Source organism: Giraffa tippelskirchi, chromosome 4 (genome assembly GCF_054371585.1).
Source record: "Giraffa tippelskirchi isolate mGirTip1 chromosome 4, T2T-mGirTip1v1.2.pri, whole genome shotgun sequence".
NCBI classification, from domain to species: domain Eukaryota; kingdom Metazoa; phylum Chordata; class Mammalia; order Artiodactyla; family Giraffidae; genus Giraffa; species Giraffa tippelskirchi.
In genome coordinates this window covers 52,263,565-52,335,653 of record NC_137278.1, presented here as the reverse complement: position 1 = coordinate 52,335,653, position 72,089 = coordinate 52,263,565, and the positions used below count along the sequence as shown (strand labels likewise).

Here is a 72,089-nt window from a genome sequence, read left to right as displayed (position 1 = left end):
CAATCTCCTTAAGCTTACCTGTGGAGCTCTTCAGTTCAGTTCAGTTGCTCAGTTGTGTCCGACTCTTTGTGACCCCATGAATTGCAGCACGCCAGGCCTCTCTGTCCATCACCAACTCCTAGAGTCTACCCAAACCCATGGCCATCGAGTTGGTGATGCCATCCAACCGTCTCATCCTCTGTCATCCCCTTCTCCTCCTGCCCCCAATCCTACCCAGCATTAGGGTCTTTTCCAACTCTTTGCATGAGGTGGCCAAAGTATTGGAGTTTCAGCTTCAACATCAGTCCTTCCTATGAACACCCAGGATTGATCTCTTTTAGGATGGATTGATTGGATCTGCTTGCAGTCCAAGGGGCTCTCAAGAGTGGAGCTCTTACCACTAGCTAACCTGGGAAGTAGATGATGTTTTCCTGATAGCCCTTATTGTTCTTCCTGGGTTCAGAAATTACATTCGGAAGTCTAGACTCTCTAATGGCTGTGACATCCTTGTTTACTGATATGGCAGGAAATATTCCATTTCACAGGGCCTAGAAAATGCTGCAAACAATAGCTAAGATTTATCCTACAGATGCTAAATGTACACTATAAATTCACTGGAAACTACAGTGAACTGAGCCAGCATTTTAAAGGAGATTTTGACTTTTCATTTCAAGGTTACTGGCACAAAATGCCCCCAAATGGAGCGTTGTTATATAATTGGATATATTTCCTTGTTCTCATCAAATTTTCAGACTTGTTTAGAGAAATAACAAAACAACTTATTCCATGGAATAAAAAATAATCTTTTTCAAAATTAATTAATTGATATATTTATTTTTAAAATTTTATATTGGGGTATAGTTGATTAACAATGTTGTGTTAGTTTTAGGTGAATACCAAAATGATTCAGTTATACATGTATCCGTTCTTTTTCAAATTATATTTCCATTTAGGTTTTTACATAATACCAAGCACAGTTCAAGTCCCCTGTGCTGTACAGTAGGTCCTTGTTGGTTCAGTTCAGTCGCTCAGTCGTGTCAGACTCTTTGAGACCTCATGGACTGCAGCATGCCAGCCTTTGCTGCCCATCACCAACTCCCAGAGCTTGCTCAAACTTATGTCCATCGAGCCCATGAAGGCATCAAACCATCTCATCTCCTGTCATCCCCTTCTTCTCCTGCCTTCAATCTTTCCTAGCATCAGGGTCTTTTCTAAGAAGTCAGTTCTTCCCATCAGGTGGCCAAAGTATTGGAGCTTCGGCTTCAGCATCAGTTCTTCCAATGAACATTCAGGACTGATCTCCTCTAGGATTGACTGGTTTGATCTCCTTGAAGTCCAAGGGGCTCTCAAGAGTCTTCTCCACTACCACAGTTCCAAAAACATCAATTCTTTGGCACTCATTTTAAATATAGTAGTGTGTACATGTAAATCCCCAACTCCCTAATTATACCTCCCCCTCACTTCCCTTCTAGTAACCATAAATTCATACCCTAAGTCTTTGAGTCTGTTTCTGTTTTGTAAATAAGTTAATTTGTATTATTATTATTATTATTATTATTTTTCAGATTGTGCATGTAGGTGACATCATATGATACAAAAAGCTTCTATAAATTAGTAAAATAGTAAATAACTAAAGATTATACAGTATTTACTACAGCCAATAGGCTAGATTCCAAACATTTTAATACATTTTAATTTATTTAATCCACTTTATGCTCATTTTAATCTCCATGTTTCACATGAGGAAACTAAAACACAGTGGTAGATGGTTATAGCCACATGATTATGTCACATTGTCAAATCCTTGGTAGATCCAGAATTTGATTGCGGACAATATAGCTCCAAAATCCAGGCTCTAATTTACCATGGGCCAGCTATGACTACCTAATGAGGTGGTTATTTGTTTGAATCTAAACAATATTTGTAAATATGGTTTAAAATGTTATAGTGATTTGAGGGCTTCTCTGGTGACCTAGTGGTAAAGAATCCGACTGCCAAATCAGGAGACACCAGTTCAATCCTTGATCCAGGAAGATCCCACATGTGACAGAGCAACTGAGCCTGTGTACTACAACTACTGAGCCTGTGCTCTAGAGCCCAGGAGCCACAAATACTGAGCCTCTGTTCTGCAACTACTGAAGCCCCCATGTCCTAGAGCCAGCCCATGCTCCACAACAAGAGAAGCCACCACAATGAGAAGCCCATGCATTACAGTGAGAGTAGCCCCTACTTGGCACAACTAGAGAAAAGCCTGTGCAGCAACAAAGCTCCAGCAGAGCAAATAAATAAATAAATAAATAATATATTTTTTTAAAAAGTTGAACAATTTGAAAGAGAAATGCTATTTCAGGTAAAAAAGGTATTTCAGAAAGTTGATCAACATAATTTATTGACATTAACCTGTACACAAGTTCTAGAAGAACTATACAAAAAATATCTTCATGATCCAAATAACCATGAGGGTATGATCTCTCACCTAGAGCCAGACATCCTGGAATGTGAAGTCAAGTGGGCCTTAGGAAGCATTACTATGAACAAAGCTAATGGAGGTGATGGAATTCCAGTTGAGCTGTTTCAAATCCTAAAAGATGATGCTGTGAAAGTTCTGCACTCAATATGCCAGCAAATTTGGAAAATTTAGCAGGTGGCTCAGACGGTAAAGCATCTGCCTACAATGCGGGAGACCCAGGTCCAATCACTGGGTTGGGAAGATCTCCTGGAGGAGGCAATGGCAACCCACTCCAGTACTCTTGCCTGGAAACTCCCATGGATGGAGGAGCCTGGTGGGCTGCAGTCCATGGGGTCACGAAGAGTCGGACATGACTGAGCGACTTCACTTTTGCAGGACTGGAAAAAGTCAGTTTTCATTCCAATCTCAAAGAAAGACAATGCCAAAGAATGTTCAAACTACCGCACAATTGCACTCACATGCTAGCAAACTAATCTTCAAACTTCTCCAAGCCAGGCTTCAAGAGTATATGAACTGTGAGCTTCCGGACTTTCAAGCTGGATTTAGAAAAGGCAGAGGAACCAGAGATCAAATTGCCAACATCTGTTGGATCATCAAAATAGCAAGAGATTTCCAGAAAAAACATCTGCTTCTGCCTTATTGACTATGCCAAAGCCTTTGGCTGTGTGCATCACAACAAACTGTGGAAAATTCTTAAAGACATGGAATACCAGACCACATTACCTGCCTCCTGAGAAATCTGTATGCAGGTCAAGAAGCAACAATTAGAACCAGTCATGGTACAATGGACTGGTTCCAAATCGTGAAACAAGTATCTCAAGGCTGTATAATATCACCCTGCTTATTTAACTTATATGCAGAGTACATCATGAGAAATGCCAGGCTGGGTGAGCCACAAGCTGGAATCAAGATTGCTGAGAGAAATATCAACAATCTCAGATACACAGATGATACCACCTTTATGGTAGAAAGAAAAGAAGAACTGAAGAGCCTCCTGATGAAAGAGGAGAGTGAAAAAGTAGGCTTAAAACTCAACATTCCGAAAACTAAGATCATGGCATCTAGTCCCATCACTTCATAGCAAATAGATGGGGAAACAATGAAAACAGTGAGAGATTTTATTTCTGGGGGCTCCAAAATCAATGCAGATGGTGACTGTAGCCATGAAATTAAAAGACACTTGCTCTTTGGAAGAAAAGCTATGACCAACCTAGACAGCATATTAAAAAGCAGAGATATTACTTTACCAACAAAGGTCCATCTAGTCAAAGCTATGGTTTTGCCAATAGTCATGTATGGATGTGAGAGCTGGACTGTAAAGAAAGCTGAGCACCAAAGAATTTATGCTTTTGATCTGTGGTGTTGCAGAAGACTCTTGAGAGTCCCTTGGACTGCAAGGAGAGCCAACCAGTCAATCCTAAAGGAAATCAGTAATGAATATTCATTGGAAGGACTGTTGCTGAAGCTGAATCTCCTATACTTTAGCCATCTGCTGGGAAGAACTGACTCATTGGAGTGAGCAACAACTACAGAAACATTGTGATTCTTCTGTTAGATTTCATTACCTGAGAACATTCTTTTTTGATGATTTCATTTACAATCATTTTAATTTGTTGTTGTTCACTTGCTAAATTGTGTCTGACTCTTTGGGAGCCCATAGATTGCAGTATGCCAGAGGCCTCTGTCTTCCACTATATCCAGGAGTTTGCTTAAATTCATGCCCACTGACATGGTGATGCTATTTTAGCATCTCGTTCTCTGCTGCTCCCTTCTCCTTTTGCCTTCACTCTTTCCCAGTATCAAAGTCTTTTCCAATGAGTCAGCTCTTCGCATCAGGTGGCCAAAGTACTGGAGCTTCAGCTTCAACATTTGTCCTTCCAATGAATATTCATGGTAGATTTCCTTTAGAATCAGCTGGTTGGATCTCCTTGCAGTCCAAGGGATGCTCAAAAGTCTTCTCCAGCACCACAGTTTAAAAGCATCAGTTTTCAGCGCTCAGCCATCTTTAATTTAAAAGATTCAAAAATGAAAAAAACAGAGACTTAGAAGTTATAAAATATTCATATAATAGTTCTATAGCTAAAGAATATAATCCTTAGAATTAAGGGCTCATCAAATATGTGTTGTAATTCTCAATTTTTAAATTTTTAGTTCTAAATTCTCCTTTTTGGGGGAACTGCTCTATAATAATCGAGATGATTTTTACAAATGTTTCTCCATTGCAAGTCAGCAATGTTTAGCCTTTTGAGTAGAGGATTCTGGGTAGGCAGTAGAGAAGGGAATGTCCTTCCTTCCTTCTTTTTAAGACGGTTCACCCTTTAGATCCCAGAAGAGTGAGATTTTTTTTCTCCATTTCTTGACTTGTGCACTTTCTCCAGTGCTAGGTGCCAGCCGGACACCAACCTTTTGTTCCAGTATTTAATAACCACAAGCTTTACCTCACTCTTACTTTGGGGAATGGAAATATGTCTGGGAGCCTGGGATCCTGCAGGCATGAATCCATGCCTAAAATGCTGCCCCCACACCCACTTCTTAGCTCCATGCATGTCCATGCCAGAATCCACATGGTGCTGGCATCTAGTGAACTGACTGCTCGAATTTCATCCCTCTTGCTAATCTACCTCAAGCTGACAGAGAAGTATGATAGGTTCCTATTCCTACAGAATGAGATTTCACCAGCTCCCATCTCTAGCAATGTAGATTGCTTTCACCCCCTCTGCATGCCCATCTATGGGCATTCAGCCCATATCTCAGAGGGTTGGGTTGTTTCTGTTTTTTCAGTTGTTGTGCAACAGCTTTGGCAAGGCAATCAAGTCAGGTCACCCTCTATCTGGTAAGCTTTAGCCACTCATGCATGCTAAAGTCATTTCAGTTGTGTCTGACTCTGTGAGACCACATGTACTATAGCCTGCCAGGGTTCTCTGGCCCATAGCATTCTCCAGGCAAAAATGGTATAATAGGTTGCCATGTCCTTCTCCAGGGGATCTTCCCCACCCAGGGATCGAACTCAAGTCTATTACGTCTTCTGCATTGGCAAGTGGGTTCTTTATCACTAACGCCACCTGGGAAGCCACGAGCTTTAGCCATGCCAGTTTCAATAAGGTGTGCATCTCTTTCCCAAGTTTATCTTTCCTCAGGGAGTCTCTCTGAGCTCTAGGGAATTCTTTGGAGGTTTCTCTTCATCTTGGTAGTTACTCTCCTATCATAGCTTAATAATTATTTATATTAATTATCACCAATTTAAATAAATCAGTGGCTTCCATCTCCTGATTAGCCACAGATTGATTCAATGCACTAATAACCAATTAGACATGGCTAGAAAAAGAATTAGATAGCAAGAAAGCAGATCAGAAAAAAATTATTCTAAGTCAGAGGGGAAAAAAATTAAATGAAACAAATTAAAAGGGACTCAGAAGACAACAGAGAGAAAATGGAATAGAATAAATATTGGAAAACATGGTGCTCGCTAAGTTACTTCAGGCATGTCTGACTCTTTGCAACCCTACGGACTGTAGCCTGCCAGGCTCCTCTGTCCATGGGATTCTCCAGGCAAGAGTACTGGAGCAGGTAGCCATGCCCTTCACTGGATTTTCCTGGCCGAGAGATTGAATCCCTATCTCTTGCATCTCCTGCATTGGCAGACAAGTTCTTTACCACTAGCGCCACCTGGGAGGCCCATATTGAGAAATAATTACTAAGAATTTTGTCATACCAAAGAAAGACATCACGAAAAGACTCAAGAAACATTTTGGAACTCAAACAGAATATATTCAAAGAAAAACCAGACCAAAACACACTATTATAATGTTGCAGAACATAAAAACAAAGAGAAAAAGAAGTCCAAAAAGAATGTCATAGCACTATTGGAGAAGAAAATTAGAAAGTTAGTTCACAGCAGAAATTAAAAAAGAAAGCCCAAAGGTAGTGGAGTTTTACTTTCAAAAATTTTAAAAACCTCTCAATCAAGAATTCAATACAAAATAAATATATTTAATTTTGAAAAATATTTTTAACAAAAAGATCCAAAGTATTTGGACTGCAAGGAGATCCAACCAGTCCATCCTAAAGGAGATCAGTCCTGGGTGTTCATTGGAAGGTCTGATGTTGAAGCTGAAACTCCAATACTTTGGCCACCTGATGCGAAGAGCTGACTCATTTGAAAAGACCCTGATGCTGGGAAAGATTGAGGGCAAGAGGAGAAGGGGACGACAGAGGATGAGATGGTTTGATGGCATCATTGACTCAATGGACATGGGTTTGGGTGGGCTCCGGGAGTTGGTGTTGGACAGGGAGGCTTGGCATGCTGCAGCTCATGGAGTCGCAAAGAGTCAGACACAACTGAGCAAGAGAACTGAACTGAACCTATGGGGAAAAGAATCTAAAAAAGAATAGATATATGTATATGCATAACTGATTCAATTTGTTGCACACTTTAAACTGACACAACATTGTAACTCAACTGTACTCCAATAAAATTTTTCAAAAATAAAATTAACAATAGGTGGAGAGACAGATATTAAGCTGATAGATAGATGGATAAATGAACTAGATAAATGGATGGATAGATAGATAGTTCAGACAGAACTCAACTGAAAGACAATAATAACATAAAAGGTTGGGGAAGGGTACAAGAAGTTAAATTGTCCTGAGATTCTTAAAATATTTTAAGAATGGTAAAATTATTTATTCATAGTAGTATTAACAAGCCAAGGGTATATGATATAAATGTTTTGGTGGTGGTGTAAGGTATACAGAAGTAGAAATATAGTGTTGTATATGTGAAAATATAACGTTACAAATCAATGTTAGCTCAATAAAAGTAATCTTTAAAGTTTGCCCTCAATAGGAAAAAAACAAACATAAATAAAATCTAGCCACAAAAGTATCCTATAACTAAAATAAATGGATAAAAGAGAGAAAAATAATAGAACCAAATATCTAAGTAGAAAGCAAACAATAACAATGATAGGTGCTGGACAATAAAAAAGGCTGAGGGCTGAAGCATTGATGCCTTCGAACTGTGATGCTGGGAGAGACTCTTGAGAGTCCCTTGGACAGCAAGGAGATCAAACCAGTCAACCCTAAAGGAAATCAACACTGAATATTCATTGGAAGGACTGATGCTGAAGCTGAAGCTCCAATATTTTAGCCATCTGATTCAAAGAGCCAACTCATTAGAAAAGACCCTGATGCTGGGAAAGATTGAAGACAAGTGGAGAAGGGGACAAAAGAGGATAAGAAGGTTGGATGGCATCACCAACTCAATGGACATAAGTTTGAGAAAACTCTGGGTGTTGGTGATGGACAGGAAAGCCTGGTGTGTTGCTGTCCATGGGGTCACAAAGAGTCGAACACAACTGAGCAACTGAACAGCAGCAACAACAGCAAAAAATAGTAGGTTACAAGTATACCTGTAACTACTTTAAATAGTCTCAATGACAGTTTCTTAAACTGTGAGGAAGACGAAAAAAAGCACATCTCAACAGAAGTTTCACTGAGGAAAGTTGAAACATCTCAGATACAGTTTGCGATCCTTTCATCAAAGTAGTTGCCTTCAATTACAAGGGATGAAGCAGATGCCTTTGGCATTCTTCATCTGCTTTTATACTGTGCTTGTCACATAGACCCATTAGGTTCTATGTGACAAGAGACTTTCACAGTCTTTCTAGTGCACCTGGAACTCATCAGTAAGACTTTTCACAAATAAATCTTATTGCCAAGCAAATTGACTTGATAGATCACATGGTTAAATTTCATCATTTATCTTAACTGACTTCATTCCAAGAGCAGTATTATGAAAAGGCTAAATCCCCAGGTATCTCTGGGTCTGGGGTAAAAGGTTAGTCCATTTTTTAGTACTTTACCTGTACCATATAAACACTAATCAAAAGAAATCAGTTTTATCTATACTAATGTCAGGAAAAATAAACTTTATGGCAAGAAATATATTTCTTGAAGGTAGAAGGGTCAATTTACCAGAACTATATAACCCCTCTATATATTTATATAGAATGTATAAGTGCATCTAATAACATATATAAAGCAAAGTTCATCAGAAATAAGTGGAGAAAGTCAAATCCATGATCATATTGGAATATTTTAATGTCCTACCCCCATATTTGGTGATTCCCATGTGTCACAACGGTAAAGAATCCACCTGCCAATGCAGGAGACTCAAAAGATGTGGGTTCAATCTCATGGTTCTGGAAAACGCCCTGGAGAAGGAAATGGCAACCCATTCCAGTATTCTTGCCTGAAAAGTCACATGGACAGAGGAGCCTGGCTGGCTACAGTCCATGGTGCCTCAAAGAGTCGGACATGACTGTACAACTGAGCACACACAGTACACACCCTCATACTTAATAGAATAAGCAGAGCTAAACAATTACTAATAGCATAGTGTATCCAAACAACAATTTAAAAATTTTGACCTAATTGGCATGTTTAGAAAACATACCCAATAATTACAGGTTAGATGTTTTTAATTAATTGCTCATAGGATAGTTACCCAAACTCATCATAATCTGATCTGCAAAGCAAGAAATTGTTTCATATAAATTTTGTACTTTGATCACAATGGATTTAAGATGGAAATCAATGCCAAAAAAATCCTACCGCTTAAGAAAATCCTCATGGAATGAAAGAGTTAACAGATAGTTGGTAGAATTTCTCAAGGCTGAAAGATACATGATAATTTGATTCTTGACCAATCTTTCTTGTAATACTAACTCAAAAATTATGTACCAGATCCAAGATAAAGTTAAGTCCCTTTGACATTATACATTGAAGCGAGTACCTCTACCTGCTGAATGAAATTATTTATTGAGTAACTGGTAATGAGAAGTAACTTGTAATTGATGTGATGCAGTTAAAGCAGAGAATGAAAATTAGTCACCTAGTTTGAAGGGTTCTATAACTAAATAGATGGACTCCCAAGTACTTAAAGACCATAATGACTACCTAGCTACCTGCTTTGCAATATCTCTTCCCAAAACAATTTAAAAAAGGAATAAAAAGTGAATTTATATCAAAATGATACCTTCTCTATTACTTGATGCTAAGAATGCCCAAATGTCATAATGATTGTGAATTTAAAAAAAAGGAAATATTCACCAAATACCTGCATATAATTACTCATGTTTAAGCCCGATCATCACTATGTTGCAGTGTTTGTGACAAGCAAAGGTAAACTAAGAATAAAGCTGAGGAAGACAGAAACAAACCTAGCAGCATGGTCTAAAGCCTAAGCTTACCTTAAGTCTGTAAACATTAGCAAATGTTTGGTAAAAATCACATTATGGACTACAGAGATAGGACTTCAAAGTATATGTGGCTTTGAGTCAGACACAATTTTGCAGGAGGAGCCTCCAAAACACTTTGCTTCTGAAAGGGAATAAAGGTGAAGGCAAAGGAAGGAGGACTGTGTTCTTTGACAATTTGTTGATGAAGGGTTAAAGAAGCAAAATGAGGAAACTCTGGGTAAAAATAGAAATTTTCACTTCATCAGGACCACATCAACCCAGCTGAATCAATAGCATTAAATGTAGAGTGAATAATGAAAGAATCACTCCCCAAAGAAAAGTAACAAGGAGAATGTATCACCAGTGCTAGGAAATTTATCCAGAAGTCTTTCTTGGGACTCAGTTGACATTGAAAAACAGATAAATCCCTTAGTATCGATGCTATGTCACAAATTCAGCACTCTCATTGCAGCTGTTTACATCTTCACCCCTGCAACACCAGGAGCCATTGTTAAGAGAATGAAAAGATATACCTTTTCTGTTAAGGATTGAATGTCATCACACAGATTTTTCATCCCTCAATGAGACTTCTATTATCTTTTATAGATTTGGGTGTCCAATAAACTGTCATTTAGATACAAGACAGATTGAGAAACTACATGAGCTGGAAAAATAACCCTTAGGTCATTGTTGCTGTTGTTCAATTGCTAAGTCTGACTCTTTGGACCCCATGGACTGCAGCACACCAATTTCCTCTGTTGTCCACTATCTGCCAGAGTTGCTCAAATTCATGTCCATTGAGTTGGTGATGCTATCTAACCATCTCATCTGCTATCCAGTTATCCTTTTACCTTCAATCTTCCCCAGCATCAAGGTCTTTTGCAAGAGGTCATTTTCACCTCTTTACATCAGATGGCCAAAGTATTGGAGCTTCAGCTTCAGCATCAGCCCTCCCAATGAGTATTCAGGGTTTATTTCCTCTAGGATTGAATGGTTTGATCTCCTTGTAGTCCAATGGACTCTCAAGAGTCTTCTCCAGCACCACAATTCAAAAGCATCAATTCTTCAGTGTTTAGCCTTCTTTATGGTCCAACTCTCACATCTGTACACGACTACTGAAAAAGACATAGCTTTGACTATATGCGCAGAAGAATTGATGCTTTTAAATTGTGGTGTTGGAGAGGACTCTTGAGAGTCCCTTGGACTGCAAGGAGATCCAACCAGTCCATCTTAAAGGATATCAGTCTTGGGTATTCATTGGATACTCTGATGTTGAAGCTGAAACTCCAATATTTGGCCACCTGATGTGAAGAGCTGACTCATTTGAAAAGACCCTGATGCTGGGAAAGATTGAAGGCAGGAGGAGAAGGGGACGACAGAGGATGAGATAGTTGGATGGCATCACCAATTCAATGGACATGAGTTTGGGTAAACTCCGGGAGTTGGTGATGGACAGGGAGCTCTGGAGTGCTGCGGTTCATGGGGTTAGAAAGAGTCGGACATAATTGAGTGACTGAACTGAACTGACTGTACAGACCTTTTGTTGGCAAGGTGGAGGGAATTAAGTTTGTTTCTTAATAACACATCAAAACAGATACAGCTCGACTGTACAAAAATAATATTTCCTTGTTAGAATAGTTCTGTCAACTTTAACAAATGTTTATCATACATATAACACAACTATTGTAGAGACCTAAAAAGAAGCTGAAGCCCTTGTAGCCTTTCAAAGTTACTCTGAAGGGAAATATAGGTCATAAAATACTGGATTTTGGCACAAGATGTAATCAAATTAGCAGCAATGTCTATATGGTTGAGATTGATACAGTTGTTAGAAAGTATATTAATTTATCCTTACAGAGTGGCTTACTAAGTAGTTAAGGTACTGGGATATGGGAACAGTCAGCAGTATGCTTGATGCCTGGATAATAGCAATTTTTGTGCTTTTCAGAACTAGTTTCTGGGAAGAAGACAGGAGACTTGTAATTGGGGTTTTCTTCCATTTGGAAAAAGGGATTGTGGAGCTTGGATTTGGGAGGAACATATACCCATGTGTGTGTGGGGGGGGTGGTATGAGCTTACATATTCTATGCAAAAACATTTAGTGTGTCCTGCATGATAATATAGATATGTTCTTTGTGGCTGCTGATACAAGATGAATGAGAAAATACAATGGTCCCTTATACTCTGTGTGCACACCAAATGTCACTTTATAATTCACTATCTGATCTCATCTTATCTAAATAACATTATCTCATTTTACAAATCATGAGAGCAAGGCCATGAAATAGAGAGAGTTGATGGCCAACAGAGGGAGGCTAGGACTGGAATCTGCTTATCAATATTCAGAGTTCCAACTATAGCTCCAACGCTACACAAATCCAATCAGGTTATTGCTGTGCTTAGTCCCCTAAAGGATTGTCTTGTGCCATTAGAATCAATGACAAACTATATGAGAAAAATGTGTGTGTGTCTTTGTGTGTGTTTGCGTGAGTGTGCTCACATGCATAGGCGCTCAGTTGTGTCTAACTCTTAGCAACTCCATGGACTATAGGCCCTGGGCTCTTCTGTTCATGGGATTTCTCAGGCAAGAATACTGGTGTGGGTTGCTATTTCCTTCTCCAAGGGATCTTCCCGACCCAGGGATTGAACCCGAGTCTGCTGTCTCTCCTGCACTGGCAGGTGGATTCTTTACCACTGCTCCACCTAGAAATGGACAACATGCATGGATTCCTGGTACATACTTCAGGATCCTGTCTGGACACTCTCTCATCCCTCTCTCATTTACAGGCACCCTGGCCTTTATCTTATACCTCAAACATACAATCCTTTAGCATCTTATACTCCTTCATGACACTTGACATATTTAGTTTTACTAGTCGCTATGAGCAATCATTTATTTACCCTCTGATTTCCCAGCTAGGCTATAAGTTTTGTATTGGCAATCCACCTGTGTGTTAATGTGTTGTATGCCCAGTGCTTTGTTCAGTATCTGGAACATAGGAAATACTCCCTGCATTTCTTAAGTCACACCCTAACTCCAAATAAGAAAATTATCTTCCTGTGACTTTGCATAGACCCTGCTCTTAGGCCATCTTTCTGAGAGCAAGCAAATCACATCCAACTTTTTTGGTTAGAGCGTGTAACTTCTGCCCGTTCTTACAAATCCAATTTAAGACTGTCTAGGACAGTTATTTCCCCATCTTCCCATCTTCACATATTTTCTGTTAGAACCACACATTCAACACTTGATTACATTGATTCTTTTTATAAAAATATGTATATTTCATGAGTACATTTTCTTTTACTTCAATGAGATTTAAAATTTGTTTTTTTAAGAAATTCTTCAAGTCTTTTTCTTCTCATTTTTTTTTAACAAAACTCAGTGCCTGCTGTACATCTTCAGATTGATAAATAGCAACTTGATAACATTGATTTGGAAGATATTGAAGAGTAGAGAGCAGTTCGGAGACAAAGGTTTTTGATGGAGTACTTGGTATGAGCTGATCAAAGACAGGATTTGGGAAAGACAGCTCTTTTTCTTTTCATTTCTTTTGTAAGAGGTTGCATGTCTAGAGACTGTAGTGAACATTTCAAATCACATCTGAGTAAATTATAGAGTAGATATTTGTCTCTTAGGATGCATCTGTGAGAAATATACTGACAAAGTCAATCTGAAAACTACTAAGAAAGTCAAGGTTAATAGGAGACATATTGTTTGAGAACTCCCAACACAATATTCACAGAAGTTCTAATTTAACTTCATATGAAAAAGCAAAACAGAAAGAGAAGAAAAACCCATTGGAATTTAAATCACTTGAAATCATCTGTGTATTTGGCTTCTTTTATTCAAATATTCTTGGTGTTTTCAAACACTGAATTTAATCAACCCAATAGTTCAGAAATTGGCAATCTGACAGAAAGGGAATAATTGAATAGACTTTTCTTCTTTCATCATGAATATAACTTGTGGACTGAGGAAAAGTGTTTATTTCTTATTCATCCCTTGCCATAAATCTATGGAACTGAAAAACCTCATTCTGAAAACCCCTTTCAGACAGGGAACATGAAGCTCTTAATCTCAAAATCCTGTGTCCCAACCTGTATTAAGCTGATAGTATTTTTTTTTTCTTTTTCTTACATGCCTATTAGTTATGTAATGTCTGGCTTTTATAAGGCACTTTTTTAAAGTGAAAGGATAGAAGGAGAAATTCAAGAAGATGCTATTGTGAACAATAATAATATCAAAATGATATTTGGCAAACATGAAAGTCCCTTAGCCACAGTTCAGAAAAATGAATTTTTAGAGACTTGACTTAAGCAGGAACACAGGTGATGAATTCCCTGCTGTAGCATATTTCCAGAATTAACTTTCTAAAGTACCTGGCATTTCCTTATTTATTTCAGGTTTAGATTAAGGCACTGCTGGCTCCTGTTAACGTTTTAATGTGGGATCTGAGATATGAGTAATTTGTTGATCCCATATCAACTACATGAATTAGCGTATCAGACATACCAAGCTGAAGGATGAGGAAGGAAGTAAGATAAGTTTTGACAAGAGACACAGGGAATTATGATTCTGGATTTATCCTCTGAGAGGGAAAAGTTTTATGATCACCTCAAGGTAAGAAAATAGTTATTGAAAGGGGTAGAGTAAGAGAGGCCAAATTGTTTAATTATTAATTTCAAAGTGAACCTACCGCAGACATGTCAGGTCAACGGTGTGACTAACTTTTGAGTTTTGATTGACTTAGGATACCTTGCTATGGTATGGAAAGGAATTAAAGAAATGAAAAAAATGTCACAGTCATAGAAGTGTCCCTGTAGTGGCACAGAAATATATCTTTTCTCTCCAAGACTTGCAATGAGCTATTATACATTCACAAAAAGTTGCCTACTTTGATGAGCTATGTTGACTACACAGCACAGTTATTTTTACCATCGCTAAATCTGTTTGTGAGCCAAAACCAAGATGGCATACACAAAGGATTTCAAGTAGGTGTTGGAGCTGGGCAGAAGCATGGATTATGTGAATATGGCAATGCCTGCTCACTTCACAAAATAGTGACCGAGTCTTTCCTTGATTTTATTTTTCTCTCAATTCCACTCCCTACCGACCCACCACTCTACATCAAAGTTTACACCATCTCAATACATTTTGTTACTTTTTAATGCAGATGACTCCCTGAATGTTTATCAAGTATACTATGCATTCAACAATTATAAAACATATTTCCTTAGAAATGTTGGATGAACAAGTTAAGACCTGGGAAGAGATGGAGGTAGATACAGAACACAGGTTTCCTTTACTTCTTCCTCATTGATGCTGGCTCACAGATGCTAGCAATCAAAATTTTCTAAAATAAGCATCCCCCAAATGTCTTGTCCTAATCTCATAATCCATGACTATGATAAAATATCGCACCTGTGAACATGTCAAGAGGAACTTTGTAGATGTAATAAGGTTACTAATCAGTTGACCCAAAATAAGAAGATTATACTATATTATCCTGGTGGGTCCAATATGCCCTCAAAAGCAGACATTTTAATCCATCTAGAAACAGAAGACAGGAACAGGAAAGAAAATGTGGATATGAGAAAGTTTGAAGCATGAGAAGTGCGTCATTAGTGGTTTGACAATGAATTGAAGGGGACACAGATGAGATTCAACTGAGCTTTGCGAGCAAAGATAGGAGACATTGACAATGAGGAAATGGGGACCTCAAACCTACAACTTATAGGGAACTGGATTTTGCCAACCATTCAAATGAGATTGAATGATTCTCTCCACAAGCCTCCAGATAAAAGCTCAGCTGAAACCTTGGTTTCAGCCTCATATGATCCTGAGTTTAAATCCTAGCTAAACCCTCATGGAGTTCTGACCATAAACTAATACAGACATATACTGATATATTTATAGATGAAATGATGTGATAAAGGACTTGCATCAAAATAATCTAGTGGGGGGGATGTGAGGATGGGGAATATATGAAACATGACTAACCCCGAGTTGTTAATTGGTGAAGGCAATTGGTAAGTCATGGAGGATCATTACATTATTCTATGTATATTTAAAACTTTCCATTGTAAAAAGGTTAAGAAAGTTGGAATGTGTGCCTGACATGACATTGTTGTTGTTCAGTCACTAAGTTATGTCCAATTGTTTGCAACCTCATAGGCTAAAGCACTCCAGGCTTCCCTGTCCTTTACTATCTCTCGAGGTTTTCTCAAAATCACATCTATTGAATCAGTGATGCTACCTAACCATCTCAGGGGAATGGTTGAAGTTGACTCCATAACTCTTTAAAGTCCATATCCATTTTGAAACTCTGAAAGGATAAAGTAATAGGAGAGACTGTGAGAATTATTGAATAATTTCTGCCTCTGCCCTCAAAGGAAATGATGAGAGGGCAGAGGAAGAAAGTTGCATTTGGGATATAACTAGACTCCTAACATCAGAGGGACAAAGATCATGTGGATGTGTCCATAGACTAGTGATGGACCACATGCAAAGAAAGTAGGTGTGAGATCATGTCTGTAGGCTTTACTGGGATGTGATGGTGATGGGCTATGGACAATGTGGGCTGGGGAAAGCTAAGTGACCTCTTGAAGAGGGCATTTGCTCTCTTAAGACCTAAAAATTAAAGATCTTCAGTGATGGGCATCTCTGAGGAACCTGCAACAGCACATCCATGAAGGAAAGTCTTGATGATGAAAGAATCTACTATGTAAGACTGTGCCTTTCCCTGTATCTGTCTGTTTTTTGACTCTTCTTTGTAGGAATCCTAAACCTTCTTAAGCATGTGGGAGTTGAGGGGGAGTAGTGGGAAAGAAGAACAAAATGGAGCACAATTTTCATCTATCTCTGTTCCTGCCCCAGGTGGGAAGGAAGGAGGTGATTACCACCAGAACAAGTTAAATGTGTAATTATTACATAGGACTGGGTTTTCAAATTTTCAGATGGGACTGTTTTGTGGCTTAGAGTAACAGTAATATTATCATTATAGAAAATGCCCATAAATATGTCTGCAGACAGCCCTGTCCATTCCTCTAATCCACATATATTTCCCAGAGTAAACTAATAGAGTTAAAGTCAGTTCATTACATGGGGTTTTGGGGCAAGAGGTGCAACAGTTCTTCCCCAGCTATACCCTTATGAGTTATGTAAACTAAAATGCAACGATGCAGAAACACACACACCTGGCGGGAATGATCTATCTGGTAGTGGAGAATTGAGACCTTGTGTCCAGAACACCATACATCTGCATCTCTCCTGTTTTCACTCTCAATCTCTCCTTATCACACTTGGGCTGCTGAAATACCCTTATAGTTGGTCTCCTTGCTTCACAATGTATACACTCTCCCTCAGTCCATTTTTCATACCATGCCCAAATGCTATTTCTAGGTCTGAATTAGGAGCATACAATTTCTTTAATTTTTTTCTAAGTGCCTCAGTGGTAAAGAATCCACCTACCAATGCAGGAGATGCAGGTTTGATCCTTGGGTTGGGAAGATTCCTTTGGGAAGGAAATGAAATGGCAACTCATTTCAATATTCTTGCCCTGGAAATCCCATGGACAGAGGAGCCTGATGGGCTACAGTCCATGGGGTCCCAAAAGAGGTGGACATGACTAAACAGCAATGGCAATCCCCTTTATTAACGCCTTCCAGTAGCTCTTTACAATCATCAGGATGAAGTTCAAAGACCAAGGCAGACATATACACCCTTTGTAGGTCTGTGTGTGCCTACTACATGTCTCCTAACTTTTCAAATCTCAGAATCAGATTGAACATACACATCTGATTTCCTTTTCTACACCGATCTTTAGCAAAGATTCATTCTAGAAAGGAATGCAGTGTGATCTGACATTGAAACTCGGAACTACCTTAAGCTAGTAATTACCTGGATTCTGACAGAAGTGCTGTACAGTGAACTGAGAGAGTTACCATAATAGAACAGGACATCTTGCGGCAACTCTCTCAGTTCACCATGGAACCCAGACACAGATGGAACTGCTGTTAAGTAACTTGCTCAAGACAAGCAGAACAGGGTAGATTTGGAATTAGAACCCAGTTCTCTGTGAGCCAAAACCAGAGTTTTGGACCTCAGGAGTTTATAGTCTCTAGCTGGGAAAAGAACATGTGTATTAAAGTTTAATTGAAGTAACTCAGCTAGTACCAACAAGCTAAACATCTTTGCATTCCTCTTTGGGAAGTCTTTTAAAACTTTTGATTGCAATTTTCTTTGCAGGGAAGTAAAGTTTATGCCCACAATAAAATATGTTGGTTTAACTAAAAATACTGGACTTCAAGCAAATAGTTATTCTGATTTCTCTTCTTGCTTATTTATATTTCAGTTGTTAACTTAAAAAAATTGATATGCTGTTAATTTTTATAGACATTTTTATGATCTTTTACTGTCTCATGCATTGTATTCATTTTAATGCTACTTGCCCTTTAAAAACAGTTTTAAGAGACAAAGCAAGTGAAAAAAATAATCTCTGTATTTCAGAATGTCATTGCTTTAGTAGATTTGTTCAGCCAAAATAAAAATAATAACTAGAAATCCCATGAGATCCAGAAAATTGTTGTTCCACTGCCAGTTTGCTGCATAATTTGCTTATAATAAAAATATTTTCCAAATAGTGTTATATTAAAATATGGTCACAAGTTCAACTGATTTTTATAAAATTTTTCTGTATCATCCAAAGGAAAAGTTTAATATATTTTTTTATTATGTAATGGATATTAGTATTTTCTAAGCAACTATTCTAATACATTCATCTTAAATGAAATTAGTTCATTTAACTGAAGTAAAAGCAACTCCTTTACAAATTGATTCTCCATAATATTTAAGTGTGAATTCCCAGCATAATGTGCATGGGAGATTTGATAAGGAGGAACTCTAACAACCATTACAGAAGCTTCAGTATCATTTTTACTTCAAATGCTAACTGAGAATTGCAATCTCAATATTTATTAACATGAAAAGCACATCTCAGTATAGTACTGAGTGCTATAGCATATATTTAAAAATTAAAACTAAGTTGCACAGTGTATGCAAGGTCTCAAACTGTCTTTTGTAACTGTTTCAATGGATTTAAATGAAACTATTTGTCCTGTTTATGGGTGTTTACTCCATGTTCCTAAATAATAAAACATTTTTCTGCATTCCAGAATTTTTTTCTAGTAACCATTAATACTCTATACAATTGATAAACATTAAAGTGTCAAAATAGATTATCTTTATGAAACGAGAATGACATTGTGTTGGTAAGTTAGTCAATAAAGGGCCATAGCTGTTGGTGGAATGGAAGTCATTATTTTGAAATGTTGGGTTTTATTTAAACTGAATTGTACTCTAAGATAGATAAAGTTATAAGGAAACTTAATTTGAAATATAAAGGTCATGGAAGGCCCATAAATGAGAGATTGTCTGCAGAAGCATACATAGAGAGTTGAACAGTAGCTATAAATGCAGATGCACAAGTTGGTTCAAGATTTATAACTTCAACTTCATACAAAATCCACTGAGCACTAAACTCATGGTTCTGTTTTGACTAGGATTAGCCTTCTCACATGAGTTATCACTGACTCTAATAATTTCTTGGTTTTGTTTTTCTTTCACACTAATGTCCCTATTTGCAGGAAAATTTTTCTTTTCCTTTTAAAATTTCATTTTATCTCCTTTTCTCTCCTTTGATCCCTCCCCCCACCCCTTTCTCTTTTCCCTTACCTCTTCCTTTTTTATGAAGACTCTGGTGGTGGTGTTCTTCAGGTGCATGATTTTAGCTGAAAACTAACGGTCCTTTCTCATCCATTAATTAAACAAATATTTATCCAATATATATTATCTGTGATTCAAGTTAGCTAATATGACAGGGTACAGCATAAGAGATGAGTCACAGTGGCATATAGGAAAATATTGCAGGATAGTAAAACAAGAAGAGGTTGTGAAGGACTTCCCTGGTGGTCCAGTGGTTAAGACTTCACCTTCCAATGCAGGGGGTACAGGTTTGACTCCTGGTTGGGGAACTGAGATTCCATATGCCTCAAGGCCAAAAAGCCAAAACATAAAATAAAGCAATATTGTAACAAATTCAATAAAAAATTTTAAAGAAAAATAAAAGGTCCACGTAAAAAAAAATCTTAAAAGAAAAAGAATAAGAAGGTGTAAAAAATTCCAACATTACAAATAGTATCTTTGTCTCTTTAGGCTTAATGGTGTCACCACTACCTCTGATAACTAATATAGGATCTCTACTTTTATTATGTTTATTTCTGTATTATTTATGAACCTCTTCTTTTACTTATATTCCTATTAATGATTTATTATATTCTATTTCTTCCATGGAAAAATAGAAAAAAAAATACTCCTTGGAAGGAAGGTTATGACCAACCTAGACAGCATATTAAAAAGCAGAGACATTGCTTTGCCGACAAAGGTCTGTCTAGTCAAGGCTATGGTTTTTCCAGTAGTCATGTATGGATGTGAGAGTTGGACTATAAAGAAAGCTGAGCGCCGAAGAATTGATGCTTTTGAACTGTGGTGTTGGAGAAGACTCTTGAGAGTCCCTTGGACTGCAAGGAGATCCAACCAGTCCATCCTAAAGGAGATCAGTCCTGGGTGTTCATTGGAAGGACTGATGTTGAAGCTGAAACTCCAATACTTTGGCCACTTGATGCGAAGAACTGACTCATTTGAAAAGACCCTGATCCTGGGAAAGATTGAGGGCAGGAGGAAAAGGGGATGATAGAGGATGAGATGGTTGGATGGCATCACCGACTCAACGGACATGAGTTTGGGTGGGCTCCGGGAGTTGGTGTTGGACAGGGAGGCCTGGCGTGCTGCAGCTCATGGGGTTGCAAAGAGTCGGACATGACTGAGCGACTGAACTGAACTGAACTGATTTCTTCTATATTGGGAAGTCTAGTTCTACTTAAATGGTCTAGAATTCCAGTGATACTTTCAAATATTTTTAGGAGGATCCTGTGACTTAAGTCAACAATAAACATTCAGTTATTAATTGATGCCTGCATTGTCTAAACTGCAGCATCTGAGTGGATGCTATCCTAAATGAATTACTCATTCAGAGTGTTTCCTTCATTGTATCATTGTTGTTTTTCTATTTATTTCACCATTTAAGTAAGTACCCCTTAATTAGTGAATCTTTTTAAAAATAAAATTGAGAAGCAGTATAATGTGATAGAATAAGTACTTCATAAGGATTGGGGATATGTGATGCTTAGTCTGTATCTGATTTAAATTAAGGTATAAGTTAACGTAGGTTGTCATAAAGAAGTACCATAGGCTGGATAAACAATAGAAATTTATTTGATCACAATTCTAAAGGCTAGAAGTTTAATCAGGGTTTTGACAAGGTTGGTTTTTTCTGAAATCTCTTTTGTAGATAACCATATCTCTCAATGTCTTTACATGGTCTTCTGTGTGTGTGTGCATCTGGGTACACCTTTCTTCTAATAAAGACACCAGTCATGTTGGATTATTCTTTTGTTTAGTTGCTAAGTCACATATGACTCTGTGATCCCATGGACTGTAGCCCTCCAGGCTTCTCCATCCATGGGATTTTGCAGGCAAGAACTAGAGTGGGTTGTCATTTCCTTCTCAAATATTAGTCTGTAACTCACTCTAATCACTTCAATTGTTAAACTTTTAAAAAATTATTTATTTATTTTTTACCTCACTGGGTCTTTGTTGGTGTGCTTGGGCTTTCTCTAGTTGCTGTGAGCAGGGTTACTCTCTAGTTGCAGTGCAGAGATTTATTGCAGTGGCTTCTCTTATTGCAGAGCATGGGCTCTAGGTACATGGGCTTCAGTAATTGCAGCTCGAAGGCTCTAGAGCACGGGCTCAGTAGTTGCAGTACATGGACTTTGTTGCTCCGCAGCATGTTGGATCTTCCAGGATCAAGGACTGATTCTTGATCCATGTCCCTTGCATTGGAAAGCAGATTCTTAACCACTGGACCACCAGTAAAATCCCCTAATGATATCATTTTAACTTAATTATCTCTTGAAAGAAACTGTCAAAAATATGGCCACAGTCTGAAGGACTGGGAGACTAGAGCTTCAACACATAAATTTTGGAGGGACAAAAATTAGCTCAAAACTATTAGCTCTGGTAAATTTTTGGCCTCAGTGGGTTTTGTTTTCTTTACTCCTAAAAAACTGAGTACCCAGTTTCTACATGATTTCACATCTTGACAGTTCTGGTGATCTATGATTACATCTATCATGTATCATATAATGTGAGAAAACGCATTGTTGAAATATAAATTTGATTTTGAAAATATGAAATGTTGACTTCAATGATCATAAAAGTGGCCATAAAATTGAGATGTCAAATAGTTTCTGAGTCAATAAAAACAATTACATATACAATATATTCTTAAAATTATTAAAAAATCAGAAACATGTAGATGGTATTTGATTGTGTACATACCGGTGTGTGATTGACTTGGTAGTCTGTAATACATTTTTACACATTTATTATTTTTGAACAAATCTTGTGAGCTTAGAATGACATATATCATGTCTGTTCATTTTTACAGATAAATTGAGCAAAATTTAATGATATATCATCTAAATATTCACACTTAGTAAGGAAACTAAGACTCAGAGCTAACTAGATGCCAAACTTTGTGTTTATCTGCCATATTATGCTCATTTTCTTGGGGAAATAAAAATAAAATAAAGAAAAATTTAAGCAAACAATATTAAACCCTTGACAATTTTATATGAAACACTTACCAAAAAATAAAAGGGCTTCAGTAATTGGAGAAAAAAAAATATGACGTTAAATTGATAGAATTGAGAAAAGATGGAGATACTCACTAGAACAAATAAATACATAAAAATTATCTGTTATTCTCAGTTAAGGAGTTAAAAATTGTCAGAGAAAATTCAATGCAAAAAGTGAGAAGAAAGAAAAAAATTGAGAATAGGTGGATAAATTTAATGTATGAGATTGTACATGAGAACTTTAATATCAATCTAAATTCCAATATAAATGAAAAGACTGAATCACCATATATAGCTATCTAAGATTTGCAGCAGATGAACATGGAAATCAGACAATTCAAACCAAATCTCATGCTTATTATCTAGTATATAGGCAAAATGATTCTAAAATATCATTAAATTTTATCTGCAAAACTGTTGATAACATTTTTGTTTTATGTATGCTGTGAGAAAAAATGTTTCCCAAAGAAACACCATTATTCTTTTGCTTCTTGCCTCTGTAAATCTATTATTCATTTAAATACACCAACATTTCTCCTTGGAATTGAATAATTAACAATCATGTATTATTAAATTATAAACTGCTTTCCTGATTCATGGCGCATTCTTCATTTTGCCTTCATTCACTCCTTCTTTCTCCAGCCAGTGATCAGTGTTCCAAATGGCTGTACCTCATATTTGTGCCCATGTTTGCATTTTTGCTGGCAAAAATATCCTTACTTTTAAAGCAATTAGCTTCCAATTAAAATAAATAAATTTGTAAAAAATAATAAAAAAAACCTTTCAAAAAAAATAAAAATTTCACCAATTAAAAATAAATAAATAAATAAAGCAAACCCTCACATAGTGCTTGCTAAAATGTAGACAGTAATCTTAAACCGTATCAACATTACCACTACCAATAATAACTCAATTGTCTTTCTCATTTTTAATGAAAACTTGAAGATCTCAACATATCAACCCAAGTCCCAAACAGCCGATCGAATCAAATTTCCAGCTTCCCCCCTTCCTCACCACCATCAGACACGATACTCTGGTTTGAGTGTTTCTGCATTTTATTATTCCCCAGTAAGTATTAGGAGGTAGACAGTGTAGTCAAATCTGTAAGTACATGACTTGTTGGCTTTGAAGAGTTTGAGAGTTTTGCCCTCTCATTTCCAATGACAACATCCTACTTCCTCTTCATTATGAATTGTCTAGTCAAGACGTGAATGCATACTGTCACAACTGCTACTATCAGCAACAGATGAAGGCTGCCTATGGTGAGGTAAGAGGTAATGAATGGGAATGAATGAATGGTATACAGAAAACATCGTGCACCCAATTTGAAATGGAATGTACGCTGGCAAGGAGTCATATTCAAGATAGTCAGCTAAGACAGACAGACACTTAGTGACAACATAGGGCAGACAGTCAAGGTGACTCAACTCACCAGGCAGCCGCAATGAGAGAAAAGGATGTGAGGGATCACTGGATCCTCATCCTCCGATGAATTCCCCTCTATGCCTTTGTTTCATATCAGGGTCATTTCCCATTTTCCAGATTTCTTCCTTGTCTCCTCTACCTGAATATTTGTCTGCTACTTCTCTTATTCCCTTCTCAGTCTTTCTCTTTGATGCTTCTAATTAAATGAGTTAATTTACTAAGTGGCACTGGCGGTTGATAGTAGCTCAATGTCTATTGTCCTTCTAGAGTGTATTTTAATACGCACACACAGACACGCATGCACATGTTCACATGCCGTGTATTTGTGAGGGACTGAAATGCCTTTACATGGCTCAGGGCAGGCAGGCAGGCAGGATATAGAGTCCTTTAGAAAGGAGGGTTTGCTTTCCTTCAGTGAAGGCTCACACTGTGCTGATTGGTACCAAGGGGAGTTTGTCTCATCCCAGTGATAGAACAGTGCCCAGAAAGAGGTGAGAGTGATAAAGGAGGAAACGGAGTGCCACTGGGAAATGCAATAGACATGGCTCAAACTTTGCCAGCAAGTAGAGTTTCTGCAGTTGTATTGATTTAAAAAAAAAAAAAATTGAAAGACTTCTCTCAAGTTCTTGAGTGACAGCATTTTTAAGCAAGGCCCTGGCAAAGACATGTTTATGGTTGATACTGTGTCATTTTCCACTTTATGTTACCTGTTTGGGGAATATGTTTATATCCTTCTTAGTGCTGACATTTACCAAGAAGAGACACCACTTGTAAAGGGTGATTTATTTTCTTGTGCCATTATGTTTTGAAAGACTTTAAGGCTACAAGAAGCCTTTGAAATTAGAGTGCATGATTTTAAGATTAATAACAGTAATTATAGCGCTCTGTTATAGCTGGAAGAGATGTAGCTTGCCTGTGAGATTAAATATGAAAGGTCTCTGGTCCAAGGGAATAACAAAAGCTTGTTCTTTCTGCAAAGACACCACCAAAGTGGTGGTGAAGGTTAAAACTTTTTTTCTGAAGCTATGGTAATTCTCTATAACCTGACTCTGAAGACCAACGACCAATTCAGTCATAATCACTTTTGTTTAATCTTCTTCTTCTTTTTTTTTTTCTCTGTGATGCCAGCACTCACCTGGGAAATTAGAAGTGTTTTTAACCTTTCTCCCCAGCCACATACTTCTAAGTTTGCAGTGATTTAAAATGTTCCCTCCTGTGGCTGACGTACCTGCCATCCGGTTAGGCAGCAATGGCAGTGACAGTCATTCTTCCTGATGATAAGTGGCCAGAGTTGAGCAGAGAATGAATAGTCCACCTATACTTTGGGGGAATAAGAACTGTCCCCCCAGAATCTCAAGCATTTGTAAGGACAGAAAATCATAAAGTTAAAAGCAACCCTAATGATTTTCTCCCATTAACTTGATTTTGTAAGGGACCCTTTGGGAAGTAGGAAGAAAAGGTAAGATAAAATGTATGGAGTTGGAAAAAATATTGAGGAGTGAGCTAGAATGGAGTGGATGAAAAGGAAAAGACATAGGAAAAGATAGGGAAAGATATAAAGAATGATGTGGAAGAACACAGGGGTGGAATGAAAGGCCAAAAGAAAAGGTGAGAGGAAAAGGGACTAAATTAACAGGAAGGAGAAATGGGGACAGCTAATGGGACCGATGACAGAAAGAAGAGTAATGAAGAGGGAATACAAAAGAAGGATAGAGGAATGTGGCTCAGGAATGCAATTCCTGCCTCTGTTTCAGCATCCTTTCTACTCAAAAGAAGGGCTTGGAATTCAAGCTCAAATATAGAATCTCAGGGTTGTATCAACTATGCTCTATTAAAGAGCATATATTTTCTTATTGAAAGAAAAGATACATTTAGAAATATGGAAACAGAAAGATCATGCTTGAAGCTGTTCCTCAGGACATACAAGAAAGATGACAATGTCAAGTCTTAAGTATGACAGGACATCAGGAAACTAATATTTGGAAAGTCATTCAGGATGCTTGGTACTTGAGAGTATGTTACTTTATCACCTTCTCAGGAAACCCTAAAGTCCTCCATGGGATTTCTGCATGCACAACCTCCTTTGAACTTCATCTCTCTACTCCTGTCCTAATCCTTGCCATCAATCACCACTTTTATCTTCAATCTCTTTCCCTTCCCCTTGTCTCCTTTTTATCTGTAGCAGATTAATTATGGTTCCTAATTACTCACCCTTTCTGTATCTAGGCCTTTTCCCATGTGACTTTTCAATTCTTCCTACCAGAGGCAGGGTGTGTGACCTTCTCCTCAGTCAGATTTTAGCAAATTTGATACAAATGGTGGCTTCAAATATACCTATGTGACTGGATCTTCTCTCTAGTGCTTCTGCTATTGCCAGGAGAAAAACATACTCATGTGTCCTTCAGGTTCTCAAAGACTGAAACACATACCCAGCAGACAGAAGTGAACCGGTACTGGGGAGTCAAGCCAAACATTAGCTCAGCTGAGATCAGCAGAACTACTCCAGCTAAACCACAGTTACATGAGCAGGAGAAGGTGTTCATTATTTTAAGACAATGAAATTTTAGAGTTGGTTGTTACAATTTGATTTTAAATTTTTTAAAAGCTATTTATTTATATTTTTCAATGTTGTTTTGACTTCGTTTTCAGGTCCTGGTTAGAGGCCTGTCAGTTCCGTTTCTAGAGCAGCTAATTAAGTCCAAACTCAAAACACTTTCCCTCATTGACACTAGGAGCTCTCGGAATGAACATGAGACAACTAAGGACAGCCCTCCTTCCCATTATTCCGATTAGACAATGCTTAGAGATCCTGAGAAGCCCAGAGAGCCACACTCCATGTATTCCATCGGCCACACACATTGTTTCCTATAGCTCCAGCTTGCTGTTACCCTGTCCTTGGGCACAAAGCCCTATGTGGCCCTGTCTGGTGGTCTCTCACTTGGAGCTCTGAGAAATGAAGAGCTCTGTCTTCCATCTGTCCAAGTACCAGTGTTGTGTTCTGCCATCAAAACAATCTTTACATTGAATGAAACAAAGATTTTTATTGACATGATACCTGCTATACTAACTCATTTTAAACATGCGAAGAGAAATAAACCACTTTGATGTAGCTGCTATCCTGCCTATTGGGCAAAGCTCTCAAATCAAACAAACTCATGTTTTCAACCTATCAGCTGGTCACTTTTGGATCAAGTGCTATCCTCTGAGGTATTCTGTTGTGCACAGAGAAATCATGTCACCAGGTAAAGAACATGAGCTTCTATGCTGAAGAAATAGCCTAAGGTCACTTTTCTCAACTTAATTGGTTTGTATAATGAAACCAACCACTCAGCCCTTTTTTAATCTTCAAATCTCAGATACATTTCTTGTTCGGTGGGATGTGAATTTTGAAATGTTTTTATAAAGCTCTAATAAATCAGGTATTAGGAAGTATGAAATAATTATAGAACTTTATATGTATATTGGGAGAGAGAGGAAAACGATTTAATTCCCTTCAATCAATAACATAAACCATTCACTTCCTTTCCATTCCTCTAACTCCTGTCCTTTTCAGGGTATTAGGTAAAGAATGTCCACAGAGTTAGAAAATCTGGCTCTGCTTCAATTTTTCTGTTGTTATTTCTGTCACTGTTGACACACCACTCACTCTTGGCTTCTGTTTCCCAATTTGAGAATTAATATTCAGTTCAGTTCAGCCTTTCAGTACTGTCCAACTAGAACCTAGAGTTTGTCATACAGAGAGAAGTAAGTCAGAAAGAGAAAAACAAATATCATATATTAATGCATATATATGGAATCTAGAAAAATGGTACTGATGAACCTGTTTGCAGGGAAGGAATGAAGACGCAGATGTAGAGAATAAACTTGTGAACACAATCTGGGAGGGAAAGAATAGAATGAATGGAGAAACTAGCATCAACATATATACACGATCATATGTAAAATGGATAGCTGGTGAGAAGTTGCTGTATAACACAGGAAGCCCAGTCTGGCGCTCTGTAATGATCTGGAAGAGTGTGATGGGGAGAGGAGGAAGGCTCAGAGGGAGGGGATATCTGTATAATTATGGCTGATTCACAGTGTTGTACAGCAGAAATCAGCACATTGTAATAATGAAAAAATAAAAGTGAGTGTATTTATAAGCTTCATAGAAACTTCCTTCTAGAACAAGAAATTTGCACCTAATCGAAAAGTTCAAGTCATGCTATTCCTTGACATGCATACCATTTTCCAGGAGCATCTGACACCCTGGAGAAGCTGAGTTGACAGAAGCATTTCTTCATCCACATGATTCCACATGATTCTACATGATCTTGGTGTGGCTTCCGGTAAAAGTTAGATATGAAAAACAGACTTTGGAAAAGTTGGATAAAGTATATCAGTAGAATCTTTGATTTCACCTATCACTGTTTGCAGGCTCAGAATTCCATCATTTGTATCCATGAAGGCATTTACATTTTATTTGATATCCATGATATCTGTATGTTCCACACTCATGAAAAGGAAGCATAACTACACACTTCAGAAGAATGGTTAGGCAGGGAGATGAGTGAAATTTGGACTCAGATATCTGGTGGTTTGGATTCTGGTCACACTATTTACTAGTTGTAAATTCTTAGGGAATTAATTTAACTTCTCTGAATCCAATTTTCATACCTTTAAATTAAGATAATAATCCCTAAATCATAAACCTATTGAGGACAGTAATGGTCATAGTGCATGTAAAAGATGGTGTTTGTCTCCTGACACATAGCAGGTACTTAAATATTTTCTATATATTGAAGAGTGATAAATTTAAAAAATGAGAATGAAAGAACAGGAAGAAAATAGCAAACAAGATAAGATTAAAAAGAAAATGATTGGCTTTATTTCCATAAAAATTTTGTAATGAGAGGAACTATCATATCTCTATAATAATTCAACAAGGATGGGAAATTCATCTGTAGCTTATTGATTTTTTTAATTCACTTGATTATTCAATCATTTTTGATAACAGCCATATGCTTGGCGGCATGTAAGTTTCTGTGGCAGTAACAAAGATGTTTAAGATGTGTACAAGGCCATTATGAATTTCTTATTCCAATAAGGGAGATGAGCCATTGTTATAAATAATTATTAGTCAATATATTCCAAAGAATCTGCCATGAGAAATCCAATTGTATGAAACCCAGAGTTCTATGGTTAAATCTGTTTAGAAAAAATACACACCATGCTTCTCATTCATTCCTTAAAAATTCACAAACTGAAACTCCACTGAGTACTCTAGGATCGTCTGTAACTAGGATCCATTTCATGGGTTGGAAATAAATATTTACTTTTTAATGTATTTTTCCCCACATAACGTCTATGGACAATTTGTGAGAATATTGTTTCATGGATCACACATTGTAAAATATTTCTGTAAGTAAAGATACAAAGTAATAAGCAGAATAGGAGAGCAGTCAAAAATGGGAAGTGCCACATTCACAGTGTACCGAAAAGAGAAAAAGGACTTCTCTGTGAGAGAAGGAACTAGAAGATTATGGAAAGAGCCACATTAGATCGAGTTTCGATTGTGACTAAGGACTGCAGAAGTAAAGACCGACTGGAGAAATACCTGAATTAGAAGGAAGGAGAGAAGTTTAAAAGGTCTGTGGGATCCAGAATATTGATCTATTATATATATATATATATATATATATATACATATATATATATGAATTTGATTTATGTTGTCTGACTCTTTAGTAGCAATGAGACATTTTTTAACAAGTAGGAGGACAACCTAAGTAACAAAATAGAGTATAAACAGAGTAGGTATACAGTTTCCTGCCCTTGGAAGTGTTCCAGTGGAGGCCAGATAACAGGATAAACAAACATACAGATTTGTATCTCAAATGATTGGTGAGCTGAATACATTCTCTGAGGATAGTTCACTCAGAGCCAGTCTTTCATTTTATGAGTTAACAGATTATTCTGTCAGCTATGCAGAACTATTGAAGATTTTGAGCAAAAAGTTTCAAGACACAAACTGTGTTTGGGGAGATTAATCTTGCAGATCTGCATAAGATATATTAGAGAAAGACAGTGAAATGGCAAGAAGACCTCTAACAAAGAATCAAGGGCCAGCACCAAGATTTTCCACCAACAGAGATGCCATTCAAATCCCTCCTCTCATTTTTCCTCAGAAGAGGGGACCTTCTTTATAGAATTGGGAAGAAACACAGACAATTCATTTGTCTGGACCTCTGTGGAATTCAACCTGAAATTTACCATGGGATCTAGTAGTGAAAAGTGTTCATTACTCAGTCATGTCTGACTCCGTGACCCAATGAACTATAGCTCACCAAACTCCTCTGTCCATAGAAATCTCCAGGCAAGAACAGTGGAGTCGGTAGCCAATCCCTTCTCCAGGGGACTTTATCAACCCAGGATTAAATCTAGGTCTCCTGCATTGCAGGCAGATTCTTTACCATTTGAGCCACCAGTGAAAATATGGGTATTAATTTAGGCTTTGCAACTGATATAAATTTTTAGCCTCACAAAATATCGACATAAAATTATTGATAAATTTATCAAGATACTTAAAGAATATTTCTCATTTTGTATGCTAATTGGTAATAAAACCACTTATGCAATTATAGAACATTTCTGGAGAAGTGAGAATATTAGTAACATGAAGTATACTTAATTTCTGTGAAATTTAATTTCCTTTCTTGAAAAAGAATCTTGATAATTATAAATCCCTTCATAATAGTAGTTATCATTTTTTGAATGACTTTTAAGTATTAGATACTATGTATGATGCCTGCTGGGCTTTCTGATGGCTCAGCAGATCAAGAATATGCTTGCAATGCAGGAGACACAAGAGACCCGGGTTTGATCCTTAGGTCAGGGAAATCCCTTGGAGGAGGAAAATGGCAACCCACTTCAGTATTCTTGCCTGAAAAACACCATGGACTGAGAAGCCCGATGGTCTACAGTTCAAAGGGTCGCAAAGAGTCAGACACGACTGAGCAGCTAAACATGCGTGCATGCACGATGCCTGCTATTTATTATTGCATTCAAAGGTTAAGGTAATATTAATAACAATGGTAAAGCTTTAGAATTAAAATTTGGATGGTATTATAGTAAAGCAGCACTGACATGGCTGAAAGGGAATTGCTAACCAGTTGCAGAATAGGAGTCAGGGTCCCATTTTATTAATAGCTACACAGAAGGGTAAAAGCTGTTTCTGGGCTCTTTGGTAAAAATAGAACTAAGATACTGCTTTTTCTTTTCTAATGCTTCCCTAAGCCTATATAGATGTGTCTAGCAAGAAGCTTGTACCAACTTAACCCCTCGTACCAACATATGTTACCAGCCAGAGTAACATTTGTTTACCAACTATAGGGAGATGGTGAAATAAATTTCACTATAGGATCGTTGGTTTAAAAAATTGCCAGCAAAATTCTCTCATCCCTAGCTCTTCAAAAAAGAACTTCTCTAAGATCTTAGTTGGGGTAGGAGTGGTTTCCTGTTTCCCTTTAAACCATACTAAACAGAGGGCCAGTCATACATATAATCTTATGGGTATTACATCCAAATATAGAGAATAAAATAAATTATTCATCATTGTCTCTACTTGTTTCTCTATTCAACAACTAGTCTGTGCCAGGAAGTGCAATTGGGTGTAGCTTCCAAAGAAATCATGAAGATCATGGTATTATGCACCTCTGGAATAGTCAGACAAGTAAAACTCTAAAGTAGTTAAGATTTAGCTGTAATCTGGTCTAAAGTTTTAACTGTATAGATCAAAAGACCCAAGAACGTATAAATCCACTGACCTGTCAAAATCACATGGGATACTGGTGATGCAACTGAAATTAAAACCTTCGACAACTAGTACCTGGACCAATGCAAGTTGAATTCTAAATCTCAAGGCACGTATAGGTACATATTAATTCATCTTGCTTATCATTTGACGTTGCTTTTATCTGTTTGAAAGTCACTGGTCTTTCTACCCCCACATTATACTGATTCTCATTTATCCTCATGATTTCACTGCCATGTTCCTGATCAGTCCTTCATGCCCCCTTTTCTTCACCTTATTTGAATCCTTAGAGTTTCCTGAGGAGCTGTTTGCTTGATCACTGTGTTTCATGACCACCTCTAGTTGATTAGGTTCACTCTTGCCAAGCTGTCATTATTCCTGAGTTGATTACCGTTAATGCTGCCTTCTCTTTTTATAGAGATAAGGACTTACTTTCAATAATAATTGGCTACCTCACATTTATTTCCCTTAATTAGGCAGTCTCTGATACTTACAACCTCTGTGGTTACAAACACACAATTTTCACATCTATTACTGCTTCCTTGGGCATTGTTTGAGCACTGAAAAATCCCACTGTACACACTGCCATTTCTGGTGGAGTTGTTTTTATTTTTTTTGGTCCTGAAATTGATATAAATTTCTTTTCATCCTTGGAATGTCTGCATGTTCACTCAAACCTTTACCAGGATTACCTGATCTTTCTTTTCATTTACCTCAGCCTATTGTTCAATATTTTTTAATAGTCAAAGATGTAATTGAGACTGTGTCAAGATTTAAACATTTTTTCCAGGATATTTCATGCTTACATTGTTTTTATCTTTACTTCCCACTCATTTTCATGACATTTCACATATTAGGCTGCAAATGCAAAACAATTACTTAATTTCTTCCTTTGGGCCTTCATTCAACATATACCTATTACCAGCAACTGTATTATTTAGGATGAAAACAGAGATAAAAGACAGATTTCCTACATTCAAATTTGGGGAGAAGTTAGAGAAATAAATTAGTAGCAACTACAATGTGGGAACTCATATGATGGAGTTAAAGACAGAGATTATAATGAAACCAAGGAGAGATAACGGATCCTTGAATGCTTCCTGAAATGGGAGAATGAATGCCTTCACAAAGAACTAGAGGTTAGAGTGAATGTTGAGTGTTAGAAGAAAAGCAAGAGTAATTGTCAGAGAGGAAATATTATATCATTTTACAGCTGGGGAAATTGAAATGTAAATAAAACGTGGCCACTTTCAAAAGCATAAGGTCAAAATTCTAAGACATAGATCATAGAGAAAGCACACAACCTACTCAAAAGAAGTTGGATACCTTCTGTGGAATGTTTTAAGCATCCCAGTTCTATTTGAGGTTTTAGTATACTGTTTTTTCTCCTTTAAGATTATTGGTGGGAAAAAAAAAGAAAATGAAAGAAAAGAAAAAGAAAGAATAAAAAACGATTATTGGTGAAGAATTAAATTTTGCCATATGTGAAGCATTTAATTTGATACAAAAAACAGAGGAGGTGAGAGAAATTAAAAAAAATCTTAAAAAGTTTTTGTTTTATGGGTAAGGGGGAAGCAGTGAAAATATTTAAGAAAGATACTTGTTATACTGATGAAGCTACACTTAGGGAAGTTATTCTGGCATAGACATTCGGATACAATCTCACAACAGCAATCAGTTCAGTTCAGTTCAGTTGCTCAGTTGTGTCCGACTCTTTGTGACTCCATGGACTGCAGCATACCAGGCCTCCCTGTCCATCACCAACTTCCAGAGTCTACACAAACCCATCTCCATTGAGTCAGTGATGTCATCCAACCATCTCATCCTCTGTAGTCCCCTTCTACTCCTGCCTTCAATCTTTCCCAGCATCAGGGTCTTTTCAAATGTGTCAGCTCTTCTCATCAGGTGGCCAAAGTATTGGAGTTTCAGCTTCAACATCAGTCCTTCCAATGAACATTCAGGACTGATTTCCTTTTGGATGGACTGGTTGGATCTCCTTGCAGTCGAAAGGACTCTCAAGACTCTTCTCCAACACTACAGTACAAAAGCATCAATTATTTGGTGCTCAGCGTTCTTTATAGTCCAACTCTCACATCCATACATGACTACTAGAAAAACCATAGCCTTGACTAGATGGACCTTTGTTGGCAAAGTAATGTCTCTGCTTGCTAATATGCTGTCTATGTTGGTCATAACTTTCCTTCCAAGGAGTAAGCATCTTTTTTATTTCATGGCTGCAGTCACCATCTGCAGTGATTTTGGAGCCCAAAAAAGTAAAGTCTGCCACTATTTGCACTGTTTCTCCATCTATTTGCCATGAAGTGATGGGACCAGATGCCATGATCTTAGTTTTCTGAAAGTTGAGCTTTAAGCCAACTTTTTCAATCTCCTCTTTCACTTTCATCAAGAGGCTCTTTAGTTCTTCTTCATTTTATGCCATAAGGGTGGTGTTATTTGCATATCTGAAGTTATTGATATTTCTCCTGGCAATCTTGATTCCAGCTTGTGCTTCATCCAGCCCAGTGTTTCTCATGATGTACTCTGCATATAAGTTAAATAAGCATGGTGACAATATAGTACCTTTCTGATTTAGGCTTTGACTTTTAATCTTATTGAAATTATGTTGGTCATGGCTTGTCTCACCAACAGACTATTATTATTTTCTCTAAGCTATTGCTGTTGTGCTGGAAAGCAAAAGTAGGAAGTCAAGAAATACCTGGAGTAACTGGCAAATTTGGCCTTGGAGTACAGACTGAAGCAGGGCAAAGGCTAACAGAGTTCTGACAAGAGAATGCAATGGTCATAGCAAACACCCTCTTCCAAAAACACAAGAGAAGACTCTACACATGGACATCACCAGATGGTCAACACCAAAATCAAACTGATTATATTCTTTGCAACCAAAGATGGAGAAGCTCTATACAGTCAGCAAAAACAAGACTGGGAGCTGACTGTGGCTCAGATCATGAACTCCTTATTGGTAAATTCAGACTTAAATTGAAGAAAGTGGGGAAAACCACTAGACCATTCAGGTATGACCTAAGTCAAATCCCTTATGATTATACAGTGGAAGTGAGAAATAGGTTTAAGGGAGTAGATCTGATGAACAGAGTGCCTGAAGAACTGTGGACGGAGGTTTGGGACATTGTACAGGAGACAGGGATCAAGATCACCCCCAAGAAAAAGAAAGGCAGAAAAGCAAAATGTCTGTCTGAGGAGGCCTTACAAATAGCTGTGAAAAGAAGAGAAGCCAAAAGCAAAGGAGAAAAGGAAAGATATACCCATTTGAATGCAGAGTTCCAAAGAATAGCAAGAAGAGATAAGAAAGCCTTCCTTAGTGATCGGTGCAAAGAAATAGAGGAGAACAATAGAATTGGAAAGACTAGAGATCTCTTCAAGAAAATTAGAGATACCGAGGGAATATTTCATGCAAAGATGTGCTCAATAAAGGACAGAAATGGTATGGACCTAACAGAAGCAGAAAATATTAAGAAGAGGTAGCAAGAATACACAGAAGGACTGTACAAAAAAGATCTTCACGACCCAGATAATCACGATGGTGTGATCACTCACAGGAAATGAAAGTGATTGTCATTTTCAATGGAAAAATAAGGCACTGTTATCAGAAGAAAGTAAAAAACATAGCAGGCAGAAGACAATAGCAGTTTCAAGTAAATTCCATGCCTGATAACAAAGATTAAATGTCCTTGTTCCCATAAGACTCATTTAGGCCATTCCTAACAACAATTGTTAGCAACCAGATTTCTTCTATTTAGCTTAGTCTGTATGTAGCAAAACAACACAAGAGTGTTTATGGGTGCATAACTTCACTCATCAGTTCAGCAAATAATATTCTGCTTAGCCACAGACCTCAGAAATACATCGATTTATTCAGAAATCCATTCTTCTTGCTATTGTGAGTTCCTAGTTTAATGTGAAAAGTATCATGTTAAAATGTAATGATAGCTCAGTGTGAAAAGGAAGAACCATATGATTTTACCTGAAGAAAGTAGGATAGTATTGTTGAAAGGATATATATGATATCCAGTAGGACATTATTGACCTGGATAGTAGAGAACACATATGTTTCAGGCATTCATGGTAAGTAAGATATTGAAGAGAGAGGATACAAGATTATAAATTACAGTTACATGAAACAGCCTTGTTTAAAATAACTAAACATAATTAAAACAATTCTGATGTGAGAACACTTACCGGTCATATAAAAAAGGAGGAGTGTATTAGTTAAAATTCATTCTTTTTTTAAAATTGAGGTAAAATTCATACTACATTAAATTAACCATTTTAGAGGGACAATTTAAATGAATTAAAGTTTTTTTAAGTTCTTAATTAAGGTTGATTTTAAAGTTTTTAAAGTCAATTTTAAAATGACCAAATCTGTGGCACCAACTTTATGTAGCTCTGAAACATCTCCATCACTCTAAAACATAACCTCCCAACCCATGAAACTCCCCATTCTCTCCCTTTCTCCAATCCCTAGAAAACATCAACATATTTTTGGTTTTTATGGATTTACCTATTCTGGACATTTTATATAAATGGAATTGCATAACGTGATTTTCTGTGTCTGGCCTTTCTCCCTTAGAATAATGTTTCTGAGGTGAACACACACTGTAATGTGTGTCAGTACTTCATTTGTTTTTATGGTTGCTTGATCAACTATAATATTATTATTATTCAACCATAATAATAATTGTCCGTTGTGCATATATACCACATTTTGTTTATCAGTTTTTACACTGATGGACATGTGTGTACACTGTGTATGAATATTGGTTTGAGTCTCATTTTCAATTCTTTTTGGTGCATACCTGGAAGTGAAATTGCTGAGTTATATGGTAATTGTTTTACTTCTTGAGAAACTGCCAAACTATTTTCCACATGGCTAAATCATTTTACACTCCCAGTTAGGATTAATTTTGACCAAATAGAAGACCAGAAAAAAGGTGTCTTTAGCAATAGACAAATGTATTTTCCCTTATAAAAAGTTATAGTGCTAAGTCTGGGACTCAGATGACATTCTGCTACGTCAGCAATCAACCTTCTGTTTCAGAGGTCAACAAACCATTGTCTGCAGTTCTATTCATATGTCAGTTAAGTTTTATTGGTACATAGCCATCCCATTATCTACATACTCTCTAAAGGGTCTTAGGTATTACAGGGCCGACTGAAGAGATACAAAGACAGGAAGGTCTGTAAACCCCAAAATACCTGGACTCTCACAGAAAATTTCTGCTGACAATTTTTATTTTATTGGCCTGTGGTATTTAGTCAGCTTCCTCCTCATAGTCCACGATTCCTTGTAGTCATCAAGTCCGGAATCCAGCTATCAGGAAGGGGGAGAACAGAAAGGATATGTCAACTTGTTTCAAACTGCTTCCCTGAGGAAACTCACAATCTATTATTCTAAATTAGTCCTAAGTTCATGACTATCTGCAAAGAAGACTGGGAAACACAACCATTCTGTCAGGTAGTCAGCAGTTCATCTAAAATTTGTGTTCATTTGACAAGGAAAAAGAGGAGAGAGGGGTATTCTGAATAACTAACCTTCTCTGGCACAGAGCCAGAATCCACTAGAGGAATTAGCATATACCCTAGAGGTATCCACAGTCCCTCCTGAGAACTGCAATATCTATATAAGCAGGTAGGAAATCCGAGAGTGTTCCAGGACCAAGTAAAGAATCTCAGAACGAATTAGGGTCTTTTTTTTTTTTTTTTAAACCCATCCAATCATCTTGCAAATTTTAGGTTGATTGGTAATAAATCTCCATCTTCCTTGATAAACTGAGTGATTTCTGAGTTCACTAGGCCTCATTTTCTGGTTAATTGAAAAGTCTTATTACAGTTTTACCTCTCATAATTGAGATCAATGTGGCATAATCTCCAATTCTAATTGGATTTTCAAGATTTTGCATTTGGAAAAGAACTAAAATTCAGTGAAGTTGTTGATGGCACTCTGTATAGTGTTGGGAAATCTAACAGATATTATTTAATATTTTTCTGAAAGATAAAGATGTTAAATATTGTTTCTGCATCAGCTCAGGGAGAAATATCCATAGAAGAAATAAGAATGAGGAAAATTAGCACAATGTGGTATTTACTTAAGCACGTGTTTTAATGTGGTCACATTAACAGGAATGTCAGAGTCCAATGTACTTGTACAAGGTAGTAAATAAATTAGAGTATTCACAACTTTTCTTCCATTCAGACATATTTTTCAAATGCCTAATAATAGAAACATCAAAAAGAGATTGTTGTTCTATAGTTTCTCAGAAGTTCAGATATTAATTCAAACAATAAATTTATTAAATATGCAATGTTATGAGTTCCTAATGTGTCCACAGTCCATCTTTGTGTTAAAAAGTGAGATGGTTGCATTTCAAGGAAATACGGTGTTCGGAGGTTTGTTGATTTATTCACATTGAGGCCATTCTATTTCTAAGCTGTGCTCATCTTTGAGTAAAACAAATGGGAGCTATCATAATTGCAAAACTCCAGTATTCTTTTGTCTTTGTTGTTTAGCTTCCAGTATTCTTTTGTCTTTGTTGTTTAGCTTTTAATTTGTGTAACATAAGCATAAATTTTCTTGGCATGTGGTTTTGTAAATGTGCAAAATTGTACAACTACTACCACACAATCAAAATATAGGACTGTTTCACCAATCCCCAAAATTATCCTGTGATGCCCCATTGTAATCAACATTTCTCTCCACATTATGTAGCCTTTCTATTTTGTCTTATTCCATTTAGTAGCATGCAATTAATTTACCCATGTTGGTGTGTGTATCAATAATATTTTCCTTTTACTACTGAGTAGTATTTTTGTACAGACATGACATCATCACCAATTGAAGGGTATTCCAGTTGTTTCCAGTTTTTACCAATTATGTATAATGCTGGTGCAAATTCTTATATTCAGTTTTCTGTGCAAATGTGAATTTTTCTATCTTTTGATTCAGTAGCTGGATTTGATTCTTGAATCATATGGTAAAAGTATTTTTTAATTTTATAAGAAACTGCAAATAGCCAGAGTGACTGTGCTATTTTGCTTTCTCATGAATAATGTATGAAAATTCCAGTTGCTCCACCACTAACTGAAATGTTGTTGTTTGTACCGTCCAATTGGACAGTAGTTTTTGATACTGTCAGTTTTTTCTTCCTTTCCTTTCCCTTCTATTTTCTTTTCATTCCATCTTGTGCCATCCTATCTCATTCCCTTCATCCTTCTCTTTTCTTCTGATGCTGTTTCTTCTCTTTTTGCTATTCTAACAGGCATATAGCAGTATCTTACTATGATTTTAATTTACACTTTCCTAATAATTAAGGACTGATGTTGAAACTGAAACTCCAATACTTTGGCCACCTGATGTGAAGAGCTGACTCACTGGAAAAGACCCTGTAATTGATGATCTTAACAGTTTGGGAGATGCTGGTCAGGTTACTTTGTAAGATGTTCCTCTACCGGAATTTGTCTGATATTTTGCTTATGATGAGTCTGGGCCAATGGGTTTTAGGGAGGAAGATGACAAAGGAAATGTGATTTCATCAAATCATATCAAGTGTTCATGCTCTCACCTTTATCATGACTAGAGATGTTGATCTTGGTCATCTAGCTAAGGTTGTATTTGTCATTCTTCTTCATTGTAAAGTTATTCTACCACACTCTGCCTTTCTACGCTGTATTCCTTGGAAGGAAGTCACTATTCACAGCCCAAACGTAAGAAGTGGGAAAATATGTTCGCCTCCATGAGGTCAGGGGGGGATTCCCTGATGGCTCAGCCCAGAAAGAATCTTCCTGCAGTACAGGAGACAGAGGAGATGTGAGTTTGATCCATGGTTCAGGAGGACCCCTGGAGAAGGAAATGGCAACCCATTCCAGTAGTCTTGCCTGGGAAATCCCATGGACAGAGACTGGTGGGCTACAGTCCATGAGGTTGCAAAGAGGCGGACACAACTAAGAACACACTCTGTGAGGTCAGAGCATCTACATACATTAAATGGAATTTTTCTAAATGAGAGTTTCCTCTCCTTTACCATTTATTAATTTGTTCAATCATTTGTCTATTTTAGCATGGGTACATGGATATCATGAATCTTATATTTTGGATTATAATACAATACTACTTGATTTATTTTGTTACTAAAATTTTTCTCAGCTTTGGCCATTGGGAGCTCTCTCAGTTGGTTCCTCTGCCCTTTTGACATACTCTATCAACAAGCTTTTTAAAGTTTTTAAAATAATTTTCCTACTTTTTGGTGCTTTAAAATATTTCAGGATCATTTCATGTGTTTCTAACTATAAATCTTGATTTTTACCCATTCTATTAACCTTTTGGTTTCTTATTTTTTAGTTTTATTTGTGCTTGTTCCTCTTAAGAGTGTCTTCTACAGACTAAAATTTTAAATTCGGATGAATTCTGATGTATCATGTTTTTTATTTTCACAGCTCATGCTATTGATGTTCTACCTAATTTTATAGTAAATCTTGAAGATATCATGTGCCTGCAGCTTTATTCTACTTATTTCAAATGCTTTGGCTATTTTACTTTCTTTACTTTTCTATGTTAATTTTACAATTTGCTTCTAAATATCTATAAGACTTTCTTCTGAGATTTTGACTGGGATTTTTTCTTTTTTTTTGACTGGGAATATGTCTTATTTACAGGTAATTTTTTAGAGAAATGATATGGCAACAATATTGAGTTTTTCAAGCCATGAAAATAGTATATATTATGTTGCCACTTATTTATTTCTTCCAATTTCATTTTTGTCACTTGATAGGATTATTAATATTGTCTGGAAACAATTCAGTGCTAATCTTTGGCCCATCAGTACTTCAGAATTAGGTACTGTTAATAAAATCTTAGTATCCTTCACTACTGATGAAGTATACCTTTGGCATAATCTGTCTTTTTTCTTTTCTTATTACCTTTTACTTTCCATTCTTTTTATGTATTATTATCATCATCTTCCCATTTGATGCTTAATATAAAGATGATCCCCCAAAAATCCTTTAGGATGTCTGTAGATATTGAGCGTTTTGTTTGTTTCCATATTTCAAAGGTGGGAGCTATATTACACAAATAATAAAGAACTTTGAATGAGAGTTAAGGACAAGGTGAGTCTCTAAATGCTAGCATTGTCTCATGGGCTCATCTGGTACATTTTCAGATTTACTCTTCCAACTGCCTTTCATAGGTTGCAGGTTTTTATATGATGACAGGGTAAGTTAGGGTTCTCTAGAGTAAGAGAGAACCAATAGAGTATAGGTCAATACATAGATATAGCTATAGATAAATAGATTTATGAAGAGATTGATTTATTACAGAGTATTGGCTCATGTGATTGTGAAGCTGAGAAGTCCCATGATCTGCTGTTTGCAAACAGGAGACCAAAAAAGCTGGATATTATAAGTTACAGTCCAAGTCAAGTGGTTTAAGACCCAAGAAAAGTGAGAGAATTGATGGTATATGTCCCAGAACAAGGGCAGGAGAAGATCAATGTCCCACCCCAAGAATTGGGCAAAGAGAACAAACTCCCCTTTCTTCACTTTCTTATTCTATGTAAATCCTCAACAGATTAGATAATGCCACCCACATAGGGGTGGGCAATCTGATGTACTCAGTCTACTGAATCAAATGCTAAATATCATATGGAAATACTCTCACAGTCACATTCAGAAATAATGTTAGCCAAATATTTTGGTATCATATGATTTAGGCAATTTATCACATAAAATTAACCTCACATAGAGGTTAGCGAAGAGTGATAAAACGGGAAGGTGTTTTGCAATATTAATAGAACTAAGTATCAGGCATATATTGTATATAAAGTCAATTATTCTTTAGGTTCCATTTTACAATAAGGTGACTATTTGGAGCCCTCACTGAGAAGGTGACATTTGAATAATTCCCAAGAAGTTTAAGGAGTATACAATTTGGAAATCTGGAGGAAGGGATCTAAACTAAGATCTATGGGAGGAACCAGTGGAAATATCCTATGATATAAGCTTACCTGCTATGTCCAAGGACCAGCTGATGGCTCTTTGCATTGGAGTAGAGGCAACAAGAATGAAGAGTGGAGCTAAGGTAGAAGAGGTGTTACAGGTAGACAGGAGGTGGCAAGTTCTTTGAATATTGACATTATTTGTATTTTACTTTGACTAAATTGAGCAAGTATTTTTTGAGCTAAAAGCATATTCAGTTTATTTTCTTGGCCTAAAAAGTAGGAGAGATAGGCATTCATCAAATAATCATAAAAAACAAATGTAAAACCAAAAGTAATAAGTACTATTACTGAGAACAGTTGAACAGATCAAACTTAATTTAAGAATTGACTTTGAGCTTGACTCTGTGGATGAATAGACTTTAACTACCCAAGTGATACAAGTTTAATGATAACAATGCCTTACTGAGTGCTGCTGGGGCTTCGCCGATGGCTCAGCAGTGAAGAATCCACCTGGAATGCAGGAGACACAGGAGATGCTAGTTCGATCCCTGGGTCAGGAAGATCCCTTAAAGGAGGAAATAGCAACCTGCTTCAGTATTCTTGCTGGGAAAATTAGAAATTTTATGTTTTTTTACTTTAATTTTATAAATTGATTTCAAGTTTCTAGGAATTTGAGCCCAATGGATATAATTGGATGATTGGCTATTTGTGTTCTCTATAGTGTTGGCCATGAAGTTCTGAAATAATATTCACCATAGAAACAAAAAAGCAAAGGGTAATAAAATGTAAGAAATCTCAAAAGTCTCTAGTGCCTAACACCTTCCTTTTACAGATAAGATTATGGACTAGTATAAAACCCTCCTCTATTGGTTCTTAAGTTGAAGGAGTTTTCAATCCTTATAAAGTGTTATTTATACTGCTTTTTAGAATTCAAAATGGTATAGGAACCAGGTAAAGAATCAGTAGACAAGCATTAAGCTCCAATAAGCATGAAATTCCAATAAAATACATTTGGGCAAAAGAACAACTGAGATCTAAGGGATGAGAGGCTAATGCAAACAAGCGAGGGTAAATGCAAAGCAATGCAGAAAGGAAATACCAGCTAAGCTGGATTTCTGTCCTCCATTCTCAAGTTCTCTGTGGTGCTTGTGAAGCAATGCTTTTCTTATGGACAGATAATTAGGGACACTTGGAAAATGAAGTGCATAAAAATGGATGCATAAAACATAAAAGGATGTTTTAAATTCTTCTTGATTTGGAAAACACTGGGAGCCTGGGTAGTGTCAACCATTTAGGAGAATAGACTGAGTTTCTTGTTCCAGTTTTGTTCTTAGAAATCAGTGCCACTTTGTCTCTGTCACTTTCCCATTTTGGAGCAGTATACATTTCCTTTTGTTTATTATGAGAGCACTGCATCTTTTATTTCTCATATTCTTTCACATATTTCTCCCAGAAGTTGAATTTTGTTTTTTACTGTACAAAACAAGCTTGGAATGTCTCAAAAATTTTTCAATCAACTTTTCAGGGTGAATTGAGGATGAGCCCAATTGAGCAATCCCAAAGGAAAAAAATAAAAAACCAAAAAACAGGTATTTTTCCTATTGTGTTGCATATATCAATTATAAAAGTGACGTTTCTTCCCCACTACCTCATGATTCATGATTTCTTTCCCAAGGAGGAACTCAGGAACAGCCATATGCTTCCTTCTCACTGGGTCTTAAAGGAAGTAGAATGACTTATCCATTTGATAAGCTGGAGAGGAGAAATTAGGTGTGCTTAGCACCACTCATTTCTCCCTCTTTCCTATTACAAGTTAAATTCCTACAGGAAGTACATATTCTATTCTATCCTCCCATGACATAGGACTGCTTCTTTCAGAGGCCTGCAGCACCTAGCTCTGCTGGGTAGGAGTCTGCTATTACTGGGGTTCAGTATTAACAGCTTCATCAATAATAAAAGGGTTATGTTGGCTTTCAAAAGGTTTATTTTTCTGTTGTAACATTTTCATCAATTTTTAGATCCTAATTTATCTGAATTTTAGATGCGTCCTAAAGTTGATGACATATGGAAGTTTTATTAAAAGCTTTTTTTTTCTTTGTCTTAGCAATAAATAAAGTAGTGATGTTTCGAATGGTTGGTGGCATCTCCTAGCTGATGAAATAAAATGCAATCACAATTTATTTAAAAACACAATGAAAGTCAAATAGTGCAATTTTTTGCCCCAGTAATGTAATAACCTAGGGTCAGGTAAAGAATCCGCTTGCAATGTGGGAGACCTGAGTTCTATCCCTGGGTTGGGAAGATCATCTGGAGAAGGGCATGGCAACCCACTCCAGTATTCTTGCCTGGAGAATCCCCATGAACAGAGGAGCCTGGCAGGCTATAGTTCATGGGGTTGCAAAGAGTCAGACATGACTGAATAATTAAACACACACACAATAACAACATGCAGATTCCATGTGATGGAGAGGATAAACCCATTTGTTTGGAGGCTGACATCAACTGGAAGTAAGTTTATAGTCCAACCAAATTTACCATTTTTAGGTAAAAATGATAATTAAAGTGACTTCCCTTTGAAGAATTCTGTGTTATTTTTGTTATAAATTGAAAATTATCCTTTGCCCACCACTCACCCCTAAGTTTTCAATTCATAAAAGTGCTATTTGTACAGTTGGAGAAAAGGCTCAGGAGGTTCTAAACAATCCCATTAGTTAGAGCTGTCAATTATTTTCAGTGAGTTGAATGAAAAATATTACCTGCTAAATGATCCTTAATGTTCTCTGCTTGATCACTAACTCAAGGAATTCAACATGTAAATTCATATCTGTTAGTCTCTTGGCTTTTTTTTTCCTTTAGAGTTTATGTTTAGTGAAAGTGATTTGAACAATGGGCCTTCAATCTTTTTGCATTTTCTTTAAGTGCTTGAAAAGAAACAGAGAGACATACTTAGGAGATAATCTCTTTCAAGGTTTTAGGTCACACTTGGAGGACAGTGGTTAATAGGTCATACTGAATAAAGTAATGGATAGATTACATGTAGTGGAGTCACGTGTTCATGGATTTAGTAACTGCCTGGGATATTCTAAGTCACATCACCTTCTGATATCCAGCCTCCTCCCCACTGAAAGACTGCAGTTGTATTTGGGTGCTATCTAAGATCCTTTTTATCACTCTACTTCTTTAAACAGTTTCTTTTAAGTGTACAAATCAGCCTGCCATGCAATATAGAATATGTGAACATTGCAGGGAAAAACACCTATGAGAAAGATATCTATGCATTGTCTCAAGAAGTCTGAACTGAGGCTGTGTCAATTATTAATACACATAATAAAGGCAAAGTAATTGAAATATGATACAAGAAGAAGAGAAAAATTAGGCTTTGCAGAAGAGTCTGAAACTGACTGGATTATGTTTAAAAGATGATTATCTATTTAATGTGAGAAAGGTTGTTAATGTGAGAAAGGTAGTTAATGTGAGAAAGCTTTAAAAGATCTTGGAACAGTTTTTTTTTCTATTTGGACTTCCCTGGTGGCTCAGCTGGTAAAGAATCTGCCTGCAATGTGGGTTTGATCCTTGGGTTGGGAAGACCCCTTTGGAGAAGGGCATGGCAACCCACTCCAGTATTCTTGCCTAGAGAATCCCCATGGACAGAGGATACTGGCAGACTACAGTCCATTGGGTCGCAAAGAGTAAGACAGCTGAGCGACTAAGCACAAACCAAAACTTAGATTCGCACCTCTTAGATTTTATTTTTCAAATATATTTTGCATTTAAATGTTAAAAGTAAAAATATTAAAAGAAGCAAAAAATATTATGACTGTATGACCTTCCAGTAGAGGAGGGCTTTATAAACATCGCAGGAAGGCATCCATTAGTTTTACTAAAGCATTGTGTAAAATATTTTCTGTTAAGGCTTCCAGTTTAGGGTGGGAAAATGAGCAGAGCCATACCTTTCTTCCACCATTGGTCAAAAATTGAACTGAAAGGAAAATTTAAAAAGTTAAAATACATTCATAATTGTGATAATGCTGGGAAGAGAAGATATCAGTGAATTCAAGAATTGACAAGTTTCTGGGAAATAAAAAGTATATAGGCAAGTTGGGCATCATAACCCAGACCAGACCCTGAAGGTTTCTCTATGTGCAAGAACATGGAGAGACTCTAAACCCAGAATGACAGATGAAGAGTAGGTACTAGTGATAAATGAAAAAAACAGCTGAAAGAATGCCTATCTGGGAAGATTGCCTCCAAACTGCAGTAGATATAATAGCAAAGACTGATTATACAGAAGAGCTGCCTATGGAATCTATGGGCTTCCCTGGTGGCTTAACTGGTAAAGAATCCACCTGCAATGTGGGAGACCTGGGTTCAGTCCCTGAGTTGGGAAGATCATCTGGAGAAGGGAATGGCTACCCACTCCAGTAGTCTGATCTGGAGGAATCCATGGACTGTATAGTCCATGGGGACACAAAGAGTTGGATACGACTGAGCAAATTTCACACTAGGGGAACTATGGTCTCAAAGTAAAGTTTTCCTTAGTTTGTGGAATAATGGATGGGAGGGATAAAGAAGTCAAGCCTATATTTTCTACATGGTCAATATTACAGTCATATTCATTTATACAATACACTCATGATAGTTTTTCCATAAAGATTGGACATTTTTTGTATTTAATTTAAATTTATAATTAATATTAATCATACTAAGTTAAGTATGGCTTATAAAAACAGGAGATAACTAGTATAACTTCATTCACTAGCTATAGTTATGACATAAAACAAAACAGCATGATGTTTCAGTGACTTGTGTAACTAAATCAAGTTTATATAAAACTTGAAAAAAATATTAGATATATCTTCCACTCTACTGCTAGTATTTTCATAGGCACATTCACAAGTGAAGATTATAAGTTAGATATTAGGTATAAGTCAACATTTCTCATCTTAATTTACAGAATAATGTCAGCTAAGCTTCCAAAACTATCACCACTTTAATCTAAAACTGCATTCCCATACCATTCACCCATAGAATTTGGAGGAGGACTCAAGGAGTAAATTGTCATTCCAAAAGTAAATGGCTATTCATCTTAGACTTAGTGGTCCTCTAAGAAAGTGGTTGGGACCCAACTCATTGCCCACTGTATAATTAAGCCTGTCATTTAAGCCTGTCAATCAGAAAGACATTGCCTACTACTGTTTTCCCTGTTTTAAAAAATTATTCTCTTTATTGTATGTAAATGAAAAAAAGAGTTAAAAATAAAGAACCCACCAGGCATTTGAACAAAGATGTTAACATGAAATGTAGAGGCTAAAACAAATCTTATAATCAGAAACTTTGAAAAATAAATACATCAGAGACTAGAAGAAAATTTTAATTTTATATTATATATTTTAATGTAGTGAGATAGAAAATATATTTCATTCATGATAAAGAATGGAACAAATTAGAAAGGTGATACATATTAAAAGGACTTGCTATTTAAAAGAATCAAAAATAGAACTGACACAATGGCAGAGTAAAAAGACCCTGAGCTCAGTTCCTCTCACAAGCACACTCAAATCACAACTGTCCACAAAGAGCAATCAATTAAAAACAAAACAGGAATCTACCAGAAAATATCTTCTACAATTAAAGATATTAAAAAGAAGTCACAATGTGATGGGTAGGAGACATGGACTCATGATATAATCAAATCCCATATCCCCTAGGTGGGTGACTTCTAAATTGGAGAATAAGTACATTTTGGAGGTTCTCCCGTAGGAGTAAGAGTTCTGAGCCATGAGAGTCTGACACCAAGAAGATGAGCCTCCAGAGCATTTGGCTTTGAAGGCCATCAGGGCTTAGTTGCAAGAGCTTCATAAGACTTGGGGAGATAAGAGATTTCACTCTTAAAGGATGAACACAAAGTCTCACATGCACCAGAACCAAGGTCAAAAGCAGTAAATTCATGGGAACCTAGGTCAGAACTACCTGCTGGTTTTTGAGGGTCTTCAAAGGAGATAGGGGTGATTGTGTCTCACCATAGAATATAGACAGTGTTGGAAGACATATCAGGGAGTATTCATCTGCTTGAAATCTCTTAGTGGCTGACACTAATTACCTCAAATGTAAACAGATTAAATGCTCTCACCAAATGATACATGCTGGCTAGATTGATACTAAAACAAGATCTGTATTTATCCTGCCTAGAAAAGACTCACTTAAGATCTAGAGACACATACAAAAGAAAAGTGAGGGGCTGGAAAAAGGCATTTCATGCAAATGGAATTCAAAAGAAAATCAAAATAGCAATACTTATATCAGACAAAATAGACTTTAAAGGTTCTTACAAGAGATAAAGGGCACTAGATAATAACAGAGGGATCAATATGATAAGAAGATATAATAACTGTAAATATATATGCACCTAACACAAGAGCATCTAAATAGGTAGGGCAAGTATTAGTGAACATAAAAGTAGAAATTGACAGTAACACAATAATTGTAGGAAGATTTAATGCCATATTTACATCAATGAATAGTTCATTCAGGCAAAAAAAAAGCAGTAAGGAAACACAGACCTTAAAAAATGCATTAGACCAGATGGATTTAATTGATTTTTACAGAGCATTTCCACCTGAATGCAACAGAGTACACATTCTTTTCAAGGGCACATGGAACATTCTTCAGGATAGATGACATACTAGAGCACAAAATAAGCCTTGGTAAATTTAAGAAAATTGACATCGTATCAAGCATCTCTTCTAACCAGAATGCTATGCAATTAGAAATGAACTCTAAGGAAAAAAAAAAAAATCTACAGAAAACAAACACATGGAGGCTAAACAATATGCTATCAAACAACCAATTGATCACTGAAGAAATAAAAAAGTAGTCAAAAGATACTGAGAGAAAAAATGAAAATGAAAACATGAGGATACAAACTTACGTGTGTTAGTCGCTCAGTTGTGTCCAACACTTTGCAACTCCATGGACTGTAGCCCACCAGGATCTCCTGTCCATGGAATTCTCCGGGCAAGAATACTGGAGTGGATTGCTATTTCCTTCTTCAGAGGATCTTTTAGATTGAAACTGGGTCTCCAAACCTATGGGACACAACAAAAATAGTTCTCCAATTCAAGTACTAACCAGTTCTGACCCTCCTTACCTTCTGAGATCAGTTCAGATTGGAGATATTCAGGGTAATGTGGCCATAGACCAAAAACAGTCCTAAGAGTGAAGCTCATAGTGATACAATCTTACTTTAGAAAAAAGAAAAATCTCAAATAGAAAACCTAACCTTACATATAAAGCAACTAGAGAAAGAAGAGAAAACAAAAGATGGTTTTATAGATCAGTTTTCATAAACTTTCAAGAGCATACATTTCTTTCAAATACAAATGGTTTCAGAAAAGAAAGAAAAGGATATGTATCTAAATCGCTATGTGAGGTTAGACAATCTTAATAAATGTGTGAGGATAACCTAAGAAAACTGTAAGCAAATATAACAATAACAAATTTCCTAAATAAATTATTTACAAACACAATTAGCACTGCACTTTACTATAAATGGGTGGGATAAATTGAATTTATCCTAGGATCAACCAACGCAGTTCATTATATAACATAGTAAGGAAAGTAGCCTAATAAATCATATAATGTAATTAAACTGTATTAGCAAAGTAATGGGCTTCCCTGGTAGCTCAGCCAGTAAAGTATCCACCTGCAATGTAGGAGACCCTGGTTTAATTCCTGGGTTGGGAAGATTCCCTGAAGAAAGGATAGGATAACCACGCCAGTATTCATGGGCTTCCCTGGTGGCTCAGATGGTAAAGAATCTGCCTGCAATGTGGGAGACTTGGATTAGACCCCTGGGTTGGGAAGATCCCCTGGAGGAGGACATGGCAACCCACTCCAGTATTCTTGTCTGTAGAATCCTCATAGAGGAGCCTGGTGGGCTACAGTACACGGGGTCACGAAGAGTTGGACACAACTGAGCGGCTAAGCATAGCACAGCACAACAAAGCAACAGATAAAAGCCTAATTTGATAGAGGAAAAACAGTACTCAGTAAAATTCAAAACTCATTTAAGATATAATTGCTATATTACATAGTAATGGATAAAATTAATTTGATGGAAAAATAAATAGTATTCCATTAGATTCAAACTAATTCATACTTAAAAATAATTTAAAATTTTGTGCTAAACTATGAATAGGAGGAAATTTCTCTAATAAAGTGTTTACTTACTCCCTTAAAGAAAAAACAAACTAATGATAAGACATAGCATCTGTACCTTTTAAGAAAAGAAGGGGAAAAAAAGACAGAAATGACTTTCTCATTAATATCCAACATTATATATTTTCCTACAAGTTAATCTAAAAATTCAATGCTATTTTAATCACAGCCTCAACAGGAATCCCTGTAGAATTTATCAATTTAATTCAAAAAGATATGGAAAAATCTTAGAGTGTGCAAGGATTTAGGGAAATTATAGCTTGCAGAAATTGTTGATAGTTTTAAATTTGATGGACATGGGTTTGAGCAACCTCAGGGAGTTGGTGATTGACAGGGAAGCTTGGCGTGCTGCAGTCCATGGGGTCGTGAAGAGTTGAACACAACTGAGTGACTGAACTGAACCAAACTGGTACAATGACTTTGGAGACAAAAATTGCAATATCAAGTTAATCTGCAGATAAAAACATCACCTCAGAATTTAACACATAAAGCCTTTTTACTTGCACAAGTAAAATATAATCAAATAATTATTTGTAATTACTCATGTATGGATGTGAGAGTTGGGCTATAAAGAAAGCTGAGCACCAAAGAATTGATACTTTTAAACTGTGGTGTTGGAGAAGACTCTTGAGAGTCCCTTGGACTGCAAGGAGATCCAACTAGTCCATTCTAAAGGAGATCAGTCCTAGGTTCATTGGTAGGAGTGATGTTGAAGCTGAAACTCCAATACTTTGGCCCCCTGATGTGAAGAGCTGACTCATTTGAAAAGATCCTGATGCTGGGAAAGATTGAGGGCAGGAAGAGAAGGGGACAACAGAGGATGAGATGGCTGTATGGCATCACCGACTCAATGAACATGGGTTTAGGTGGAGTCCAGGAGTTGGTGATGGACAAGGAGGCCTGGCATGCTGCAGTTCATGGGATCACAAAGAGTTGGACATGACTGAGCGACTAAACTGAACAGCTGATTGATATAAAATTTTATCAATAGAAGGATCTATAATGTCTTATGATATATTCATAGGATATAAAAAACAGAGCAACTGAATTAAATAATAAATATCAAATACTTATGTTGGAATAAATAGAAACAGTCTAAGGTGATATATACAGCAAGATAGATTTAATGCAGAGTCAATGACATGCCAGACAACAATAAATTTTGTTTATGGATATATACAAATGTAGCATACTATGAAAATATTTACTGCAAAGACACACATCACTTTTATAATAATGGCTACCTCTAGGGAGGAATGATATTTGGATCTGACGGGAAAATTAAAGTGTTTTAAAAATATCTGTCATGTTTGACTTCAAAACATTTGAGAGAATCTGTAAAATAGTATATGGACTTTACTATAATTGCTGTTTGGTCGCTAAGTCATGTCTGACTCTTTGCGACCCCATGGACTGTAGTCAGTCTTCCCTGTCCTTCACTAACTCCTGAAGTTTGCTCAAATTCATGTCCACTGAGTCTGTGATGCCATCCAACTTCTCAGCCTCTATCATCCCCTTCTCTTCCTGCCCTCTATCTTTCCCAGCATAGAGTCTTTTCTGGTGAGTTGTCTCTTCTCATCAGGTGGCCAAAGTATAATATTCTCTATTATTTTCTGAATATGTAAAAATTTTATTAAAATAAATATATATGTAAATTATTAATTATCCAGTTTCAGTTTAAACCTAAGGGCACTGCTATTTTGGTTGCATCACATTTCTTTTTGACAATTGGGCTTTAAACAAAAAGTAGCTAAAGATTACCAGATGGAGAATTGTTGAACATTAGGCCTATAACTACAATAATCAAAGAGAGGACTTTAAGATAATTTTATAGGTGGTACATTTTTTATAATGCAAGGAAAATAACAGATGCTTTATCAGCTTACCCACCCTGTACATTCTCCAACTGTAATTCTTGAGTGCATCACCCAGCATTCTAAATAATCAGAAAAGCAGGCCAGTTGTGAAAAGAAATGTATAGAGGTTTCTGTTCTCATCTTTCATTTAAGACAGATGGTTTGCATTCCTTAGAAAGTTGATTGCACCCAGTTTAAATTGCATAGTGATTTAAATATGCTTGACATCCACAGAATTACCAGACAGTTGACTTCAGGTTTTGAAAACTGGGCTTGATATGCTAGAGGTAATCCTGGGACTGGTGTGACCAGGAGTAACCCCATTCATAATTTTCTTACCTTTGAGACAATTACACAGATGCTAAGAATTTTCCAAATGTAATATAACAACTGTTATTCAGTTGGAGAAGTCTCCAGGAAAGTATCACTTTAGAAGGGATATTTTTAAGGCACTTTGTAACCAAGAAAATGGAAATCTCATGACAGTTGAACATTACTGAGATGAATTTGTTAATAAGCTTGTGAGGGCTTTGATCTGAAGACATGATACTTGGATACTGTCTGCAGATTTCTCAGGCTTAATAATCTCTGTCCACTGGTCTCATGCGATCTCTTAAAAATGTATGATGCCGCTAAGATGGCGAAGGTATAGGACAGGGAGACCACTTTCTCCCCCACAAATTCATTGAAAGATCATTTGAACGCTGAACAAATTCCACAAAGCAAATTCTGAATGCTGGCAGAGGACAGCAGACACCCAGAAAGGCAGCCCATTCTCTTTGAAAGGAGGTGGAACAAAATATAAAAGATAAACAGAGAGACAAAAGAGTTAAGGATGGAGACCTGTCCTGGGGAGGGGGTTGTGAAGGAGGAGAAGTTTCCAAACACCAGGAAATCTTCTCACTGGTGGGTCTGTGGGGAGTTTTGGAAACTCAGAGGGCAACATAACTGGGAGGGGGAAGAAAAACAAACCCACAGATTATGCGCCTAATCGCAACTCCCTGTGGAGAAGTAACCCAGATGCTCGTGTCCACCAGCAGTGAGTGGGGGCTGAACAGGGAGGTGCAGGCTGCATGCTTTGGGTAAGGACAGGGCCTGAATGCCCTGAGGACAATCTGAGGGAGCTAACGTGAGATAGCAACCCAAACTGTGGAATAGCCAGAGAGAAAAAAAGAGAGAGAGAGAGAACTTGCCCACGAAAAGCTCTCAGGCACAACCTGGCCTGCTCACAGAACAAAAGACTGAGTGAATACCAGAGGAGAGCTGGTGGGCTGTGGACTGGCCCCTCCCCCCGCTGGAGGCAGAGAGGAGGCAGGTGGCAGCCAAAGCCAGAAAGCAAGAGGCATCTTCCACCAAACTGTGAGCAGGTTCCCAGTTGCTAACCAAGTCTTCCTGGGATTATGGACGGTTGACATCCGCCATGAGGTTCACAGTCAGAGATCAGCTCCCCAGAGGAGACACACCGCAAACCTGAGACAGTACTCTTGCGGCGCACCCAGAAAACCAAGCGACTGGGACTGGGGAGGTGATAAGATGCAACGTGAACCTGGGATAGTGCGCTCACAAAGCACTTGGTCACCTGACCTGCTTGGACCTGGGAAAGGCACAAAACACAGGCCCAACCAGTGCCTTTGTGGAGTCCCTGAGAACCTGAACCTGAGTGGCTTAGACCTGGGAAGTGGACACAACCCAGGGCCCGCTTTAGACACTTCCCCTGCAGAGCAACCTGGAGCCTGAGCAGTGTAGACCGGGAAAGCACACATGACGTGAGTTGGGGCAAACCCAGTGTGGCCCAGACACTTCAAGCACTCCCCACACATGCCAGTGATATTTGTTTGCAGTGTTCCTCCCTCTCTATAGCACAATTGAACAAGTGAGGCTAAGTAAATGACCACCTTTGCCTCCTTGTATCAGGGCAGAAATTAGATACTGAAGAGACTTGCAAACAGAGGAAGCCAAAATAAACAAAGAAGAGGGAACCACTTTGGAAGTGACAGGTGCAACAGATTAAAAGCTGGTAGTTACCACTGACTACATCAGAAGGGGCCCTTAGATCTTCAGAAGAAGTATAAGCTGGGACAAGGAACTATCTGAAACTGAACTGACCCCACACGGCTCTCAACAGCTCCAGAGAAATTCCAAGATATATTTTACTATTATCATTATTTATTTATTTATTTATTTATTTATTTTTAAGTTCTTTATTACTCTTTCAATTTTCATTTTTAAAACCTATTCAGTTCAGTTCAGTTGCTCAGTCGTGTCCGACTCTTTGTGACCCGACCTGTCCATCACCAACTCCTGGAGTCTACCCAAACTCATGTCCATCGAGTTGGTAATGCCATCCAGCCATCTCATCCTCTGTCGTCCCCTTCTCCTCCTGCCCCCAATCCTTCCCAGTATCAGGGTCTTCTCCAATGAGTCACTCCTTCGCATGAGATGGCCAAAGTATTGGAGTTTCAGCCTCAACATCAGTCCTTCCAATGAACACCCAGTGCTGATCTCCTTTAGGATGGACTCGTTGGATCTCCTTGCAGTCCAAGGGACTCTCAAGAGTCTTCTCCAACACCACAGTTCAAAAGCATCAATTCTATTACCTTGCAAAACTGACCCTATTTTTAAAGGAAATTTCATCTATCTATATATATATATATATATTCTATAATTTTTGTGATTTTTTTTTTAATATTGTATTTTTGAGAGTCTAACCTCTACTCTAGATTTTTAATCTTTGCTTTTTGGTATTTGTTATCACTTTTGTACCTTTAAGAATCTAATCTTCAGTACCCATGTTTACTTAGGGATGTGATTACTGGCTTGATTGTTCTCTCCCCTTTTGACTCTCCCTTTTCCTCCCAGGTCACCTCTATCTCCTCCCTCCCCCTTCTCTTCTCTGCTTAACTCTGTGAATCTCTCTGGGTATTCCAGGCTGTGGAGAACACTTAGGGAACTGATTACTGGCTAGATTGGTCTCTCTCCTTTTGACTCCCCCTCCTTTCCTCCTGGTCATCTCTATCTCCATCCTCCCTCTTCTCTCCTCCATGTAACTCTGTGAACCTCTCTGGGTTCCCTCACTGTGGAGAATCTTTTCACCATTAATCTAGATGTTTTATCATTGATGCTCTATGTATGGAGAAGTCTTGAGGCTACTGTAAGAATGAGACTGGAAGCCAGAGGCAGGAGGCTTAAATTCAAAACTTGAGAACACCAGAAAACTCCTCACTCTAGGGAACATTAATAGACAAGAGCTCATCCAAAAGCCTCCATACCTACACTGAAACCAAGCTCCACCCAAGAGCCAACAAGTTTCAGAGCAAGACATACAAAGCTAATTCTCCAGCAATGCAGGAACATAGCCCTGAGCATTAATGTACAGGCAGCCAAAAGTCACACCAAACCCATAGACACCTCAAAACTCACTACTGAACACTTCCTTGCACTCCAGAGAGAAGAGATCCAGCTCTACCCACCAGAACACCGATGCAAGCTTCCCTAACCAAGAAACCTTGACAAGCCACTCGTCCAACCCCCCACACAGGGAGGAACCTCCACAATAAAGAGGAACCACAAACTTCCAGCATACAAAATGGCCACCCCAAACACAGCAACCTAAATAAGATGAAAAGGCAGAGAAATATTCAGCAGGTAAAGGAACATGATTAATGCCCACCAAACTGAACCAAAAAGGAGGAGATAGGGAGTCTACCTGAAAAAGAATTCAGAATAATGATAGTAAAATGATCCAGAATCTTGAAAAAAAATTGGAGTTATAGATAAATAGTCTGGAGACAAGGATTGAGAAGATGTAAGAAAAGTTTAACAAGGACCTAGAAGGAATAAAAAAGAGTCAATCAATAATGAATAATGCAATAACTGAAATCAAAAGCACTCTGGAGGAAACCAACAGTAGAATAAATGAGACAGAAGATAGGATAAGTGAGGTGGAAGATAGAATGGTGGCAATAAATGAAGCAGAGAGGGAAAAAGAAAAAAAGATTAAAAGAAATGAGGACAACCTCAGAGGCCTCTGGGACAATGTTAAATACTCCAACATTTGAATCATAGGAGTCCCAGAAGAAGAAGACAAAAAGAAAGGCTATGAGAAAATACTTGAGGAGATAATAGTTGAAAACTTCCCTAAAATGGGGAAGGAAATAGCCACCAAAGTCCGAGATATCCAGAGAGTCCCAAACAGGATAAACCCAAGGCAAAACACACCGAGACACATATTAATCAAATTAATGAAGATCAAACACAAAGAACAAATATTAAAAGCAGCAAGGGAAAAGCAACAAATAACACACAAGGGGATTCCTGTAAGAATAACAGCTGATCTTCAAATAGAAACTCTTCAGGCCAGAAGAGAATGGCAGGACACACTTAAAGTGATGAAAGAGAAAAACCTACAACCCAGATTACTGTAGCCCGCAAGGATTTCATTCAGATATGAAGGAAAATTCAAAAGCTTTACAGGCAAGCAAAAGCTGAGAAAATTCAGCACCACCAAACCAGCTCTTCAACAAATGCTACAGGATCTTCTCTAGACAGGAAACACAGAAAAGGTTTGTAAATTCGCACCCAAAACAACAAAGTAAATGGCAACAGGATCATACTTATCAATAATTACCTTAAAGGTAAATGGTTTGACTGCCCCAACCAAAAGACAAAGACAGGCTGAATGGATACAAAAACAAGACCCCTATATATGTTGTCTATAAGAGACCCACCTCAAAACAAGGGACACCTACAGACTGAAAGTGAAGGGCAGGAAAAAGATATTTCATGCAAATGGAGACCAAAAGAAAGCAGGAATAGAAATACTCATATTAGATAAAATAGCCTTTGAAATAAAGGCCGTGAAAAGAGACAAAGAAGGACACTACATAATGATCAAAGGATCAGTCCAAAAAGATATAACAATTATAAACATATATGCACCCAACACAGGAGCACTGTGATATGTAAGGCAAATGCTAACAAGTATGAAAGAGGAAATTAACAGCAAGACAATAATAGTGGGAGACTTTAATACCCCACTCACACCTATGGATAGATGAACTAAACATAAAGTTAGCAAGGAAACAGAAACTTTAAATGATACAATGGACCAGTTAGACCTAATTGATATCTATAGGCATTTCACCCCAAAACAATGTATTTCACCTTTTTCTCAAGTGCACACTGAACCTTCTCCAGGATAGATCATATCCTGGAAAATCTAGCCTTGGTAAGTTAAAAAAAAAAAAAAAATGAAATCATCTCAAACATCTTTTCTGATCACAATGCAGTAAGATTAGATTTCAACTACAGGAAAAAAAAAAACTATTATAAATACAAACATATCTAGCTAAACAACATGCTTCTGAATAACAAACAAATCACAGAAGAAATTAAAAAAATCAAAATATGCATAGAAACGAATGAAAATGAAAACACAACAACCCCAAACCTAAGGGACTCAGTAAAAGCAGTGCTAAGGGGAAGTTTCATAGCAATACAAGCTTACCTCAAGAAACAGGAGAAAAATCAAATAAATAACCTAACTCTACACATAAAGCAACTAGAAAAAGAAGAAATGAAGAACCCCAGGGTTAGAAGAAGGAAAGAAATCAAAAAAATTAGGGCAGAAATAAATGAAAAAGAAGCAAAGGAGATCATAGCAAAAATCAACAAAGCTAAATGCTGGTTCTCTGAGAAGATAAATAAAATAGACAAACCATTAGCCAAGCTTATCAAGAAAAAAAGGGAGAAGAATCAAATCAACAAAATGAGAAATGAAAATAGGAAAATCACAGCAGGCAACACAGAAATACAAAGGATAATAAGAGACTACTATCAGCAACTATATGCCAATAAAATGGACAACTTGGAAGAAATGGACAAATTCTTAGAAAAGTATAACTTTCCAAAACTGAACCAGGAAGAAATAGAAAATCTTAACAGACTCATCACAAGCATGGAAATCAAAACTGTAATCAGAAATCTTCCAGCAAACAAAAGCCCAGGACCAGAGGGCTTCACAGCTGAATTCAACCAAAAATTTAAAGAAGAGCTAACACCTATCCTACTCAAAATCTTCCAGAAAATTTCAGAGGAAGGTAAACTTCCAAATTCATTCTGAGGCCACTATCACCCTAATACCAAAACCAGACAGAGATACCACAAAGAAAGAAAACTACAGGCCAAAATCACTGGTGAACATAGATGCAAAAATCCTTAACAAAATTCTAGCAAACAGAATCCAACAACATATTAAAAAGATCATACATCATGACCAAATGGGTTTTATCCCAGGGATCCAAGCATTCATCAATATTCTCAAATCAATCAATGTGATACATCACATTAACAATTTGAAAGATAAAAACCATATGATTATCTCAATAGATTCAGAAAAAGCCTTTGACAAAATTCAACATCCATTGATGACAAAAACCCTCCAGAAAGCAGGCATAGAAGGAACATACCTCAACATAATAAAAGCCATATATGATAAAGCTACAGCAAACATTATCCTCAATGGTGAAAAATTGAAAGCATTTGCCCTAAAGTCAGGAACAAGACAAGGGTGCCCACTCTCATCACTAGTATTCAACATAGTTTTGGAAGTTTTAGCCACAGCAATCAGAGAATAAAAAGAAATAAAAGGAATCCAGATTGGAAAAGAAGAAGTAAAACTCTCACTGTTTGCAGAGGACATGATCCTCTACAGAGAAAACCCTAAAGACACCACCAGAAAATTAGTAGAGCTAATCAATGAATATAGTAAAGTTGCAGGATATAAATTTAACACAAAGAAATCTCTTACATTCCTATACACTAACAATGAGAAAATAGAGAAATTAAGGAAACAATTCCATTCACCATTGCAACGAAAAGAATAAAATACTTAAGAATAAAACTACCTAAAGAAAGAAAAGATCTATATATAGAAAACTATAAAACACTGATGAAAGAAATCAAAGATGACACAAGTAGATGGAGAAATATACCACGTTCATGGATTGGAAGAATCAATATAGTGAAAATGAGTATAATACCCAAAGTAATCTATAGATTCAATGCTGTCCCTATCAAGCTACCGATAGTATTTTTCAGAGAAGTAGAACAAATAATTTCACAATTAGTATGGAAATACAAAAACCCTCGAATAGCCAAAGCAATCTTAAGAAAGAAGAATGGAACTGGAGGAATCAACCTGCCTGACTTCAGACTATACTACAAAGCCACAGTCATCAAGACAGTATGGTACTGGCACAAAGATAGAAATATAGATCAATGGAACAAAATAGAAAGCCCAGAGATAAGTCCACACACCTATGGACAACTTATCTTTGACAAAGGAGGCAAGAATGTACAATACAGAAAAGACAATCTCTTTAACAAGTGTTGCTGGGAAAACTGGTCAACCACTTGTAAAAGAATGAAACTAGAACACTTTCTAACACTGTACACAAAAATAAACTCAAAATGGATTAAGATCTAAGTGTAAGACCAGAAACTATAAAACTCCTAGAGGAAAACATAGGCAAGACACTCTCTGAGATAAATTACAGCAAGATCGTCTATGACCCACTTCCCAGAGTAACGGAAATAGAAGCAAAAATAAACAAATGGGACCTAATTAAATGTAAAAGTTTTTGCACAACGAAGGAAACTATAAGCAAGGTGAAAAGACAGCATTCAGAATGGGAGAAAACAATACCAAATGAAGCAACTGACAAAGAATTAACCTCAAAAATATGTAAGCAGCTCATGCAGCTCAATTCCAGGAAAATAAATGACCCAATCAAAGAATGGGCCAAAGAATTAAACAGACATTTCTCCAAAGAAGACATACATATGGCTAACAAACACATGAAAAGATGCTCAACATCACTCATTATCAGAGAAATACAAATCAAAACCACAATGAGGTACCATCTCACACGGGTCAGAATGGCTGCTATAAAAAGTCTACAAACAATAAATGCTGGAGAGGGTGTGGAGAAAAGTGAACCCTCTTCTACTGTTGGTGGGAATGCAAACTAGTACAGCCACTATGGAGTGTGGAGATTCCTTAAGAAACTGGAAATAGAACTGCTATACAACCCAGCAATCCCACTGCTGGGCATACACACCGAGGAAACCAAAACTGAAAAAGACACGTGTACCCCAATGTTCATCACAGCACTGTTTACAATAGCCAGTACATGGAAGCAACGTAGATGTCCATTGGCAGATGGATGGATAAGAAAGCTATGGTACATATACACAATGGAATATTACTCAGCTATTAAAAAGAATGCATTTGAATCAGTTCTAATGAGGCAAATGAAACTGGAGCCTATTATACAGAGTGAAGTAAGTCAGAAAGAAAAACACCAATACAGTATATTAATGCATATATATGGAATTTAGAAAGATGATAACGACGACTCTATACATGAGACAGCAAAAGAGACAGAGATGTAAAGAACAGACTTTTGGACTCTGTGGGAGAAGCCGAGCGTGGGATGATTTGAGATAATAGCATTGAAACATGTATATTATCATATGCGAAAATGATCACCAGTCCAGGTTCGATATATGAGACAGAGTGCTCAGGGCTGGTGCACTGGGACGACCCTGAGGGATGGGATGGGGAGGGAGGTGGGAGGGGGTTCCAGATGAGGAACACATGTACACCCATGGCTGATTCATGTGAATGTATGGCAAAAACCACTACAATATTGTAAATTAATTAGCCTCCAATTAAAATACTAAATAAATTTTTAAAATGTATGATATCATTTCTACTTCAGCTCTTCAATTCAGTCTTTTTGCTTTTCATCAAGGATATTGGAGTCAAAATAAATTTCAGTACTGTCTTTTCTTTAACATTAATTGATTAAAAAAATATCGATCTTTCCATACTTTAAATTTTGAGGCCATTGAAATGAATGATGTAAGGGTAGTACTGGCTAATGCAGTTTCTAGAATTTGCCTTGCCACATGACTGAAAAATATTGGGACATTCTTTAATTTCATTTTTGTGAAACACATAACAGTAAATAAATACCAGAAAAAAATAAACCACTATGTATTTAAAAACAGAAATGAAAGTTGGTTATTTTGATCATTCAACTAGTGAGTGAAACAATATATCTTTACAATTAATTTATCTATTATGTTTTACATTACTGAGAAAGGAAAAATGATGTTCATTACCCAAATGCGTCTATTTGACTAGAATATTTAAAATAACTCTTCATTATTTATGGGCAGTAGCAGTAGTGAAAAGATCATGGACTTTAAATTTAAAGTAATTGTGTGACTCCACAGTACCAGGGGGAGTACTGGTACTAGTACTCCAGTGGTATCAGGTACCCCTCTGACCCTGAGTCCCAAGACTTTTGAATAAAAGTTTTATCATTTATAAACTGCAAATAATATTTTAGTGGGTTTTGTGAGGATTAAGTTTCTTAGTGTCGTCTACTTCCCTGTTATAGTGTAGAGTCTATACGAACATGATTTTTAACTGTTTTATCCACTGATGCATCTCCCTTATCTACAATAATGCCAGACACATAGAGGGGACTCAATGACTATTAAAGAAACCTATTAATATATGCATACATTCATAAATGCATGAACAAATAAAAAGGGTACCACCTGGCATGAACGTGGTTAATCTTTATTTGTTGCATCTCCATTTTCTCCTCTGTCTTCAAGATAGCTGAAGATGAATAAACAAGTAAACATATGTGTTTTTATCACACCTGCTACTGAGAAAAAAATTGAGGCTGCCTTCCCTTCAACATTGGTGCACATTTCTTTATCTATTAATACTTTACATTAATAAATATATATATATGCATCTAAATTAGTTTACTGAAAAATATTTGACAAGGCAAATAAAAATGTGTATGAGGGTAAATGTAAGATTAATATATGACTATTTTTTCAATATACTAAAATAAAACTATCGTGGTGCCCTCCATGTCTGAGTTTCACAGCATGCCTAGTGTATTGGAAACAATTCAGCATTCAATTATATACTGCCACAAATCTCACTTTGTTATATTAGGTATGTTTACCACCCTTACCTTCCTCATGGGCTGTAAGTCTTAGAAAAAGGAGACTACAAATTCTCCTATGTCACAGCATGTAGCTAAATACATTCTATACATTATGTTTATTAGAGTGGCATGACATTAATATTCTCAGATATGTCTTCTCTCTTTTCTCACTAAATTTACATGAAAAAATAAAAACAGTCCTAAACTTGAAGGGATGCAGTGAGTGGTTAAAGTCTGGGCTCAGGAGTGAGCTGCTGAATACTGCTGTCCTTTCTACATCTGGGAGGGAGTTGATCAATCCATAAAGTGGGATTAGTAACTACCACTTAAAATGGTTCCAGAAATTCAATCTCTTGTGCATTTAAGGCACTTAGAACAGTTCCTAGCCATAGTAGGAGACCAATAATGTTAGCTCTTATTGTAACTATCATTAAACAAAGCTTGGGGGAAATTTTAAAAAATCCAGCTATTTATGAGAAACACACCTGAAACTGAAAGATGTAAAAGATGAAAATAAAAAGATTGATGATACACCACATTTGAAGAACTTAAGAAATGCAAAGAAAAAAAGCATTTATAATCATAGTGGCAAACGCGCGTGTGCACACACACACACACACACATACACATATAATGTCAGAAAATCAATAATAAAGGTAGAAGAAAAAAGATGAGTAATACAATCATCACTCTTACTATATTCAGTTCAGTCTTTCAGTCGTGTCCGACTCTTTGTGACCCCACGGCTGCAGCATAAATATAAATAATATTTGAAGTATAAATAATATTTGAAGTATAAATAACATTTGAAGGAAAAAAAACAAAATTAAGAGTCATTAGATTCAAAAATAGGACTCCCAGCTCTTCTCTGCCCATGGAGGGTGAAAGCAGCAATCCATGATCTGGGCTCTTCTAATATGGTGGACTGTGCATCAAGTAATGGTATTGAGAAACCAAACCTCACTTTTCTGAAAGGCCTTGAGAATTTTGCATTTTGGATTAGGATGTGTCCTTAATTCACTTTTCTGAAAGGCAGAGAAAGGCCTTGAGAATTTTGCATTTTGGATTAGCCCGTGTCCTTAATTTTGTGTGTATGATTTGCATTCTCTGCCAGAAAAAAGCAACTGTTGTCAGTTTTTATACCTAGAACAAGTCAAGTATTTGTGGTCTCCTGAGGCTCAAACTGTGTGCATATTCATGTCTTTGTGGGTATCTGTACTCAATTGAAAAATACATTTGCACGAAAGCACACACATGCTTGAGGATGTGAATGCCCAAGGACACACATGCACATATTAATCCAACAACTACCTAAAATAAGGCTCATATAATAAAGACAGAATTTAAGCTAATGGTAGAGTCAAAACTAATCACTGGTATTTTTCAAGTATACAGGCATGTAAAAATCAAGATTAAAGTTAGGCTATTCATAAAGGAAGGACAGAAATACCCCACTAGATATCCCATCCTAAATGACATAGCCAAAGAGGTAATCAGAGGGGAATATTAGTCGTAATTGCGTTCATTAGAAATTAAGGCAAGCTAAATTAATTGAACCTTCCCAACCCACACTTCACTTCCAAACAAAAGTTGTAGTCACACACATATATATATATATGCATTAGAAAATACATTGTGTGCTCAGACACTCAGACATGTTCGACTCTTTGCCACCCCATGGACTGTAGCCTGACAGGCTCCTTTGTCCATGGGATTCTTCAGGCAAGAATACTGGAATGGTTGCCAATTCCTTCTCTAGGGGATCTTCCTGACCCAGGGATGGAATTCCTGTCTCTTAAGTCTCCTGCACTGGAAGGTGGACTTTTTACCACTAGTGCCATCTAGGAAGTTCTACATTAGAAAATAAAGTAGAATTAAAGAATTAAGAGAAGAGCCTGAAGTCAGGCAGGTTGATTCCTCCAGTTCCATTCTTCTTCCTCAAGATTGCTTTGGCTATTCGAGGTTTCTTATATTTCCATACAAATTGTGAGATGATTTGTTCTAGTTCTGTGAAAAATACCATTGGTAGCTTGATAGGGATTGCATTGAATCTGTAGATTGCTTTGGGTAGAATACTCATTTTCACTATATTAATTCTTCCAATCCATGAACACGGTATATTTCTCCATCTGTTTGTGTCCTCTTTGATTTCTTTCATCAGTGTTTTATAGTTTTCTATATATAAGTCTTTTGTTTCTTTAGGTAGATATATTCCTAAGTATTTTATTCTTTTTGATGCAATGGTGAATGGTATTGTTTCCTTAATTTCTCTTTCTGTTTTCTCATTATTGGAGTATAGGAATGCAAGGGATTTCTGTGTGTTAATTTTATATCCTGCAACTTTACTATATTCATTGATCAACTCTAGTAATTTTCTAGTAGAGTCTTTAGGGTTTTCTATGTAGAGGATCATGTCATCTGCAAACAGTGAGAATTTTACTTCTTCTTTTCCTATCTGTATTCCTTTTATTTCTTTTTCAGCTCTGATTGCTGTGGCCAAAACTTCCAAAACTATGTTGAATAGTAGTGGTGAAAGTGGGCATCCTTGCCTTGTTCCTGACTTTAGGGGAAATGCTTTCAGTTTTTCACCATTGAGGATAATGTTTGCTGTGGGTTTGTCATATATAGCTTTTATTATGTTGAGATATGTTCCTTCTATTCCTGCTTTCTGGAGGGATTTAATCATAAATGGATGCTGAATTTTGTCAAAGGCTTTTTCTGCATCTATTGAGATAACCATATGGTTTTTTTTCTTTCAATTTGTTAATGTGGTGTATTACATTGATTGATTTGCGGATGTTAAAAAAACCTTGCATTCCTGGGATAAAGCCCACTTGGTCAACCTGCCTGACTTCAGGCTCTACTACAAAGCCACAGTCATCAAGACAGTATGGTACTGGCACAAAGATAGAAATATAGATCAATGGAACAAAATAGAAAGCCCAGAGATAAACCCACGCACATATGGACACCTTATCTTCGACAAAGGAGGCAAGAATATACAATGGAGAAAAGACAATCTCTTTAACAAGTGGTGCTGGGAAAACTGGTCAACCACTTGTAAAAGAATGAAACTAGAACACTTCCTAACACCGTACACAAAAATAAACTCAAAATGGATTAAAGATCTAAACGTAAGACCAGAAACAATAAAACTCCTAGAGGAAAACATAGGCAAAACACTCTCCGACATAAATCACAGCAGGATCCTCCATGACCCACCTCCCAGAATATTGGAAATAAAAGCAAAAATAAACAAATGGGACCTAATTAAACTTAAAAGCTTTTGCACAACAAAGGAAACTATAAACAAGGTGAAAAGACAGCCTTCAGAATGGGAGAAAATAATAGCAAATGAAGCAACAGACAAACAATTAATCTCAAAAATATACAAGCAACTTCTGCAGCTGAATTTCCGAAAAATAAACGACCCAATCAAAAAATGGGCCAAAGAACTAAACAGACATTTCTCCAAAGAAGACATACAGATGGCTAACAAACACATGAAAAGATGCTCAACATCACTCATTATTAGAGAAATGCAAATCAAAACCACAATGAGGTATCATTTCACACCAGTCAGAATGGCTGCTATCCAAAAGTCTACAAGCAATAAATGCTGGAGAGGGTGTGGAGAAAAGGGAACCCTCTTACACTTTTGGTGGGAATGCAAACTAGTACAGCCACTATGGAGAACAGTGTGGAGATTCCTTAAAAAACTGGGAATAGAACTGCCATATGACCCAGCAATCCCACTGCTGGGCATATACACCGAGGAAACCAGAATTGAAAGAGACGCGTGTACCCCAATGTTCATCGCAGCACTGTTTACAATAGCCAGGACATGGAAGCAACCTGGATGTCCATCAGCAGATGAATGGATAAGGAAGCTGTGGTACATATACACAATGGAATATTACTCAGCCATTAAAAAAATACATTTGAATCGGTTCTACTAAGATGGATGAAGCTGGAGCCCATTATACAGAGTGAAGTAAGCCAGAAAGAAAAACAACAATACAGTATACTAATGCATATATATGGAATTTGAAAGATGGTAACGATAACCCTATATGCGAGACAGAATAAGAGACACAGATGCATGGAACAATTTTATGGACTCTGATGGAGAAGGTGAGGGTGGGACGTTCTGGGAGAATGGCATTGAGACATGTGTATTGTCATATGTGAAACAGAGCACCATTCCATGTTCGATGCATGTGACAAGGGCTCAGGGCCGGGGCAATGGGATGATCCAGAAGGATGGGATGGGGAGGGAGGTGGGTGGCGGGTCCGGGAAGGGGAACACATGTAAACCCATGGCTGATTCATGTCAATGTATGGCAAAAACTATTACAATATTGTAAAGTAATTAGCCCCCAACTAATATAAATAAATTTATAAAAAAAAAAAAAAAAAGAAAAAAAGAATTAAGAGAAAAGTAGAAATGTGATTTAAACACATTTTTAAACTTTTATGTTTAATTGTGAACATTAAAAATGGTATATTGAATGTTTCAAATTAAAAAAAAACAAATTAAAGTAAAAGAACTTACAAGGAGGAAAATGGAAAATAAGAGAATATACATGTTAAGTTGAAGCTACAAAGAGTTGGAAGTGGACACAAGTACAGAAGCCTTAACTTTGACATTCATACAACTTCTGGGGAAAAAAAAAAAAACCTCTGTAACTTGTTGGCTGCAGAAGTTAAAAATTAGATTTACTGGTTAAAGTTAGGTATTGCCAACTCAAGCTGGGAATGAGGTACCTTGACCTTGACACTTCCAGACACTGCCATACACTTTTGTATTGAACAGATAAAATACAGGACATTTTCATCATTCCATCATCACAGAAAATTCTACTGGATGGCTGTATTGCTCTTCATCCTGTTCACAGCACCAATTGTCTTGCTGGCTGCACTGTTAGCTGAACCCTGGGTAGGCAAGGTGTAAGCTAAGAGAATGAAAGAAGATGTGAGGAACTGTACGAATTCAGTTTAGTTCAGTTCAGTCGCTCAGTCGTGTCCGACTCTTTGCAACCCCATGAACTGCAGCACGCCAAACCTGCCTGTCCATCACCAACTCCCTGAGTCCATCCAAACCCATGTCCGTTGAATCAGTGATGCATCTCGCTATCTCATCTTCTGTCATCCCCTTCTCTTCCTGCCTTCAATCTTTCCCAGCATCAGGGTCTTTTCAAATGAGTCAGCTCTTCGCATCAGGTGGCCAAAGTATTGGAGTTTCAGCTTCAATATCAGTCCTTCCAGTGAATATCCAGGACTGATCTCCTTTAGGATGGACTGGTTGGATCTCCTTGCAGTCCAAGGGACTCTCAAGAGTCTTCTCCAACACCACAGTTCAAAAGCATCATTTCTTTGGCACTCAACTTTCTTTATATCACCACGAGTTTGCTATCTTTGTAAATTACACACTGAATGGTAATGATTCATGGGCATGGCGACTCATGTCAATATCCTTGCCTGGAGAATCCCATGGACAGAGAAGCCTGCAACCCCATGGACTGTAGCCCATCAGGCTCCTCTGTCCATAGGATTTCACAGGCAAGAATACTGGAGTAGGTTGCCATTTCCTTTTCCAGTGGATCGTCCCAAACCAGGGATTGAACCCACATCTCCTGCTTGGCAGATGTATTCTTTACCACTGATCCACCTGAGAAGCCCCTTTCTATGCCTAGGCTAAGATAATATTTTTTAAATAAAGGGACAATATACCACTTTAAAAGGCAATATGATACCATACATTCCAAACAGAGCCATGACAAGTTCTCAAACTCATCTCCAAAGTAATTATGTGGGAAAAAGGTAGATAATTGGCTGCGTTGTCCAAAACAATCAGTCTTTTGTATTTTCATAAATGCCCTATTTCTGAAAGACACAGGGGGAAAAAGACCTTAGTGCGAAAGTAATTATGACAGAAAAAAAAAAAAAAAAAACCAGGCTGTAGAGAAAAAGGGAGAAAAACTAGTCATAAACATTACTGGTCTCTTCCAGATGACTCTGATTTTTCCCCTCATATTTTCTGGCCATGATAATTAAAAAAAAATAAAATAAAGTTGAATTTGTTTTAAATCAGAGACTATGGGACTCAGAGGTTTTTATTTAGGAAGATTTGAATTCTTGCTCGCAGTAAGCTATAAATAAATATTTTTTTCTAGAATTCTTCTCTTAATTTAGCCATGTGGTAAGATGCATTCAACCTTCTTAAATACTGTGGGTTGAAAAATATTCAAATATGTGTGGGAATAACAAGAAATTCAACAGGATTCCCTAGTTGCCTTTACTTCCTCTGCTCTGTCTTAAGAATTTTAATACCATATGTTTATATTAGACAAATGTCCTCCTCCTTTCCCTAAGCCCCCAACTCAGACATTGGCAAACTTCTTTTGTAAAGACCCTCATAGTAAATATCTTAAGCTATGCATTTTAAGTGGTTTCTCTTGCAACTTCTCTGCTGTAGTGTAAATGCAAACATAGGCAATACTTAAATCAATAGGTTTTGGCTGTTTCAACAAATATAATCTATCATTATTATTATTTTGTACAAAAGTAGAGATTGAATCAAATTTGGCCCAAGGGTTGTAGTTTTCTGACCTCTACTTTAAAATCAAGAACATTAGTTCTCAACCTGTAAAGTTTGAATCACTCTTTGGAGGGTGATATAGCAGATTTTATCAGATGAATGACATTTGATAAAGGATACCAGAAAGGGTATTTGATTTATGTCATGGGCTGAAAAGCCCCTGGTTCAAACACATGCAAAGCAAAGCATCCAGAAAAGCAAAACTAGCAACATGAGTCCAGGATCATACGGGGTCTACTGTCTAGAGGAAAATGGAGGGTTAAAAGTTGACCACGTGTATGTCACAGGTATGACAATAGGTAGAGATTAAAGGAAGAGATTTAAGCAGTCCCAAAATGGAGATTATACTGAAGGAAAGTTCTTAGCACTTAAGGAAAACAGTAGATTTAGCTAGATATTCCTAATTCAAAATAGGGCATATTAGATAAGTAAGACTGGGTAGGAACCTGTCAGTTAAAAAAAAAAAAAATCTATTTGGAGCAGGAAGCAAGATGATAGAGATTTGCATATTTTCTAACATTTATGAAGCTTGTTAATGAACCAAGGAGGATGATGCTGTATTAAAGAAGTTCTACCTCACCATGTTCAGGGATAAACCTGGTACCCATCCACCTCTTCACCGTGTGCCCTCATGGTGCCTCTCTCTCACTCTAGATGGTCTACTGACTGCCTTGTGTCTCAAGCCTGAAGACTGGCTCATAGATATGTATGACAATTATCTTACTCTTCTGATTTCATTTCAGCACCCGTTTGATGGACACATTTGTCTTCTGATAAAATAATTGCTGATCGTTTGGATGAGATAAGCTGAAAGGGTGAATACTGAAAAATGCTTGAATGAATTACACTTAGCACTTACCTTAAGACGTTCTTCCAAAAAAACAAATGCTTTGGCATCCTTTCTTCTTTGAAAGGTAATTCTTTAGTATGGTAGAAATTGCACAAAATGTCACTGATTTGGTGTGCATTCTGTTACCTGAATTGAATCTTTATGTTGGATAATTTCCTTTATATCCTGTACATACACTTATTAGTGAGTCTTGTTTTGGAAATGTAGGTAATACTTGATTTCATACTGAAGAAAATACATATGGGTATAAGTAGTATGTTTCAAGCACCAAGATAATACTTTCATGTTCCTGTTGCTAATTGCAGTTGTTTTATGCCAAATACATTCAAGATTTTGTAAGAAGACTATATTATTATCCTATGACAGTTCTCAAAAGGAACTGCTACAGTGCCATCAATGAGATGCTGATTCAGTTCTGTCTATTTGCATTTATTCTTTCATTTCCATCTCCTCCCCTCAACAGCTTTATTTCATAGGCTTATACTAGGGATCTCCAAAGTGAGATTCATGCATGGCTGAGAGTTTGGATGATTATACATCAGGGCACAGGAAGAAAATCCTAGAATTGATGTTGACATTTATTCTTTCTCTAAAAATAAAAAGGAACTTAAGCTTACTAATTTGAAAATGTTTATATGTTAATATTCTTTAAAATATAGGATATATAACTATGCATAATATGAATATAACCTATAATATAATATAACTATAATATATTGACAATGGTACCCTCAGTCAGATTCTAAGTTAGATATTCTCATGTCATGTAGAATATCTAAGATATCTGGAGGGAAGAGTGGGATTCCATAATGTAGAATGGGTAAGACTATGGAAATTGAGTAAAAGTTTCAATATGTTTTAATGCATGCTAATTATAATGAATTATTTAAATTTGGGAATTCATGACAATTCCAAAATACATGGATAGCAACATTTGTTCTAATCCACTAAAGAAATATAAGAAGAAATAAAAACATATCAGAGAAAAAAGATTTTCAATAGTTAAGCTTTTCATTAACAAATATAATGCTTTATGGAACAGTTTTATGCATGACTATTGGTTGTGAAGCTGATTTGATTAGAATAAAAGATAAGCAAGAATTCCAACCATTGAAGGGCCCCAGGTGGATTTCATTGCTTTCCCTCTTCTTTTCTATTCTCCTCTATCCTTCACTGCTCACAAAGCGACCTAACTTCTTGAAATTCACCTCCAATTATGCCATCCACATTTTTGCATGCACATCCTGGCCACCCATAGTATACAAAATCTTCAGAAAAGTTATCAAATTAGACAAGTATTTCTGAAAAACCTTACCTAATAAATGAGCTTCTATATTCCTCTCTTATATCTCAAATATTCTTCATTTTCCAAGTTAATCTCAAATGGTATCATCTTCTTAAATTCTCTTTTATTCTCCTACTGGTATTTCAGATCTTTTCCCATATTTCTGTTTTGGGCAGTTAGCTTATCATTGATTTTTTTTTGAGAAGAGAAATCTTCTTATTTGCTCTTGTCCCATACTAGGACTCTTTGTTGAACTGAATATTTTACTCCTCCTGCAAACGCAGTTGAAGGCTTATGTCCCACAACCTTTGGTAATCATTCACTCTTTGTCTGAACCCCATCAATGAATATCTACAGCTTTTTAGCAAGAATAAAATCATGTTAAAGTGTTACAGCCATGTTTTATGTCATTTGGATTGTGTACTCCTTGAGGACAGACTCTGAATTATTCTTGTTTCAAACCTGATAACTCCTAACACAGAGCTTATTAAGTATGTGATGCTTAAGTAAAGGCATGCTGATTAAACATATCCTGGTTAACAGTATTCTAAATCTGTGGTTTTGTTTCACAACTTATTTGGACAAAATAATACCTTTTGTGTCAGACTGTACTTTTCAGCAATGCCCACAACATTATCTCCTATTCCACATGACACAGTTTCCATTAAGAGGTATGGTCTCTGTATCCTCCTCTTGAATTTGTGTGGGCTAGTGACACTTGTAACCAATATAAAACTATGGAAATGATGCTGAGTAACTTCTGCAAATTTGGTCAGAAAAGATCATGTAGCGTCTTGCATTGTTTGCTGAACAATCATACTTGGAGACCTGAAAACTATGCAAGATATCTGACCCACCCTGAGGCCACTGGGCTGTAAGCCAAGCCACATAGAGAAGCTGCATGTAGACTCTTCAGCCTGAAATTTTAGTTTCTGAATTTTCTAATTCCAGCTTCCATGTTTGTGAGTGAATGGGCATTCAGATGATTCAATTCTCCTGTGTGTGTCAGTTGCTCAGTCATGTCTGACTTTTTGCGACTCCATGGACTGTAGCCTGTCAGGCTCCTCTGTTCATGGGATTCTACAGGCAAGAATACTGGAGTGGGTTGCCATTCCCTTCTCCAAAAGATCTACCCAACCCAGGAATCAAACCTAGGTATCCTACATTGCAGACAGGTTCTTTACTGACTGAACTACCAGGGAAACTATCTATTCTCCTGATGTTGAGTCAAATCCTGCTTTCAATTCTTTCCATTCCATGTTCCAGATATTGTGGAGATGAGACAAAGCATTTCTGCTTTGCTCTTTCTAAATTACTAAATGAAAGAATCTATGAGTATAATAAGAGTGTTGCTGTTAAGTTTGGAAGACTTTGTTCTGCAGCCATATTACGAGGAGCAATTTTTTGGGGGGGGGAAATATTTGTATACAAACAAATGTGTTGAGAAAACAGGCTATGGTTATGCTTTTCAGTTCAGTTCAGTTCAGTTGCTCAGTCGTGTCTGACTCTTTGAGACTCCATGGACTATAGCACAACAGGCCTTCCTGTCCATCACCAACTCCCAGAGCCTACTCAAACTCATGTCCATTGAGTAGGTGATGCCATCCAA

General features: G+C 37.0%; 1 long non-coding RNA gene across 1 annotated transcript; it reads right to left on the bottom strand.

Annotated features, from left to right (window-relative positions):
- Nucleotides 1–36,913: 36,913 nt before the first annotated feature.
- Nucleotides 36,914–53,217, bottom strand: LOC145503637 (uncharacterized). Its single transcript, XR_014051606.1, has 7 exons — nucleotides 53,088–53,217; nucleotides 48,560–48,716; nucleotides 44,388–44,552; nucleotides 42,095–42,196; nucleotides 41,698–41,900; nucleotides 40,613–40,753; nucleotides 36,914–37,010 (listed from the first exon to the last, which is right to left on the bottom strand). It is a non-coding gene; the product is annotated as an uncharacterized LOC145503637 (long non-coding RNA).
- Between the last annotated feature and the right edge of the window lie 18,872 nt (nucleotides 53,218–72,089).